General features: G+C 58.1%; 2 protein-coding genes across 4 annotated transcripts; both read right to left on the bottom strand.

The window, feature by feature from the left end:
• Positions 1-17,347: 17,347 nt before the first annotated feature.
• Positions 17,348-42,782, bottom strand: MOB2 (MOB kinase activator 2). 3 transcript variants are annotated; one of them, XM_054725561.1, is made up of 5 exons: positions 42,702-42,782; positions 20,916-21,076; positions 20,147-20,240; positions 18,843-18,967; positions 17,348-18,330 (listed from the first exon to the last, which is right to left on the bottom strand). In XM_054725561.1, the coding sequence occupies exons 1-5, from the start codon at positions 42,716-42,718 to the stop codon at positions 18,020-18,022; spliced, it is 708 nt and encodes a 235-aa protein (XP_054581536.1). In that variant the 5' UTR covers positions 42,719-42,782; the 3' UTR covers positions 17,348-18,019. The 3 variants fall into 3 exon arrangements, with proteins under 3 accessions (XP_054581536.1, XP_054581535.1, XP_008158485.1); XM_054725560.1 differs by lacking the exon at positions 42,702-42,782 and adding an exon at positions 36,603-36,721; XM_008160263.3 differs by lacking the exon at positions 42,702-42,782 and adding an exon at positions 25,947-26,078.
• Positions 42,783-58,439: 15,657 nt separating this feature from the next.
• On the bottom strand, positions 58,440-67,535 carry DUSP8 (dual specificity phosphatase 8). Its single transcript, XM_054725259.1, has 6 exons — positions 67,202-67,535; positions 65,443-65,581; positions 60,759-60,925; positions 60,124-60,283; positions 59,831-59,954; positions 58,440-59,562 (listed from the first exon to the last, which is right to left on the bottom strand). The coding sequence occupies exons 1-6, from the start codon at positions 67,430-67,432 to the stop codon at positions 58,518-58,520; spliced, it is 1,866 nt and encodes a 621-aa protein (XP_054581234.1). The 5' UTR covers positions 67,433-67,535; the 3' UTR covers positions 58,440-58,517.
• Between the last annotated feature and the right edge of the window lie 1,834 nt (positions 67,536-69,369).

The raw sequence follows: 69,369 nt of genomic DNA, 5'->3' as shown, positions 1-69,369 counted from the left end.
CACAAGGAAAACTCACATACAAATGAATGCCAAAGACAATCCTATGTAATAAAAGTCTAATATGCAAATTGTCCCCTCGACTGGGAGTTCGACCAGGAGTTTGACCAGGGGGCGGGGCCCCTGGCAGCAGGCGGCTGGGGAAGGGAGGCACCCCGGCTGGCAGCCAGCAGCCACTCCAGACTGTGCAGCACAAAAGACCCGACCCATGCACTGGGCCTCAGTGAGGTAAGATTAGGAACAGAGGACGTTGGAGAATGGGGAGCCAGGGTCTTAGGTTGTGGAGGTGAAATGGGTGATATTTAGAAAAAGTGCAGCATATGTGTCATGTTAATTTTCGTTAGGTAATCTCAAAAAATTTAGGATGGAGAAAAGGGGTAATAGATGAGTATCAAGAAACTCCTGGTAGCCCTGACCAGTTTGGCTCAGTGGATACAGCATCCGCCTACGGACTGAAGGGTCCCAGGTTCGATTCCAGTCAGGGGCATGTGCCTTGGTTGTGGGCAGATCCCCAGTGGGGGTGTGCAGGAGGCAGCTGATCGATGTTTCTCTCTCATCGATGTTTCTAGCTCTCTATCCCTCTCCCTTCCTCTCTGCAGGAAATCAATAAAATATATTTTAAAAAAGAAACTCCTGGTAGCCTGTGGTTGAGCATTGACCCATGAACCAGGAAGTCATGTTTGATTCCCAGTCAGGGCACATGCCCAGGTGTGACCTCCATCCCCAGTGGGGGGTGTGCAAGAGGCAGCCAATCAATGATTCTCTCTCATCATTAATATTTCTATCTCTCTCTCCCTCTCCCTTCATATCTGAAATCAATAAACATATATTTAAAAATAATAAAGGAAACTTCTGAAAAAGCAAATGAATGAATAAAAGCTGCCCTGACAAGATAGAAAAATGTATTGTGTTACAAAGCTACAGTACTTTAAAAATTTGGGTAATGTCCTGTGAATAAAAAAGTTAATGGGACAGAATACAAAGTCTAGTCACAGACTAAATTACATATGGAAGTTTGGTATAATAAAAATATCTCCTTAGACCAGTGGAAAATGCTGTTGGGACAACTGAATGGGAAAAAATATTGAAACAAAATCAACTCATTTCACTCAGAACTAGCATAAAAAACTGAAAGCGATCTAAAACATAAGGATACAAAGAGATCAAAAATGAAAGAATGGAAAAAGATATGTTAAGCAAACATAAACCAATTAAAAATTCTGTAACATACGAGACTTGAAGGCATAAAGCATGACTATAAATAAACAAGAGCACTTCAGATCAATAACTTCATTTTACCAGGAAGATCCACATTCACAAGCACCTCATCACATGAAATCAAAGTACACAGAACAGAGCTACAAGGGAAACTAGACAAGTTTATTACCATGATAAATTTATAATCATAACACATCTAACACAGCTCCCTCACTCAGAGACAGAGCACACCTCTTTCAGAACCAATAGCCCCCCACAAAGATGTAAGAAACTTCAACTACCTGAGCAGCAAACTGTACCCAACCTTTCCTGCTGAAAGGCACAAAGGTGTTATTCCCATGTTACACACAAGGTGGCAGCAGAAGAGCACACTTCAATTATAGTTTATGTGACCATGTGGAACTATGAAGCAAGTTTCAACAAACTTCAAAGAATTGAAATTATATACAGTATGTTTCTTGTTGTCATTGCAGTTAATCTAGAAATCAGGAACAGAAGGCACCTAGAAACTCCTAATACTTAAAAGTTATGAAATACAACTTCTAAATAACCCCAAAATACATCACAATTCAAGTTAGAAAATAATTTGAACTGAATGATGATAGTACATACCAAAACTTACGATGAAAAAAATGTGCACTCATATGTATAAAAGCTGAAAATTTACATGTTTTGCATCCGTATCAGGAACCTAGCCTGTCAGGTGTAGCTCAGTGGTTGAGCATTGACCTGTGAACCAGGAGGTCACGGTTTGATTCCAGGACACATGCCCAGGTCGTGGGCTTTATCCCCAGTCGGGGGAATGCAGGAGGCAGTGGATCATGATGATCTCTCATCATTGATATTTCTATCTCTCTCTACCTTCCTTTCTGAAATATATATATATGAACCTAAAACAGTAAAATAAATCGAGAGAAAACAGAACAAAGGAAATGTGTGTGTGTATAGATGTCTGAAGGGGGATATACTTAAAACTATAGCAGTTTTTTTGTTGCTCTTGGGGTAAAATTTTGAATTATTTTTATTTTTTTCTGCATTATTTAAGTAAACTGCTACAAACAAAGGCATTTTCATTTTAGGAAAAATGTTCTAAAGGAAAACATGGGATAATCTATAATAATAAAAGTGTAATATGCAAATCAACCAGACAACTGAACAGCATAACAACCCTCCAGATGACCTTCCAGATGACCACACTATGACATGCACTGGCACCAGGCCAGCCAAGGCGGGTGTGATGCAATTGGTCAGGGGGCCCCTTCATCACCCCACAATCACCCTGCAGAGGGAGGCCCAGGCCACCTCGATGGGGTGATCGATTGGGGGGGGGGGGGGCGGGGGTGCTCCATGATTGATTGCCCCAAAGAGCAAGGCCCAGGCCAACAGCCGACGGGGGGATTGATGGGAAGTGGGTGGAGGTGGGGCTCCATGATCGCCCCACAGAGGGAGGCCCAGGCCAGCCAAGCCATCGCACCTCACACCTGTCACCCACAGAGGCAACTGGTGGCAGGGGAGGGGGGTCAGCACCACACAGATGGCAAGCAGTGGCAGTGGTGGCGGTGGGACCAGCTGCCAGCAGTAGGGGGGGAGGGAAAGCTATGATAGGCCCTGATCACTGGCCAGGCCTAGGGACCCTACCTGAGGGGTCCCAGATTGCAAGAGGGTGCAGGCCGGGCTGGGGGATACCCCCTCCCCACACACCCCCCCACATGCCCCCCCCCCATACATGAATTTCATGCACTGGGCCTCTAGTTTATAAATAACAAGCTAGATTGTTGTGGTGACAACAGTCTCCTTTGCTCACCAAGCTTGGTCTCTTAGTCTAAAGAGAATAGAAGCTCTTTCTAATTGTTTAGCCCAAAGTGGCTCCTTTCATAATCAGCACCTCTTCATGTGCAATCCCAGCGGTTCTGAGAGAGGGGACTCCTAAGCTTTGGGTCCCTGGAATTCACCTGAGCCTGGTTCTAACATTTACAAGTGATGTTCTTTTCAACACAGAACAGACCTCTCGGAGTCTTCATTCTGTAAATTGTAAAATTCACACACACACCCTTTTTTTTGTTAATCCTCACCCAAGAATATTTTCTCTATTGATCTTTTAGAGAGAGTAGGAGGGAGGGAGGGGGAAAGAGAGAGAAACATCCATGTGAGAGAGACACATCGATTGGTTGCCTCCTGTACTCACCATGGATCAAACCTGCAACCCAAACACATGCCCTTGACTAGGAATCAAACCCAGGACCCTTCATGATGCGGGCCAATGCTCTGACCACTGACCTACAACAGCCAGGCCGAATCCCCGTTTTATAGCTTTAACATTCGTTGCTGACAGACCGAGCCTCGGCGCCTGGGCTCTGCCTCCGGAGAGACTGCAGGATGGGACAGCGCAGCTCAGTGGACTGACAGGGAGGCGGCGCTCCAGCTGGTGTTCAGCCGCAGGACTTGCCCGTGAAAAGTGGTCCCACAGGAAAGGCTCACTGATGTCCACCCGCCTCTCAAGTCAGGAAAAATCCTGCTGGTGGTCTTTTATCTGCGACCCACTGTTTGTCCCGTGTCCCAAAACCAGTTATTTTACGAGGCATGTTGACACAACTGATCTAAGGAGACATCTATCTTACACAATTTATTGATGGTTTGCGGTTATTTACTAACACTTCTCTACTGTTCCGTTAATTTAAATACTAATGAATGCAAGAAGCAATGAGGTAATATTTGGAATACAAAGGTTTTGGGAAACGGTGAAGCAGGGTGATATTTAGGAAAAGGCAGCACACTGGGCAGGTTATGTTTGTAAGAACACCCAAACCCATGGGACACGTGCGGGTGGGGTGGCCAGCAGGCTCCTGTTTGCACCTTAAGGTCTTAAGCTGAGGCCTTTACGCTAACGTTCCCTCCTGAAAACCAGGTATCGCCATGGAAACCTCTTAGGAAGAAATGGGGGAAAACTATAGGTTCTTTCTAAACTTAACTACCAGTTTAACATCAACATGCACAGTGCACAGCTGTGTCCTCTTTAGTCCCACCTTTGGACGGTAAATAAAAGCTTCACATCCAGAAGCTAAATCAGTAGTCTTTTCGAACTTCCAAGCTTAAACTATCTACGTATTTCCCCTTTAATCTTCACTGATTTTACAGGATGAGGAGGAGATAGAGAGGCCGCGGACACGCCAGACCTGGGATCAAAGCCACTACAGGACCAACTGAGTCACGGGTCCATGTTGTTGCGGCTGAAACACATCTTCATTCCTCAGAGAACGTCCATTACAGCTGCGGGCAGTGACACACAAGAGGGCTCCGCACAGAAGCCACAGGAGAGCCTGGGGGGCTGTGGCTCCTGACAAATAAGTCCCAGCGACAACGGGGAGCTGCCCGGAGCAGCCTCACCTGGGGGCCCAGCCAAGGCGCCACCTCACGCCTCACACCGGAGGCCTCTCCTCACGTCCTCTGCCCCCTCACCTCACGCCTCACACCCTCTGCCCCCTCACCTCACGCCTCACACCGGAGGCCTCTCTTCACGTCCTCTGCACCCTCACCTCACGCCTCACACCCCTCTGCCCCCTCACCTCACGCCTCACACCCCTCTGCCCCCTCACCTCACGCCTCACACCCCTCTGCCCCCTCACCTCGTGCCTCACACCGGAGGCCTCTCCTCACGGCCTCTGAGCGCCTTGCCTCAGCCTCAGCCTCAGCCTCGTGCCCGGCCGGCCTCTCCTTGAGCCGCTGGCCTCACACCTCAGGACCCGGCCACGCTGCTCCCAGGCCACCACTCGCCTCAGGCCCGCCAGCGCCTGCCTCGTCCCTGAACCCCGTGTGGCTCCACTTGGGCCACCTCCTCTCCTCAGGTCCAACCTTCGCTCCCTCAGGCTCAACGCCTCTCGCCTCAGTTCCGCTCTGCCCGCACATCATGGCGGGTCCTTTGGTTTAGGACGCACAGCGAGGCCCCGCCCCTAAGTCCCAGACCAGCTCCAGCCTCAAGTCCAATTCCAACCTGGCCCCGCCCCTCCAGAAAAAAAAAAAATCTGTGGCTTAGGCTTTTTTTTAGTTGTTAATCCTCACAGGAGGCTATTTACATTGAATTTTTAAAAAATATATTTTATTGATTTTTCACAGAGAGGAAGAGAGAGGGATAGAGAGTTAGAAACATCTATGATAGAGAAACATCGATCAGCTGCCTCTTGCACAACCCCTACTGGGGATGTGCCCGCAACCAAGGTACATGGCCTTGACCTTTCAGTCCGAAGGCCGAAGCTCTATCCACTGAGCCAAACTGGTTTTGGCTATTTACATTGATTTTTTAAGAGTGAGTGGAAGGGAGCCCTGGCCGGTTTGGCTCAGTGGATAGAGCAGCGCCCTGTGGACTGAAGGGTCTGAGGTTCGATTCCAGCCAACGGCACATGCCCAGGTTATGGCTCGATTCCCAGTGAGGGGTGTGCAGGAGGCAGCCAATCCATGATTCTCTCTCATTATTGATGTTTCTATCTCTTTCTCCCTCTTCCTTCCTCTCTGAAATCAATAAAAATATATTTTAAAAAGAGAGAGAGAAAGAAAGTGGAAGGGAGAGGGAGACACAGAGAGAAACACATCCATTGGTTGCCTCCCATATGCAGCCCCCATGCCAGGAATGGTGCCCTTGACACAGGGCCAATGCTCTAACCACTGAGCAAACATGCTAGGGCTGCAGCTAGACTTTTATCTGTGACCTGCTGCTGGCCTCATGGCCCAATTCCGTTTATTATTTAACGCACATTTTCCTAATGACCTAAGGAGACATGTTTATCATATAAAATTTATCTTTGGATTTGGGTCTCTTACTACACCTTCTAGTCTGTTCCATTAATTTATCTATTTGGCCCAGCTGGTATGGTTCAGTGGTTGAGTGTCAACCTATGAACCAGGAGGTCACAGTTCAATTCCTGGTCAGGGAACATGCCTGGGTTGCAGGCTCGATCCCCAGTAGGGGTTGTGCAGGAGGCAGCTGATGGATGACTCTCTCTCATTGATGCTTCTGTCTCTCTATCCCTCTCCCTTCCTCTCTCCCTAAAAATCAATAAATCATATCTACTTTTAAATGTGTCTGTTGGGAATCAGTGCACTCCTGAGTCCTGTCCAGAGGAGGTGATCATGAAAAGGGGTCCAACTGGAACCAGGAGGACGCCCCCCAGGAAACTGGTCCTGAGGAAGCGCTGACTTGGAAACAGCGGGAGAAAGTGCTCACAGATTCCAGCTGGCTGTAGGGCACCCCACCCCAGGCATCCCCTCTGGTTCTCAAACACTCACTGGACTCAACCCTTATCTCAGGCACCCTCTCTACCCCCCACACTGCCTGCATCAGGATGGAGACATCGCATCCAGGTCTCTCCTCGCCCGTTTCCGCTGGCGCCAGTAACCCATTAGAGCTGGGCTAGAGTTGAGACACACAACTCATCTCAAGGTCTCCACTGGCCCTCATGTCCCCTGGCCCCTTTCCTCGTGTCCTCTTTCCCATCACATCCTGGTGAAAGCAGGGATGGAAATTCAGCTCCAGGTCTTTCTCCTTTTGCCAGGCAACCGCTGTAACCACACAGGCTGGCTAGAACCATGACACAGAATTCTGCTCAAAGTCTTTCCTGGCCACGTACCCAACAACCACTGTGCTCTTCACAGTGGGTGAAGCAGGGAGGGAGAATGTGCCTGCAGGTCTCTCCTTGCCCATTGACTCATGACCCCCTCAAAAGGTGTGTGGAAAGGGGATAAGTAATTTCTCTCCAGTTCTCTCCTCACCCCTTAGCCAAACACCCGCTCTGCCCCTCACATACTGATCTCAAGGCAGAATGGAAATGTTGCCCCAGGTCTACTGCATTCTTCCCCAGACACCCCTCATCTCCTTCACAGCTGGTTCAAGCCAGGATAGAAAATCTGCCTCCAGCTCTCTCCTTGTCCCTTACCCCAGAACTCCCCATGCAACTCACAGATATCTATAATAAAAGCATAATATGCTAATTAGATCGCACGTCGCAAGACTAAGCCAGGGCTGTGAGGGAAGCCCAGGTCCCAGGTGCCTGCCAGTGGCGGGAGGGAAGCCTGGGTCCCGGGTACCAGAGGGAAGCCGGTGCCGGCAGCCAGGGAAAGGAAGGCCTACTCTTGCACAAATTTCATGCATCGGGCCTCTAGTTGAATAATAAGAATAAAGATCCCTACTATAAAGGGCTCCTGATGAATAACAGCTCAAATTTAGCAAAAAAACACACAAACAACAAAAACAGAGCCTCATGTTCAGACCTACACGGAGCTTCTCATACAAACTCAATGCAGAGAGTGACTGTAAATGTCCTACCACATTAAACTCACAAACAAAGTCGTCTGGACTGAGCAAAGAGGAGATGCCAGGGCCAGACCAGAACACAGACTGGAGCGGAGCGGAGCTGAACTGTGTCGCCTGAAAGGGAAGTCACTGAGGGCAGCCTGACCCCAGGGCTCCTCAAGCGCTGACAAAGACTCCAGTTGGCGCTGAGCTCAAGACAAGGACCATCAGTTAACAGACACCAGACAGCACAGCCAGGCTTGGGGCCCCAGAAACAGTCCCCGGTCTCCACAGCTGACCATGAACCAAAAGCTAAACCTCAGACATAAAGCCAGACCTTGGGCCATGAATGCCAGACACCAGGAGCCAGAGAATGGCATAGGACACCTTCCATCAGGCCCTGATGTCATAGCTGCACGTGGACCCCACACAGGAACGCAGGAAACCAGCCACACCCAAACAGAACCCAGACAAAGTGCTAAACACAATTCACCCCGAGACCACAGACACTGCAGTCGGAACTCAGATCTGTGTTTAGGAACCCAGGCCCCTAAGCAGGCACTGGACACCAGACACCAGTTACCAGATGCCAGACACAGGAGCTGAACCACAGGCCCCAGGCCTCACACTGTCTGCAGGGCTCCAGAGCAGGGGCCCAAGAGTTAGGAAATAATTAGAACTGAATGATAATAAAAATACTACATTATAAGACTTACAGAAAAATGTACAGTCTTAAGTGCACATATTAGGGAAAGAGACAAGGTATTTATGAGTTTTACACCCTTCTTGGAACCTAGAATAGTAAATTAAATCCACAGAAAGTAGAAGGAAGGAACTGTGCATGTAGAGTTGACTGGAAAGGCATGCACTTAAAACGAAAGCAGTTTTTAGCTCTTGTGGTAGGATTTTGAATTAACTGTATTATTCTGAATAGTTTAAGCTGCAACAAACAGATCCATTTTCATTTTAGAAAAAAAAAGGACTAGAGGGAAACATGGGATAGTTAAAAAGTATAAGAACATGGATTGCTGTGGAGAGAACACCAGAGGCCTTTTCTTTGGGCACCCAGTTCGGTCTCTTGACAGTCAGAGGGGGAAATTATTCCAAACGTTTTAGAACAAATTCGCTCCTTTTCTCATTTGCACTTCGTGTGTAACTGCAGCAGTTCTGATAGAGGAAATTCTCCAAAATTGATCTGAGCCTGGGTCTGCATTTACAAGCAATGCTCTTTTGGACACAAAACAAACCTCTTAGAGGTTTTTTTATTATTACTAATAAACTTACCATTTTTCTACTTACCACATTCATTGTTGAAAGATCTAAGCTCCTGAGAGCCAGTGAGGTTGGCCCTCGCAGCACTCACGTAAACTGGGACCAGAACTGCACACTCCTAAGTCCCGTGTCCAATCTAGGTGATGTGTTCACAGAAAGGTGGTCCCACAGGAATTCCTCACCTAAATTGGCACCTGAGACTTGTACCCCTGAAACAGTCCAGGCACACACTTCTGGTCCTCACAGGCTGGCTGTGCCTGTTCCACAACCACCACCACCACAAACCACCACCACCACCACCACCACCACCACCACCCCACCCCCCACCCCCATCCCCACCCCAGCTCACCTCGTGTTTGGTCTTACAACCAGGCCCCACTGCTTGCATGGATACACTTCACCTTATTCCACCTCATTGCTCTCCTGATGTGCGGACTGAGGACTGTGCGTCCTAGCCCAGCTTCTCATCTCAGGTCGAGGTTGCTGTTGTTGACAATTGGCAGGAAGTAGAATGCCAATGCATAAATGGAGAATTTTTACCAAGTTCTATAAATTATCAACAAAGGAGTAGATATAAGTGGGTTACTTGAAATCCATTGGTGATAGATTAGGGAGGTGGGAGAAAGCAAAGAGGGGAAACCTCTGGGATTGGGTAAGAGTAAAATGATAGACACACGTTCTTTTACTTAGGTGGTGCAGGAGAGTTAACAGTCAACAATTAACATGACAGCAATAACAATGAGGGAAATTGTGGTCTCCGCCCTGACGAATTGGTTGTGCCCTGAGGAGTCTGGAAAAGGGGAAGTTACAAGTTACCCTGACAGCCAAAGCTATGTTATCAGATGCAAAAAAGACAATAGGCTCATTTAAGACCAAAGTTTATCTTTGTCAGGGAAGATACTGGCCTAGGACAAGACTACCCACCATAGACTGCTTTTTAATATAAAAAGTTTAATTTCAGCCCTAACCGGTTTGGCTCAGTGGATAGAGCGTCGGCCTGTGGACTGAAGGGTCCCAGGTTCGATTCCGGTCAAGGGCATGTACCTTGGTTGCGGGCACATCCCCAGTAGGGGGTGTGCAGGAGGCAGCTGATTGATGTTTCTCTCTCATAGATGTTTCTGACTCTCTATCCATCTCTCTTCCTCTCTGTAAAAAATCAATAAAATATATTAATAAAAATAAGTTTAATTTCAAACCATCCTTGTGGTTACTTTAGGTCTCTTGAGTTTGCAAGGCTGCCATGCAGACCTTCCCTCAGTCAGTCAGGTTAGCATGTGGCCCCTTTTCATTACAACTCAAATGTGTCATGTGATGACAAGTCGTTTGGCCCAAAGGGAATAGCCCGGAGAAGCCCAACTAGTTCTCACGTCAGCACCGTGTAGTCCAGTGTGAACTGTCTGTGGTTGATGTTGGTTTGGGTGGCTTCCAGGGGAAGTGCGAGTGGCTCTGGCTCAAGAAATGCCCTCAGGCCTCTGTGCGTGTGTGGGCGTGTGCACCTGTGCATGTGTGATGTGAACATGTGTGTGCGCTGCTGTTTGAGGCTCAGAATGAAGGACAGGTTCTGATTCCACCGCCCTCACCAACATGGGCCTGACAGTTCCCATTAGTGTAGCAGCGCCTTCCCGTCTGCACATTGATGCCCTCATCTGCATGTTAACGAAAAAAAACCATTGAAACCTGTAAAGAATTTCAGTGAGTTTATTTGAGCCAAACTGTCGACATATGCCGGGAAGCAGAACCTCAATGAATTGAGATAATGCTCCAAAGAATGGCAGGTTACATCTGTATTTATACATTGCCATCAAAGGAGGGACATAGGTGGGTTACATGAAATTCATTGGTGACGGATTAAGGAGGTGGGATAAAGTCAAACGGTGGGAAACCCCTGGGATTGGATAGAAAGTAAAATGATGGACACATACTTAGGTGGGTACAGGAACAATTAACATGATAATGAAGGAATTTGAGGCATCTGTCCTGGGGCCCACCACATTTGGTTGTGCCCCAGGGGCTCCAGCAAAAGAGGAAGTTACAAGTTACCCAGACATCTCACAAATATGTTCTCTTAGAGGCAAAAAAAGGCAAATGGGCTCAGGAAAGATCTAAGTTGATCTTTGTCAGGGAAAATATCAGCCTAGGAATGACTGCCCACTATAACCTGTTAGTAGTTAAATATTTAATTTTCAGACCTTATTTTGTGGTTATTTTAGGTCTCTGAGGTTTCAAGACTGCCACGCAGGCCTCCCCTGAGCTTCTCAGGTTAGCATGTGGCTCCTTTTGTCCACAGAGGAGAGGATAAAGCAGAAGTGATACCTGAAGAAATCATGGCTGAGAATTTCCAAAATACATCAAGCCATAGACTCAAGGAGCTCTAAGAACCCCTGAGCGCTCACTGCCAAACTGGTGAACAATGAAATTAAAGATAAAATGTTAACAGTGGCCAGAAGAAAAGGCACAATTGTGTTAAATGGAGGAAGAAGCACAAGGCTAGAAGACCCTTCAGAGGGAACAGGAAATAAAGATGTTTTTGGATCACTAAGAGGATCAGGGTTTCTCACCAGCTCACCCACACTCAAAATACACATCAAAAGTTCATCAGGCAGAGGGAAAACTATCCAGATGAAGGGAGTCAATAAAGGCAGAATAGAGATGTGAACGGAAGGAGCCACATGCTAACCTGACAAGCTCAGGGGAGGCCTGTGTGACAGTCTTGCAAACTCAGAGACCTGAAATAACCACAAAGGATGGTTTGAAAATTAAATATTTAACTACAAACAGGTTATAGTGGGCAGTCATGTCCTAGGCCGATATCTTCCCTGACAAAGGTCAACTTAGATCTTCTTTACTGAGCCCATTTGCCTTTTTGCCTCTAAGATAACATATCTGTGAGATGTCTGTGAGATGTCTGGGTAACTTGTAACTTCCTTCTTTTGCTGGAGCCCCTGGGGCACAACCAAATGTGGTGGGCGCCAGGACAGATACTTCAAATTCCTTCATTATCATGTTAATTGTTCCTGTACCCACCTAAGTATGTGTCCATCATTTTACTTTTTATCCAATCCAGGGGTTTCCCACCGTTTGACTTTATCCCACCTCCTTAATCCGTCACCAATGAATTTCATGTAGCTCACCTATGTCCCTCCTCTGATGGCAATGTATAAATACAGATGGAACCCACCATTTCTTCGGAGCATTATCTCAATTCATTGAGGTTCTGCTTCCCGGCATATGTCGACATTTTGGCTCAAATAAACTCACTAAAATTCTTTACAGGTTTCAGTGGTTTTTTCGTTAACAGAGACAAACTAAAAGGTAGATAAAAATAAATAAACATTGACTGTGTTAAATAATATCTTGTGGGATTTAAAACATATATGCAATAGACATGATTTTAAAAAAGAGTTATCAATGAGAACTTACAAATCTAGAATAGATGGTGGCGGGCGGGGGGGGGGCGGGGGGGGGGGGAGCACCTCCCAAATCCTGCTGTGCCTACTGCCACCTAGTGGCAGGATAACCTAGGAGAAAAGATTTACAAGGTGTAGTAACCAATATCAGTAAGCATGGCAACCGGGCACCAAGTTGTTCAATCAATATTTATTGAATGAATAGGTCATTGCTTTGTTTTCTTCCTGTGTTTCTTTTTAAGAAAAGAAATCACACTAAGATAAAAACTGGCATCTGTTCATTATAAAGAATTCAGTCAAACATGCTGAAGTCCCAAAGATGGAAGTAGAAACACAATCCAAACCCCACCAGCCAGAATAACCAATCACATTAGGTGAGAATCTTTTGGACAATTTAATATGCAAATACAAAAACAGATGCCTGGGTAATGAACATATGTGTAGAGAGACTTTTATAAAACCATAACAATCATATTTTGGATACAATTTTAAATTTAATTTTACTTGAATTTCACAAAAGAAAAAGAAAGAAGTTGATGGAATTGCTGAATTCATAGAAATATTTCCTCTATACAGGAGATACTTCCCCTAAACTATCTCTTCATGATAAGAAGAAGAAGAAGAAGAAGAAGAAGAAGAAGAAGAAGAAAGAAGCTGTGAGAACATTAAAGGTTAGAGTCATTATGATTTTCTCCAAGGACATATTTTCATTTTTGGGGTATAGACTGACTTCTGGCTGTGAAAGATGAGTTCGTTGGCCCAGCCACACTGTCATGAACACGCAGTTCTGAGACTACTGAAGCCCTTCTGTACCAGTTAGTAAATGTCAGCCCTGGACTCTCCCCAGGGCTCCCCCTCCCTCCTGGCTGCCCCCTCCCACTGCCAGGACCAACCCCAGCCCCCATCTTCCCAGGACACAGAGCTACAGGGGAAAGGGGACTCTGGTCCCATCTCCCAAGCACCTTCAACACCCACCCCTTCACCCAAGCAGCTTGTTTTCCATCTGTTTTATATATTGGCTTCAGGTAAGGCTTGGTTTGCAGAAAGTATTCAGTGTGAAGTTTGAAAAATCCCCGCTCAAGGTCAGCCCTCAGGCCTTGCAGGTTTGCACAGTCCGGGATTTCAGGATTCTGGGAAGGGAGGCCTTTCTCCCTAACACACCAGCTCCTTATGAAGTCAAGCGCCCGTCTGCCTCCTGGTGTCATTACCTCGCATCTTCATGGGCAGCAGACACAGGCCTGCGGGTGTGGAGACGGCCCCTAAGCCGGCTCCAAATCGGATGAGGCAGCAGGTGCTGGAGCCCAGGCTCAGGGGGAGGCAGCAGGAAGGGAGTGGACTTGGCTCTGTGCCCAGCCCTGTGCCAGGTGCTCACGGTCCAGATCCTCTCCGATCCTGAGAGGTGTTCCCTTGCTCCCTTCCCTCCCTCCCTTCTCCTCCTTCGGGATTTACTGAGCACCTGTCTGTGCCAGGGGTGGGGCAAAAAGGCAAAGCTAGCATCCGGAAAACCTCACCGCCCCGTGAGAACATCATCCAGAAAACCACTGTGACTGGGGTGGGTGCAGGATGCAGGGGGAGCCCCAAGGGACTCAGGGGAGGTTCTCCAGTAAAGTTACAGCCATGCTGGGATTAGAAGGATGAGGAAGGACATTCCAGGTAGAGGAACTGCATGTGCGAAGGCAGGGAGGCAGGAACTGTGGGAGGATGGCTCCCGCCTGGTCTGGGAACTGTGGGAGGATGATGGAGCCCAGGTCCAGGAAATCTGCTGGGTGAGGTGGGGGTCCCAGAACCCAATACCTGGACCCACTGCCTCCTTTGCTTTTGGCTGCCTGGCCAGGAAGAGGCCCCGCCTACCTGTACCAAAGGAGGCTTTGAAGCTGAAGAGTGAGTGAGGAAGGAGGGCCAGCTGGTGTGTATTTTTGGATTGCTTCTCAGAAATCTCCCCCTCCTCTTCTTCCTCTTCCTCCCTCTCCTCCTCCTCCTTCTCCAATACCATGGCAATCAGGGCAACTGGGGGAGCGCCTGTGAGCTGGGCTAAGTTGAGGGGGAGGTGAGCTGGGGTGGGGACCTCTGCTCCCCTCTCTGAGCCTCAGTTTTGGCATCTAGAATATGGGCACACAACCCAGCTGTCAGCTCCTGTCAACCCTGGTGCTCCAGGAAGCAGAGGCCCAGGCTGGACGCATGATGGGGAAGGTAAGGGCGGGGCTGGGGAGGACTCTGCATCATCCTGCAGCTGGGAGCTCAGCCAGGTGGCGAGGAGTCCCTGAGCCACGTGGCCTGCACTTCCCACCAAGCAGCCTGCCTGGTGTGCCCACTGCGCTGTCACTGCCAAGGAGCCCAGGGCAGCGGGAGACAGGGCCAAGGCACAGACACAGGGATGGGTCTCCCCGGGAGCCCTGCAGTGAGAGGTCTAAGGTGTCTCCCCTGCTGGGGCACAGGGCTCAGCTGTTCCCAGAGCCCGGTCAAAGCCCCTAAAGGAGGGTCCATGTTCTGGGGCTGTTGCTCCGATGACGAAGACTGACCTAAACCCACAGGAACACGTGCTCTCCCCGTTCTGGGGCCAGAATCTGAAATCAGGGTGTCAGGGCTGTGCTCCCTCAGAGGCTCCGGGGAGGGTCCTTCCTGCCTCTTCAGGTTATGGGGGCTCCTGGCGGCATCCCTTCAGTCTTCACGTGGTCCCGCCCCTTGTTCACATATCCACTTCCTCTCTATCATGTGGCCCCGCCCCCTTGTTCCTGTGCCCATTCTCAAGTGATTACATGGCCCCTCCCCTTGTTCACGAGCCTACACTGACGTGTTCACTTGGTACCACCTCCTTGAGGCCTCGGATATGTTTCCTGGGTGCCACCTCCCTGGCTGGCTGGCTGCCCTGCTCTCACACCTGTCAACAGTCCCTTTGCCAAAGTCCTTCCAGAAAATTGTTTGCGCGTGCCCTCTCTTTCCTGCTGGGACTGTGACAGCTGGGATTGAAAAGGAGACAGGGGAGGTATCCTGTCCAGAGTCCATGCCAGAGGTCCAGAGGGGCCTGTGCAGTCCCTGGAGGGCTGGGGGAGGGAAGGGTGGTGAGGCCAGGGTGCTGACTAGGGAGTGGATTGCCCTCAGGGCACGTGGGGTGCACACACAATCACCCCACACTCCCATGAGGAGCAGCCGTGGCCCATTAGAGGCCACTGCAGCACAGAGAGGGTGAGAGACTTCTTCAAGGGCACACAGCAGTGAAAAGGCAGAGCAAAAAAGGGAACCATGGGCTGCCCAGAGTCTGTGTCTCCTTTACCTGCGACCTCTGGGTAAGCGGCCCCTCGCTGTGGCCATTTGCTCTGATGGGCTTCACCCTTTCTCCCCACCCCCCTCCTCCACCCTCAGCGGACGGGGGGCCTGTCACTGCACCAGTGCCTCTGGGTGGCTGCTCTGGGTCCCACGGTCCCTCCCAGCTGCTAACCAGGAGGAGTCCAGCTGCCTTTGGGCGAGGGCCTTGTGTGGAGAACGCCCCGCCTCCCCTCACCTTCTGTGGCTTCGATGACAAAGTACCATTATTTTTCCTGGGTCTGGCTTCGGCCGCCCGCCTCCCTGGAAGATTTGGTTCAGGGTCTGCAAACCGCCTTCCTGCATTCGCTCTGTGAGACGTGGCTCTGCCCTGGGCCTCCTGGTCCACATTCTGATGCCACCCCACCTCCTTGGCAGCATCTCTCATCCCCTGGAGCCTCCATTCAGCTCACAGCATCCTCAGTGCTCCCCTGCAGCTCCAGGGAGACGCTGAGTCATTAGTCCCTCAGGTCCTGCCTGCAGCCCCAGGGTCCTCAAACCAGCCTGGGAGGGGCCAGTGGGTTGATCCCTTTGACAGAGGGGTGCAGACACCAGGTGGGCACTCCGCCCCAACCCCAAACGCCATGAGCACCGAGTCTGTGCTGCCAACCAGCTCCTGGATGGCTCAGCCTGCGCAGTGCGCCCACCAGAGACCCATCTGCAGAGTGGCAAGTGGAACAGGCTTCCCAGGGCATCTGGGTGACCACTGGCCCCAAAGCCATCCTTCAGCCTCCCACTCACCCCTGCTGAAGGGGAACCAGGTGTGGTTTCTGCCCAGCCCAGCTGCCTGCCTGGGCTCTCTTGGGAGTTGGCAGAGGCTGTCGCCCTCTGCTGGCCTGTTCCTGTTACTGCAGATGGTAAAGTTGTCCCTGCCGCCCAGTCAGAAAACCCTGATGGACAGTCGTAGAGGGCACCTTGCATAGGCGATGCAATGGTGGCCCCTTGTGGATATTCTGAGAACAGCACCCTAGCAATGAATTGTGAGCCTGAAAAGAATGCCCTTGACTGGAATCGAACCCGGAACTCTTTAGTCCAAGGGCCGATGCTCTATCCACTGAGCCACACCGGCTAGTAATGAATTCCAGGAGTCTGAAAATGAAAACACAAATGACAATCTTAGACAGGAAAGTAGAGCAAGGCCCAGCAAGCCGCAGGTGCCTTTTGTGGCTGAGCTTCAGAGCTGGGGCCCATCCGGAGGGCAGGAACCCCATCGAGCTGGGAGACAGACACCAGGGCCTGCTCCCCCCCCCCCCCATTTAAGGGGTGAATGGGGGTGAGCGTGACTAAATAAACCATCAGAGTAAGCTGTCCCAGCATCACCAGGTGTGATGTCAGACAAGTGGGGGGACCTGCCAGAGCCCCTCTTCTGCCCACACGGGGCCTGGACACAGCCCCTCTCCCATTTGTTCCTCATTCTCTGCCCCACTGTATGCATTCCCCACCCCGTCCCAACCCTCCCTGTGCCCACCCAGAGTGGCCCCTGCAGTGCAGCCACAGGGGTGAAACCCCACCATTTCTCACCCACACTCTAGAGTCCCTGCCACCTGATGGAGGCCCAGCACAGGGAGAGTGGGTCCGGCCTCTGGAGATGGGTGACACAGGTGTGCCCTCCCTCCAGGGGTCAGCGGGGGAGCCTGTGGCTGCCCTGGCAGAAAGGGCAGTGTCTGGCATTGGCCGCAGCCAGCATGAGTCCTGGACGCCAGTGAGAACTCTACACCCCAGGCCGCAGGGAAGAGGTGGCCCCAGGGGGTATGTGGGGACCTCCGGGAGGATGGGGTGGGATGGGGGACAAAGGGAGGGAAACAGTAGTGGCTGCAGGGCCAGGCCACCCTCAGCACAGGTCAGGGAGACGCTGAGGACACACAGGCGCTGACCTGAGAGAATTCTTTTTATTCGAGCAAACAGAGAGGAGCAGAGCGTGCAAGGCTCTGCCTTCTGCCCAAGCCGCTCCGCACAGGCCGCCGCCCCTGATGCCTCGGTCCCAAGGCCAGCTAGTCCCTCTTGGGCAGCGGGGGCAGGAGGAACAGGGACATGGGCTGGGGGGCCCGTACAGAGCATCACTGGCCTCCCCCCCCCCCCCATGCTGAGCTGCCAACAGCCCAGATCCAGTCGAGGGGAGAGAGGAGGAACCTAAGATAACCCACCCTGAAAAACACCAAGAGGACCCCGGGTCTGCAGCCCAAGGCCTGGAGGAGCCCCGTCTCTCTGGCGACTTCTCAGAGCGGCAGAGCCGGGAGGTGGGGCCGGGCGCAGAGCAGACAATGACAGGAAGCCCGGAGGAAGCAGAGTGCCCTCGGCGTGCTGAGCGGAGGAGGGAGTCCCAGGTGCTTCTCAAAAAGCGGCCTTTGTCCATCCAACAGGAAAACGGCGCGGGAAGCAGGCAGACACCGCTCCGGGGTCCACACTCTGCGTGGCCTGGCCTGGGCAGTGTCACCTCTCCAACTTCCTGCCAAGCGTGCCCAGCACATGTGTGCACACAGGCGGGCACACGCAGGCACACGTGCCACCGTCTCTGCACACGTGCACGCCTGTCTGGCCATGCGGCTCACCTCTCCTTCACATGGTTCTGTGCCCCCGCACCCCCACCGCTGGCCCCGTCCGTGCTGCCCCCACCGTGGCCCCCGCCACTGCACAGCACCTCCGTGAGGTCGTCCATGACGGCGGTCTCTTTGGGATCCAGCAGGTTGAACTCCCTGGCGAAGAGGATGAAGTGGATGTAGAGGGTGTTCAAGTGTCCGTGCAGCTCGAGCGCCAGGGTCTCCTTGAAGTGGGACGAGTAGATGTGGGCCAGCACGTGGAACAGGTACCTGCAGATCTTCTTCACCAGGGACTCGAAGGAGCTGGGGAACTCTCGGCCTGCGGACAGGGCCGTGTCACCCTGGCCCTGCTCCCCACAGTGCCCCTCCTGCCCCCTGGAGCCCTCACCAGGCAGGCAGGACCACCCCCAGCAGCCCTCACTGAGCAGCCACCAGCACACACTCGAGTGACTTGTCCCCGGGGCCCAGCCCCCGAGAGCTGGACCTCCCGGGCCACCTCTGCGACCAGAGGTCAGAGACCCGCCACATGCCGCCCAACCTGAACTGGGCCCTGGGGTCCTGCATGCTTCCCTCTACGTGGCCTGGACCCAGGGGAGGCCCTGGGGATGTCCTGCCAGCCAGGTTGAGGCCCTGGAAGCTCAGGATTGCCCAGAGCCCGCCAAGCCCTGTCCGGCTGGACACACCCACGCTGCTGCTAGAGGCCCACAGGTCCCAGAGCCTGGGGTGGAGGGCATCTTGACCCAGGGTGGCAGACGCCAGGTCAGGCAGCTGCCTGCTCCTCATTTGCGGCCACGCCCACCCGACTCCGAGGGGCACTGCTGAGAGACCTACCATACTTTGTGGGGAACACGTCCTCGTCCGTCACCAGCTTCTGCACCGAGCTCATGACAAAGTCGACGTACTGGGGGGCAGTGCACTTGACCTTCTTCCCTCGCTCGTCATACCAGTAGTACTGTCTGTGGGGACAGAGGCTGGTCACGGGCCACCCCAGCCACAAAGCCGCCCTGGTCCAGGGGTGAGGGGCCTGCTGCAGTCCGGAGGTGGCACCAGGTGGGTGGCCACCATTGGTGGAGGTGTGGCAGGCACCCAGGCTTCTCCTCCGAGCCCCTGAGGACACACCTGTGGGACCGGCAGCGGTGTCTGAGAAGGGGCTGACTGTACCGGTCTGACAGAGTCCAGGAAGGAGGACCCCGTCCTCGCACACCTCCCGCCGCACTTGCTGCAGAGCCACTTCGGTCCCACTCTGTGGCCTCCTGCCAGCTCACCCCACCCTGCCCGGCCCCACCCCCCCTTGGGCTGTGCCTCACAGTGGCTAGCTGGGGACTGAGGACACCTCAGCCACCCTCATGCTCTTCCCCAAAAACAAGGAAGAGAGAGCCGGTGCCATGTGACCTTGTTCCCACGTGATCTGGCCCTGAGCCGGGACACAGTGGGACCAGGAGAGCAGGACTCAGGGGCTGAGAGCCAGCTTAGCCAGCACAGTCGATATGCAGCGTGATGCAGGGCGGTGTGCTCGGGGCCGCAGAGAGGAGCTCCTGGCCTCCTCCTTGGCCACCAGCCTCTTGTCGCACGAGTCCGCATCCCTCACTCCTGCTCTGGAGGCTGGGGGCAAGCCCGGGCCACATGGTGGCTCTCCTTCCCACCCTGCACTGAGCTAAGGCAGTGCTGCCAGGGGCTGCTTGCTGAGGACACACAGGACACGAGCTCCCGGGGAGAGCGACTAGCACAGGCCTGTCAGGGCCTCCCTCCCTGTGCAGTGCAGGAGCCCAAGGAGGGGCCTCTACTTGAGGACAGCCAGCGGGAGAAGGAGTGCCTGCAGCTTCTCAGGGCTTGCTGTCTTAGGAACTCCATCGGGCGTGTCCTGTCCCTAGGAATTGGGCCTGTTAGCCTCAGGCCAGCTCCTGGCACCCACGCCCCAGCACGGTCCACATGGTCATGTCCCTGCCCTGGCCGGGCTCTCTTCCCGTTTCCCTGCCAGGCCCTGGGCCCCGTGAGAACAGGAGAGCAGTGCTGAGGAAGGCCCCGTGCCACCGGGAGACCTCACAGGGACCGTGGGAGGGTCTGAGAGGTAGGAGTGCAGCCGCAGGGTCATGGCCCCACAGCCCACCGAGTTTCCAGGGCCAGGCGGCACTCACGTATTGCACACGGCCATGGTCTGGCACGCCTCCCCCGTGCAGAACTCCGAGATAGTGCTGTACTGCAGGTTGACGTGGTGGAAGAACGTGGTGGCTGCAGGAGGAGAGAAGAGCAGGCGTGAGCTCTGCCAGCTCGCACGAGGCCACTGCCCAGTGTAGTGCTCTGTGCTTGGAGCTGGGACGGCCAGCACTTCTCACAGACCAGAGACAAACGCCCCGTGTGGAGCACCAGCCTTGGGGGCAGCCACCAGCCACCGCCAGACAGGCAGCAAATACCAGGCAGGGCGGAGGCTGGTGGCCATCGGGCCTGAGCCCCCCCACAATGGTGGGCAAACTTCCCACCTCATTGCGGGCCACAACCCCTGCTTTTACACACCACAGCTGGAATGGGGCACCGCCTGGGCACTGATTAAACAGAAGCCCACTCCACCCACCACGCTTCAAAGGAGAGCCAGTCCGCTGCAGAATCCTACCATGTGTGCAGGGCGCCCTCGTGTGGCATTCTATGAGCCTGAGCCCCAGGCCTGCTCAGGGCCCACACCGAGGCCCCTCAGTGCACTGCAGGGCTGGCCACCCCATGCCTCAGCGTCCAGTCCTCCTTTTTGGTGAGTGACAGCCAGGCCACTGGCTACATGGGCAGCACACCCTCTGCAGACAGAGCTCTGGGGATCCCCAAGGACCCGGAGGGTGGCCACCTGCACTGCCTCCCTGCCAGCTGCAGCCACTGTGGCTCCCAGCCCAGCAGCCCCCGCCCGCCGTCCCTACGCACTGTTGCTGGCCAGCCACTCGTTGAGGTCGATCTCTCGGGGCAGCACCACCAGCTCCCTGAACTCGCAGTCGGTGATCCTGGACTTGGCGTACTCCGGCTCCAGGTACACCTTCTTCTCCTCGGCCGCAGGCTTCTTCCCGTTGGGCTTTGCCTTGGACTTCCTGCCGAGAAAAGGAGCAAAAGGAGCACCGTCACCGCCCGGCAAGTGCCGGCATGGACTCCAGAACCCCAGGAGACAGCCCGTGGGGCACCAAAGAGGCTTCCTAGAGATGCCGTGGGGTTTCTGCTCCCACTGGCACCACGTGCCGTCCCCAGCCATCGTCTGGCCAGCAGAGCCGTCTGGCCACTGCAGGGGAGAGGGGGACACAGACACACAAGCCGGCAGCCTGGCATCAAGGGCTGAACCTGGAACTCTAGGCTCTCCCCCACATGGGACGCCACAGCCCGCAGCCAGCCTGGCCCACGCCAAGGGCCTGGCGCCCAAGGCGGGACCGACAAGCAGGACACAGGGTCGGGCATCACTCACCCTGACCCATGAACAGTCCCACAGGCAGGTGGGTGGTGGGCAGGCGTCCTGCACATCTGACCCGACGGCCCCCTCCTGAGCACTGTTGTTGCCGACACCCCAGCCCCATCCTCACGGGCTGCAGGCTCACCCGCATGACCCCTGTCCCACTTGCCGCTGCTCCCTCGAGGGCAGGGAAAGGTTTCCAGGGAGAGGAAGGTATCAGCCAAAAGCTACAGAAATCTGCAGAAATGGCCATTTCTCACTAAAGTTTCTTCTTATTTAGGAAAACAGTTCTTTCCACAAAAATGTGCAATCATTTAACACAGAACAGGCGTGTGTGGCTATTTTTACATGAATAAATCCATATTTCTAACATGTCTTGTTTCCATCTGAATAGTGAACATCAGCGGCTAAACACCACGCACCAACGCTCGCTGTGCTGAGGGGCTGCATCCCCTCCTCGGTGGAGGCCGTGGCCCAGAACCAGCCTCCTGCCCCTGCCCCAGGCCAGAGCCGGCCACGGTCCCTGCAGCTGAGGCGGCCAACGAGGTGGCGTGTCCCCAAGAAGGAAAACTGCCCCAGGAGCGCTGGAGCCGCAGCTGGAGACGCCGCCCAGGCTGGGTTAGACCCAGGTCGCTGAGTCTGTCACACACTGGAGCCCATGGGCAGGACGTTGGGAGGGTCCCCCTGCGCACAGGACCCCCTCCTCGGCCCTGCCTCCTGCAATCCAGGAGGGCCGTGTGGTCGGGTGCTGGCCCAGCCCCAGCAGCCCACTCTCTCGGGTCCTCAGACCTGCAGGAGAAGCCAACTGCTCTCTCCTGGCCCCTGTCGCTGTCCCCATAGCTCGGCCCTGGGGCCTCGGCGGCCCTCCCCTACGCCCCAGGCAAGGCCCACATGGGGGGGGGAGGGGAGCAGCTGGCTGTGGGGTCAGCTCCCTGACCTTACCCTTTTTTTGTTCTGTTTTGAAAAGTTGCTGGTGGTTTATTTGAGAAACAGGAAGAAAAAATGCTCCGTGAACGCCAGGGAAATGTTTTCCCTCCGGCTTCTCACAGGAGATCTTCGCCTTAAAAGGCGACGTGTGCTGGCCTCTGGGGCAGGGCCTGAGTGGCCAGTGCCAGGGGGCCACCGGGTTCTGGGGACAACGGGACAGACCCAGACCTGGGGCCCTGACCCTGCCTGGGTGGGCCAGCTGGAGTGCAAGCACGGATGCCACACACTCTCAGGGGGCACTCAGGGGTCCCCGTGGGGGCGAACTGTTCACTGCGGACACATGTGCACAGAACTTCTCAGCGCCCCACAGCCTCGGCACAGGCAGGGAGGCTCCGTCTCCTCCAGGTCAGAGCCACAGAGAGAGACCAGGCCCCAGGAAGGGCTGAGAGCACCGGGGGCTCTGCTGATGCCTGGAGACACTCACTGGGAGTGGGTGGGTAGGGGGCCATGCCACTCCTTGCCTGCAGCCCTTCTCCTGACCCTGGGCCCTGCTCCCAAGTGATGCCCCACTGTCAGAAAGCCAAAACTGACCAGGAAGGTCCCGGTGCCTTCAGCCCCAGCAGGTGGGACATGCCTGCAGGACACACCTTGCACCAGCGCCAGCCTCCGCACCGGCTGTGCACCATGTCCAGCGCCTGGACCAGGCTGCTCTGCCCTCCCCCACACTCACGCACACTGGCCTACGGCCACCGCAGGGCTGGTGCACACAGCCTGGGCCTCCGAGTCTGGTGACCACGGTGTGGGGACGGGGAGAGGTGGGGGCCCAGGCCGTGGAGCTGGCTGCTTGACCTACTTCCACGCTTTGCTACTTAGGAGCCGTGTCACCTAGTGATTCACGAACATGCCTGAGCACTAGCCTGGAGTGGCCGTTACAGGAGCGGCCACAACCAGCCACTGCCACCATCATGGGCATCACACAGGCCTGCACGCTTCCTGTCCACGAGACCCATCCAATGTCACAGCCCCCAGGCCATCTGTGCTGAGCTAAAAACCATGTCCCTGCTGGACCCACTGGAGGTGGCGTGGGGCTGCTCCCCATTGGCTAAGAAAGGAGTCTGGCTCTAGGAACATGGCCACACGCAGGAGATGCCCCACCTACCCGCACAGAGCACTGGTGGGATGGCACCAGCTGAAGGGACACACCGAGTGCCAAGCGCCAGCCCTGCCCCACAGCCCAGGGGACGCGGCCCTAGGCACCTGGCTGCCATGGTCCCACCCTCTGAGGAGCATCAAGTAAGTTCCAGGTTTTGAAAATGGGATGAATCTTCAAGGCATCAGTCAGGTGGCGAGGGCTGGTAGTCCCCAGGTACAGGGAGAATGCACTCCCCTCTTTTTCTAGGGCCCCCCTCAGCCTGCTGTGCATGCATTGTCGCTCCCTCGCGGGTGCTGGGATAGCTCAGGCCATCGCTAGGAGAGGGATGCAGGCAGGTCTGGAAGGGGCGCCCGTGGGAAGTCAGAGAAGGGTAGAGATCTTGAGAGCAGGAAAGACCAGAGGGGGCTGTGTCTGGAGACAGAGGGACGTGGGAACTGGAAGGTCTGGGGTAGGGAGCAGGGTTACAGGAACCTAGGGTACGTGAGCAGTGGGCCCAGTGCTCAGGTGCTGGGAGGCCCCACAGAAACTGCTCCATGGACAGGGGTGCTGTTGGTAGTCTGAGAAGGGGAGCCACTGAGAGGGTGGCCAGCAGGACCCCACCCTGAGCCTCAGCCAACACTCCTCACTCCAGGCTACCTCAGGGCAGGGGTGCAGACATGAGAAAGAGCTGTCTGGGGGGCAGTGTGCAGGCGGGGGCAGGGGCAGCTATGTCCCTGGCGGAGACACAGGCATGCTCCTGCCAAGCTCCTCCCTAGGGCACTGCGGGAAGCAGGGACTCAGCCCCCACCCTGGCCAGAGCTGTGGGGTTACCCTGTCACCCCTGACAACCAGGCACAGACATGCAGGGGGCGCTGGCACCGGGGCTATCCACCTTCCAGGGACACCTCACCCCCAAGTTTTTGATACAGGGCCCTGGGGTGGGGCCTGAACTGTCCTGAACCTTGGAGCTTCCCAGCCTGACTGTTCCCTCAGGTCCCAACTAGCCTGGCGCCACTGCACCCCTTCGGGCACAGAGCCTGGGAGACGCCACGGGACCCCTGTCCGGTCCCGCCAGACCTCCACAGTCAGACCTCCACAAGCTGAGGCGGCCGGACTGTTTCTCCTGGTTCGCGGTCAGCACCCCAAACAAAGGGGACTTTCATAAGCTAATGCCCTACCAGGAGGGAGACTGCCCGCAGGCAGCCAGCGGAAGGTAGGGCAGGAGCTGCGCACACTGCTGGCCCCAAATTGCCGCAACCGTGTGGCCACTGTGCTGTGGCCACGGGTTCCGCTCTGACTCTCTGCCTGTGAAATAAGCGTCTCTCCCTTCAACACCGAGCCCAGGTGTCACCTTCGCCTGGAGTCTTCCCAGGCCCCAGCGAGCACGAACTCGGCCCCAGCCCCGCGAGAGCTCACCGGGACCTCTGGGGTCCCACGCGCAGCTCAGACCATGGGTCTGCCCTGTCTACCGTGGCCAGCCCTTTTCCATCGTGCACACCGGTGTGCACACAACCACAGTGCACACAGGCGTGCACACACGTGGTCGCCTACGCTGTCCGAGACAGTCACTTTCCCGATGGGAACCAACGACCTGGAGAGTGCCGCCAACTTGCTCACGTTTCCAAATCCCCTGGGGAGCTGACCTGCTGCAGCAGGGGGAGGTGGACACCAGAGGTGCCCAGAGACGCCGGAGGCACGGACCTCACAGGTTCTAGAACTCGCGGTCACTCCACCAAGACCACCCATCAGACCTGTCCCACACCCAGACCCCCACCACAGCCTGCTACTCACTCAGTTACAGACAGAACTGGGAAAGCGAGACACTTCCACTTGACAGAGGACCCAACTACCATCACCTGAAGGAAAGCAGGCTTGAGCTCAAATGTGACACATCCCAAGGGACGGTTGCTCCTGACCCCGGGGCCCTCCAGCACCGTCCCTGACACCCAAGGGCCTCTCTGCTCCTAGCGGGGGCTAAGCCGTGGCCCTCGGGCCCCCCATGCACACGCACACGCACACTCACACTGGGCCAGGAAAGGTGCTACCCATGTGGGGGCACTGGAGGCCCTGCTGTAGAAGAGGTGCAAATGATCGTGGCCAGCCGGCCACAGCCCAGGTCAGTTCTCCAGATACGGCTCCTCATGGACAGGCTCCAATCACCTGCCTGGAGACAACAGGCCACACACGCCCGTGGCGAAGCCTGTCCCGCGGGCTCGGAGGGGACGAGGCAGGACCGCTGTGGCCAGAAAGACTCACCAGCAGGCCCTTCTCACCTCCCAAATGCAGGCGCCCCTTCCTTGCTGGGGCAAACTCCCGCCCTCGAGCAGCAGGAGGCAGACATTTAGGGGAACCCACTGCAAACCAAGTTCCTGACCAAGTCCTAGGGGCAACAGACAACTGCCGCCTGACCCAGGGCGGGGACCAGGGGTCGTCTGACCAGCACCCCGTGCCCAGTGTTCACCTGAGCACTCTGCCGACGGCCTGAAGCACCATTTTGCAGCTGAGTCCAGTCTTGGGGGGCTGGCTGAGCAGAGCCCGGTCTGCGGGGAGGCTGCTGTGGTCCCCCAGCATGCTGGGGCAGCGCGGAGGTGCAGAGGGAAGTGGGAGCCCCGGCACCAACGTCGCTCCCTCCCTGGGCAGTCTGCCTGGGAGCAGGCGACACCAGCCAATGAGGACGCACAGGGGAAAGGAGGGCTCTGGCCTGGCAGACACACAGCTGCTCCTTTCACAGGCCAGGCCAGCCCGCCTGGTTAGATGAGGGCGTGTCTCAGTCGACTTTTCAAAGTGGCGCCTTGCGGGCGGTGCTGTATGGGGAGGGCAGAGCCCCAGGGAAGAACACGTCAGCCAGGCCCTGGCACCTCGAGGCCCTTCTGACACAGCTGGGAGAGCTCTTCTGAGAGCAGGCGGCAGCTCTGCCCTGACCTCCTGGGCTGACAGCACCCCTCGCCTGAGCCCAGCCTCTGCGGCTGCAGACACACCTGACACCCGCAGAGTGGCGCAGCCAGAGGCAGGAGGAAGACAAGGCTGGCAGGCTTTGGGGCATCCAGACCAGGCGTGAGCTGCCCAGGGCCTTCCAGTGGGGGGAGAGGCCGTGCGGCCACGCCTTCCTGACAGCTGCCTGCAGGTGGGAGAGCAGGAAGCACCGAAACCCCGAATGGCTGACCACAGGGGCAGAGACAGCTCGTAGTCCACAAAGATCACTGAGAGGCCCCACCTAGCAAGGAGCCCCATGCTCACATCCCCACCCACCTCAGCCCTGCCCTCCACCCACCTCTCCCTCCCCAAGGCCGCCGCATCCCAAAAAGGGCCCCTCCCATCTTCTCACCTGTCCAGGTTCAACCCACCTCGGCACTGTGGCAACTCCAAAGCCACAGTGAGGACAGAACAACAGGCAGTGCAGAAAGGCTGCCTCTGCCCTGGGGACACCACGGGGACTAGGGCAAAAGGCCCCTCTGCCCCTACAGCCACCCAGATTGCCCGGGGACAGACATCAACGGGCCAGCCACAGCACCAGGCAGCTGGGGTAACAGCACTGAGGGGTGCTTCTAGGCTCACCGTGTCCCATCCCTGCCCTGTCCTAGAGCCAGCTACCTCCGCCTGGTTTCTTCCCTGGAGAAAACAGCCCGAGACTGCGCGGTGCCCACGCCGCTGCGGGCCTCTCCACTGCCAGCACAGAGCCGTGTGCACGCCTGTCCACTTTAGTCCCAATGACACGGCGTCTGCGTGCAGATCACGCTGCACAGGAGTCCCTTCCGACGACCCTACTCTGGCCCCTCACCCATGGGTCACTGCGACCTCCCCCGGGCTCGTCTGTAACCAGCCGGACATCAGAAAGCGCAGAAATACAGTGACATGCAGAGAGAGGTGAACAGAGGCACAGAGCTCTGAGAATCGGGAGCGAGAGCTCCTGAACAACGGGGGAGCTACCAGAAACTCAAAGGGACACACGGGGGACCTGAGGCTGAGAGGGACTCTCATCCCCACTTGTGCGATGATGGAGCAACAGACACAGGCCCAGACCGCTGCCGCCTCCAACTGCAAATGGTGAAATAGACAAAGCAACTGCAGACGCTGGCCAGCATGCTGGTGCACAGGAGGCTGGTGAGGAGCAAGCACACAGCTGGGCTGCGGACAGGATGGAGCTGCCCCAATAAGGGACTCTGCCCCTGTGGACAGAGCCACCCAACCCTCGGGCCAACCACGTGGCTGAGGGTGTACAGAGCCTCGCAAACAACAGCTCCAAGGAGCCGGGCGCTCAAGCAGCCTTCCAGAGGTCGTGAGGGCAGGAAGACAGCACGCTCCCACCCAGAGCCCCACTGCAGGCTCCGTGGGGGAGCAGACCTGCAGCAGCCCCAGAGGAAAGGTATCTCTAGACCAGCCCTCAGAAAGCTTTTGCTGAACCAACAGCAAATGAACAGCCTGCTGGAACCACGATCACGCTCCTCATCGGAGAACCTTCAACAGCACAGCCACCCCACAGCTAACACAAGAAATGTGCATATCAGGTGAGGAAACAGAAAAATGCAACATAACCAGGAAAACAGAAACAGACCCAGACATGACAAAGATGCTAAAGGTAAAAACGACCTTAAAATAACAAAAATTAATATATTCAACGATTCAAGGACTTAAAGGATGAATACAATGACTGAAAAGATTAGAGTTCTCAAAAAGATATAGAAATTACAAAAATACAAGCAGAAAGTTTTAGAACTGAAGATTACAATACCTGGAATGTAATTTTCTGGGATAGACCTAACAGCAGATTAAACAATGCAAAGAAAAGATTACAACAAAAATGTAACATAAATTTGTACAAGCCCTGGACAGGTGGCTCAGTTGGCTTGAGTGTCGACCCATACACCAAAAGGTTTTGGGTTCGATCCTCAGTCAGGGCACATGCAGGAGGCAACTGATCATGTTTCTCTCTCACATTGATTTTTTTTTCTCTCTCTCTCCCTTTTCCTCTAAAATCAATGAAATTAAAAAAAATATATACTTGGGTGAGGATTTTATTTTATTTTTTTATTTTTTTTTAATATATTTTATTGATTTTTTACAGAGAGGAAGAGAGAGGGATAGAGAGTTAGAAACATCGATGAGAGAGAAACATCGATCAGCTGCCTCTTGCACACCCCCTACTGGGGATGTGCCCGCAACCAAGGTACATGCCCTTGACCGGAATCGAACCCGGGACCCCTGAGTCCGCAGGCCGACGCTCTATCCACTGAGCCAAACCGGTTTCGGCTTGGGTGAGGATTTTAAAAAAATTTGTAGAATGCAGCTAAAGTTGGACTTGGGAACATTTATAACCATTAATGATTATGTTAAAAGAGAAGGCTTAAAATCAATAATATATACAACCACCTTAAGAAACTGGAAAAACGAAGTACATATTAAACCCAAAGAAAGTAGAGGAAATAAAGATGATAAAAATCTATGTCACAGGAAATGGACAAATGAAGAATTAAATTAAACACAGTTACCTTTGAAAAGTTTAAGAAAATTGATAAATTATCCAACTAGACTGATAGAAAAGGGGGAGATGCAACCAGTATTAGAAATGAAAGACATCATTACAGACCCCACAGGCACTGAGAGGGTAACAAGGACTATAGTGAACAGCTTTATGCCAACAGAAAATGTAGATGAAACAGACAACTTGTTGCACAAACACAAGTTACCAAAACCGATACAAGAAGAAATTAAAAACTTGACTTCATATAATTAAAACCCTTTCTACAAGGAAATGTTAGGTGTAGGTGGCTTTAAGGGTGAATTCTACCAGGTCCATAAAGAACAAATAATACAGCCCTAGCCGGTTTGGTTCAGTACATAGAGCATCAGCCTGAGAACTGAAAGGTTCCAGATTCAATTCCAGTCAAGGCACATGACTAGGTTGCAGTCTCGGTCCCCAGTGTGGGGCGTGTAGGAGGCAGCCAATCAATGATTCTCTCCCATCATTGATGCTTCTATCTCTCTCTCCCTCTCCCTTCCTCTCTGAAATTAATAAAAATGTATTTTTTTAAATGAAGAAGAAATAATACCATTCTTACACATGCTCTTTCAGAGAACAGAGGGGGAAACAATATCCAACTAATCCAATTAGACAAAAATCAGGCAAGAACACACAAGACAAGTTACAGAGCAACATCTTCCAGGAACACAGATGTAAAACTGAGAGTATTAGTATAACTGAATCCAGCCTATGCATATACGTGTGTGAGTGCGTGTACATGTAGGTGTGTGTGTAACTGCTGGGCAGAGGTGCTCCTTTATTCCTAAGCCCTCCTCCCTCAACTCCCCAGCTCCTGACCACCGCACTGGGCTCAGCCCCCACCCGCCATGCCCACCTGCTCCTCCTCCAGACTGTCTTGTTCTATTCTCTCAGGTTCTGCTCATGGTCAGCATTGGCTGCTGTGCTCACTCCACTTCTGGCATACACACAGCCTGGCACATGCCTTACCATCACCATGCCAGGGAGTCATGTCCGGAATGTCGCCCAGTGTGCTGACAGCTGCATCCCAGCACCCACAACCATCCCGGGAATGTGTGGGACCCCCGTGCCATCTGATTCATGACTCTGTTGAACACGGTCGGCTTCCCGGAGCTCCTTGCTAGACCATCAGACAAGGCCTGGTGGCTCGCCCTTTACCTGCACAACTGCCTGCTTGGCAGCCCTCCGCTCATGCTGCGCTAGCTTCATCCTACGGTTTGTCTGACCTGCCACACAAATAAGAGGAAGCGCTCGCGGGGTGTGTGTCCAAGGAGACAGACGGGGCAGGGGTGGTCTGGGCCGTGGGGACGCTGACTGGAATCACTGGCAGAGGGACTGAAACAGCCTCCTGAGGCCAGAGGTCCCACCTCACATGGTCCAGTGGGACAGAGAAGGAGCGACCCCGGCCATCTCGGCACCACCCCTGCAGGTCAGCCACCAGGGTGACCATGAAACAAGGCTCAGTGTGGGTCTGGCCACGAGACCCAAACCTGGTGTGTCCCAAGCTGGGTAGAAAGGGTTACCTGCTCCCCTGAGACCTCACTGGGCTGGGAGCCCTGTGAGTGTGAGGAGGCAGGACAGAAAGGACTGGCCACCTGGAATCCCCAGCTCCTGGGCCTCATCACCCCACCCATTCCCCTTCGCCTCTGCTGCCCAGGGTGACACCACGGGCGGGTGTGACACCTTGTCTGGATCAGTGTACAGAACTGCTCCCCCCGCACACTCCGACTACTCTCCAGGTGTTTGCACCCTTGAACCTCAACTTCCAAAGGCCAGCATGCGCTGCCTCCCTCCCAACCCAACAGCAGAGGAGGGATCAGGAAAGGCAAAGGCCCCCAGCGCACCTGCCCCCACAGCCGACAGTGCCTCACACCAGAGACGCCCATGCACTGCTCGCCCCGAGGAACAGAGGAGCGGTGACAGCCCTGCCTGTCCAAGACACGCCTTGGCACCGGTGTGGGCAGGGCCAGGTCTGCCGGGTGAGGCAGAGACACAGACATAGGGTGGGGCTCATCCTGTTCATCTCACACACTCACCTGACAGCTCTGTACAACCAGGCCCCGAAGGTGAGGGAAGACCCTCTGGGTGGCAGGCCAAGGGGTAAAGCTGAAGGCCAAGTGCCCACTGAAGCCCAGCTATGGAAACGCCGGGACACTGGAGCCCGTGGAAACGGAAGGAGGGCGGCCACAAACCCCGGGGCCAGGGTGTTAGGTCACAGAAGGCAGAGAAACACCCATGTACCCCATATACCACCTAAACCGTCTGTTTCAAGTTCAAGTCAAGGCACAATTCAAGCGATTACAGTGCCTGTTGGAGCTGCTGGGTCATCCCACCTGACCCCCAGCTACCGCTGGCCGAGGGGCAGGGTACCTAGGCCATGGGGCAGCCACCTCTGGCAAGTATCCTCTCTGACCCTGCACTGCATCTGCCGAACAAGGGCCCACCAGCCTTGGGCACTGACAAGGTGGCTGAGACCCCTGAGTAAACAGCACCCTGTTTAATGCACCAGAGCCCCGTGCTGGAGAGGCAGAGCCCTCTGCCCGCCCAGGGCACAGGCCTGGACAGAGGCTGGTGCTCACTGCTCTGTGGTGAGGTCACCTGGGCTCAGAAAAGCCAGTGGACTCATGGCAGGGGACAGGTGACACTGTGTCTCTTCCCTCCCCTGGCTGTCACCAGCCAAGCAGGCACCGAGCCCAGGCAGCCAGGTCCAGGCTGCCTACGAAAGGGCAACGTGGGTCCTGCCAAGTCACTCCGCCCTCCCTGTGGTATAAAAGCCTCGGCTGCAGGATTTAGCCCAGGCTCAGTGCACAGGAAGGCGGCTCAGCCACAGGGAGGGAGCAGTGACTGGAGCAGCCACTGGCAGACCCAGGGGAGCCTGGGAGAGGCAGGAGACCATGGCCTCCAGCACCCAGAGCTGTCCCTCACTCCTATGGACCTGGCAACCTGCTGGTCCTCCAGAAACACTGGGAATATTTTTTCCAAAAAAACACACACACTGAAATCTAAGAAAAAAACAGCCTAGCCTGGGAAAATGCCAGGGAGAGATGGCAGTGCCCTCACTGTGGAAGGGCAGTGGAAATGTTCCCAGAGAGGGAGGGAATCCTGAGTGGCACAGGCTGAGGGCCCAACGGGCGGAGAAAGACTTCCCACCCCTGGTCACCCTGCAGACCCACAGGGAGGGGCCGTTCCTTCCCTGAGCCCAGGGCCCCAGGCTATCCCCTCACAGCAGATCCACCCCAGGAAGGCCACCATCCCGGGGACAACGCAGGGAAGTGCAGACTGGAGGTGCCCCATGCCTGTGAGCACACACGGGCCCATGGAACCTGGTCTGCCTGGGCTGCAGCTCAGCGAGGGCGAGGGTCAAAACCCACCATGGGGCTCTGTCCCCGAGAGCCCGAGAGCTTTGCTGTAGCCACCCTGCCAGCCGGGCCTCATCTACTTCCCTTCCTGCGGTACCACGGGCTGGGCAGGGTGTGTCCCTGGTTTTTTATGGAGGAATGACACCCAGCAGGTCACAGGCAGAGAGATGGGGGTGGCCGTGCTGGGAGAAGGACCCTGGTCCTCCTCCTGGATGCCCTGGCAGCCAAGGTGAAAGGGCACATTCCCCTCTAATTGGAAACGCGTTTTCTCTTTGGAATGAGAGGGGAGGCATAAGATGTGGGTGTGCCCGAAAGGGAGAGGAATGCCGATGCCACGGTCCATACTTCAGATTCCCTACTTCAGATTCCCGAGGGGAGACCCAGAGAAGCACGGGGAGGAGACGCTCAGCACGGAGCAGGGGCCAGGGACAGAGGGCTGGGCAGGAGCCAGGACCGGCCCTGGTGTCTTCCCAGGGACCAGAAGGCAGGCCGCAGCCTTGTTTCTTCATGACGGGGTGTTCAGCACTGGCAGGGCGACCAGCAGGGGGACTCCCCCGCACCACAGTCCCCTCCCTCTCCCTGCAGCACTGGTCCCCTCAAATGTTTCCCGAAAGAGGTTCCTAGGAAGGGGTTTCCAGGAGGAAAGGGGTCATGGGAAGAATGGGGTTCCCAGGAAGACGGGGTCACAGGAAGTGCTCTCTCCCGGACTGCACTGAGGAGGGTTCCCCCACAGCATCCTGAGGACCGTGTCTACCTGGTGTCTGAAACGTCACAGCTGTGACCCCAGGCCCTTCACATGGGAGCCTGTTCCACCTGAACTCGCTGCCTGCGGATTCGGAAAACTGCAGAGTTCCTTTAACTCGTCCCTCTGCTTCCGGCTCCTGCTGGCCCCACGTGGCCGCAACTCCGCACGGACACATGGATGCTCTGCACCTCCCCTGCTCGCCAGGTGCCCACGCCAGGCTGATCGACTTGCTGAGAAGTGCACCCATTTCCCTCGTCCTTTAGTCAGGATTTCGGTTTGCTGTGGCCTCTCATTGCCTTGCGTTCTCATTCGTTCTCTGGCTGCTCTTCTTGTGGGGGCTGCGCAGTCCTGGCGTCTCTGAGGAGAGTGACCACAGCGGTTTCTGTTGTTCAGCCTGCGCCCTTTTCTGCTGGCCTTGTCTTATGCAGGTTTTCCTCAAAACACCCGGGGAGCCCGCCACCCACTCCTGTTTCACAGTGGGCACTAAGAGCACCCTGGCAGCTCCAGGGCAGGGGGGCTCTCGGGGGCGTCACTGGGCGCCATCTGGCTCGCTGGCAGCACACGGAGGACGACCCCTCCACTCTCAGTTCTGGGGGCCCTTCTCTTGGGTTGGTCAGACTCCCATTCTTCTGCCTGGAGAGAAGACCTCAACGCTGGGGTCTGGGACCAGAGTGGCTGTGGGACATCAACATGCTGGCTGTGGGACGTCCTTGATGCTTGAAGGTGGCCCCTCGGGGCAGACAGCAGGGGTGGGGGTGACCACTGCTGCTTCTCCAGCTCACCCCTTCGCGGCTCCTGGGTCCTACCATGTGGAGCTGGTGGAGGCCTCTCAGCGGCCCCTGCTGGCCTGGGCTCACCTTTCCCAAATCCACAGTCCATCAGCTTCCCAACATCCAAACCTGTTTGTGCTGTCCCCCATCCTGTGCTTCTGTGGGTTCTACCTCCCAGAATTCCCTTTGCTCTCATTTCAGTGGGGTTGGGAGGGAGCAAGTCCAATTACAAGGCCAGTCCACTCGGTTCCGGCAGCAGGTCCATGTGCGATACAGGATGTGGGCAGACAGCCCAGCTCCCTTCCCGGCAGCACCGGCATCTCCAGCACACAACGGGGCCACTGGCATCAACAGGAGCTCTGCTCACTGAGGGCAGGGCCTCCCACCCGGCTCAGGACCGCTCACTGAGGAGGGTCCAGCCCTGCCTGGACGTCACTGCGCTGGATGGCAGGGCTGGACGGTACCCTGACAGCCTCTCCCGAAAGGCTCAGCCCCACCCACTTCCTGCCAGTATCACAGGATGACCCTCCATGTAGGTCCTAGCCCCACGCCACCACCCAGTCAGAAAGCCATGGCCTTGACCCAACCCTGAGGGTCAGTGTCCAAGGCCATGACTGTACCCAGGTCCCAGCCCAAGGCTTCCGAACAAACACCACTGTCTCCCTGGGGGTGCTGAGAGGCCAAGAACAAGCACAAATCTGTCCTCCACTGGACCCTCAACACATTGCTAACTGATCCTCATCGCTGCCCAGAAGGGGGTCTCTGACCTGCCAGGATGCACGCAACACCTCGTGTTGGGGGTCCCCACCATCGCTACCCATGCCCACCCCCACGTGAGACTCCAACACCACTCAGAGGTTTGTGTGGCTCAGGAAGGTCCCGATCTGCTGGAGTCACAGGCATGTCCCTGATCCTGAGGGACACTGGCCCCAAGGTGTGGTGGGGGGGGAGGGCATTCACGTTGGTGGAATGTATCACACGTTTTGGCCTGGGCAGCGGGGGTGCGCCCCTGAGGTTTCACTTTGCAGTTACACGTGCACAGGTGCCTGAGGTGGGCCTGGCCAGTCCAGCCCTCAGCAGGCCTCGGTCTGTCCCTGTGAAGCCAATCTTGCTACTCTCACCCTGCCCTGACCCCTCACCCCTCCGGCTCCCAGCAGCCCACGGTGGCATTTGTGGATGACATGGTACCTGTTCCACACTCATGTGGTCTGGTACAGACCTGCTGCTCCCCACCACTGTGGTCACCTGCCCCAGAACCTCAGCCTTCCTGCGTGGTCGACAGCGCCCCCTGGTGGACTGTCTATCTACTTGCACTGCCAGGGACCTGTCTTCCCTGGTAACAGGACAGGGGAATCAAGGTGACTCTTTAAGTCCTGGAGTCTGGACAGCTACCGGCTCCTGCAGAGAGCCCTCGAAAGTTCCCCCATGGCCAGCCTGGTCTGAACACCCTTAGCCTCTGGGAACCATGTCTGGAGGTCCTAAAGGCAGCAGTGAGATGGGGGCATTCGGACACACCCCAGAGGCGAGTGGGATAGTGGACTTGAAGCAGAGAGCAGCTCACCGATACAGCCTCAGGCCCCTGGCCAGCTACCGGCCTCTTGGCCTCAATTTCCTGCCTACAAATGGGACGCTGACCTCCAGTTCAGTGTCCTAAGTGAGCAGAGGAACCCATCACCAGCTCCCGGATGCCCTGGGCACTCAAGGTCTGCTGCCCAAGAGCAGGGCGCCTGGGCCGCCAGGAGCAGCCCCTCGGGAAAGCCGAATCTCCTGCTGTGCAGTGACAAGGCCAGTGCACACAGACAGCACCAAGCACTGCTGTTTCCAGGGCCCCATGACATCGGACTACGCCACCCTGTCTCCCTAGCGCCTCTGCACGGCGAGTGGAGCTGAGGAGCGAGGAAGAAAAGTCCTTTCTCAGCTGTGACCAGGTGACTCTAAACAGCATCTGGAGAATGCCAGGAGCAGCCTGAAGAGGAAAACTCACAGAAAGTAATAGAGATCACAAACAGGCTCACCCCACGAACAGCGAAACACTGGTGACAGACAGCAGAGCCCTTGAAAACTGGCAGCCCCGCCAAAGCAGGCCCTTGGCCACCCAGCAGGCACAAGCTAACAGAAAGTATGTGACAAAATGTATCAACGAGGGGAGGGCCACCTGACTCCCCTGGTAAAAAAACAAGCAACAGACACATGCCCATGGCCCCTGCTACACTGTTTCCAGCCACCACACATGGAAACAACCTAAGTCCGCCAGGTTACAGTCCCACTGGCTGGCTCCCAACCACCAGCTGGGAAGAGGCCACAGCAGGTCTCAGCAAGACCCAGAACAGGGAACAAAGACACAAACACCGGAGAGAACTCTCTTCTTGTCCAGGTCTAGGGGGTGGAGAAGGAGACGGGACACTGGCATCTCACCTTCCAACAGTAGAAGGTGACACGGGTATCACTTTACCTTGCGTCTCTTTACACAGTGAAGAAAGGCATGCCGTCCAACAAGGCCCGGACCCCAGTGTTGGGACCACCTCGCAGAGCACAGCGTGCTCCCCTGCCTCTGGTGGCTTATTCTCAGTGTGGTCCCCGAGTCCAATGAGAAAATGCAAACAACACCAGGGGAAGAGCAGGGTGCCCAGGAGCCCTGAGGGGCGCTGACCCAACAAGCCACAGGCTTCTGCCCTTCAGAGAGAACCCTCAGGAAAGCTCGAGGTCCTCTCAGGCCGGTCTACATCCCACACGGCAGCGTTATTACCTTTCAGCTAAAACTCTTCTCATTTCCTCACGAGCCCTTCTTTGTCCCACTGGTACTCAGCAGTGTGTCTCCTAGCTCCTAAATACAGATGGTCTCTGTGGCTGAGCTCTGGTTGGTTCACTCTGGCCAAGAACATGCTCCGGAGGGTTTCCGTTGGCTGAAATCGGCAGAGGTTCTGGTCAGTAGATGTTCCGAGTGCTTAGAGGGTGTGCAGTCTGCCGTTGGTGGGCACTCTATTCTCTGCATTAGGTCAAATATGTGCCCCGTGGTTTTCGAGTCTCTGCTGCTGGCACATGTGGTCAGGGGACCGCTACACTGAGCCTCTGTGATGTGCCCCTCCCGCCACTGCAAGAGTGCAGGGCAGGTGGGTGGGTTCAGTCCCAACACCTTTCTGGGCCCCAGGCCAGTTCCACATCCTCCCAAGGGCTGTTTTTTTCAGGCTGAATAACTTCCATTGTGTATACAGACCACGTTTTCTTTATCACCGTCCACAGACACTTAGACTGTGTCCCTGTCTGGGCTGTTGAAAATAATGCTGGAATGAACATGGGAGTGCAGATAGCTCTTCAAGATAATGATTTTGTTTGGATAGAGATCCAGTAGTGAGACTGCGGGATCATAAGGGAGTACTTTCCTGAATTTTTTTGAGGACTCTCCACACCGTTCTCTACAGTGGCTGCACCAAATGTACATCTCCACCAACAGTGTGTGGGGCTCCTGTTCTCCACGGCCTCACCAGCACTTGCCTCCCGCCTTCCCAATGAGGCCTCCTAACTGGAGCCTGCGGGGCTGTGCTCTCTGCAGCTGCTCCCAGCTTTGTGTTTAGCCTGGCGGTGCAGGTGTGGGGTGAGGACTCGGCCACGACACGTCCCCAGTCGCCTGTTGGTGCTCTCTGCAGCATGGGGGAGGCGGCAGTGCCCCTAACAGAACCATCTCAGGAGAGAGCAGACACTGCTGCCTTCCTGGGGACAGTTCAGACCTCAGGGACCAGTAAACCACCAGTGCTCCTCCCTCCCTAAAACATGAGTCCAATGAGAAGGAGGCAGTAAAGGAGGAGAAACTAGCACAAAGCACCCAGAGGAAGCAGAGCTCCCCCATGGCCACTGCCCGCTCCTCAGTCCTGTGCAGAAAGTCGGCATGCAGCACGGGGGGCCGACAGCTGCCAGTCAGCCTGGAGGAGGCCGTGAAGACAACTAGGGTACCTCAAGACGAGACACTTATTTTTACATGAATTATAAGTGCCAGGAACTCACAGCAGAATTCAGGGAGTCCAGCATTTCTTCAGCCAAAAAGGTAGGAGGCCATCCCAGTAGGAACACAGCTTTAATGACAAAACGTTTCTGAGCCCCGCAGAGACATCCCAGAGGACGGCCTCTCTGCTCTGACTGAAAACGTAGGAGCCAATGTCAGCACAGCCCCATGCCCACGGCACCACCAGCCCAAGCCCCAGCCAGCAGCAGCCCTGTGCACGCAGCCACCTGCTTCTCGAAGTCCAGGCAGGGTGGCAGCAGGGACAGCCTGCATGGTGACAACTTGACCACAGGACACACGCCCCGTGTCCTCGGTGCCTCCTCGCTCTGGGGCTTCAGCACATCAGTGTCCCTGACACTAGCAAACCTGACTGCAACGACGACGCTACCATGACCAGGGCCTCCGAGAAGCCACGTCAGCCCCCCGCCCCACTGCACGCAGGGCTGGGAGTCCTCCCCAGAGCTGGGTGACAAGACTCAAGGAACTGTGACTCCCAGGACGGCCTGACACATAGGGCATACCAGTTGGGCACCCCTGCCTCCTGTCAGTGCCCCTCCCAGGACGAGGGCCTGCAGGGCAGACGCCCACTGCCGGCATTCGTGTGGTGGCTGCCACAGGCAGGCTCAGGGTGCAGCGTGCACTCCTGTCCCCCGCCACAGATGAGCCTCACAACGTCGCACTAAGTGACCCAGCCACAGAAGACCACAGGTGTGGTTCACCTACACATAATGGCCAGAACAGACACATCCACAGACAGAGAGAAAACGAGTGGTTTCAGGGACGGGGCGGGGGTAGGGGTGGAGTGGGGAGGGACTGCTGACGGACATCGGATTTCTTCTGGGGTGAAGGCAACGTTCTCAAATTAAACTGTGGTGATGGTTACCCAACTCTGTAATTTCACTAAAAATTACTTAATTGTATGCTGGAAACAAGTACACTTTATGGTATGTAAATTATACCTCAATGAGGTTGTTACAAAAATAGCCTAGAGACTGGGGCAAGCTCAGTCGATCCCCTCATAATCAGGCTCAGTGGCCAGCTACTAGCAACACCTGCCCAGGAGGCAACGTGCGACAGCCACTCAGTCCCTGAGATACAGGCAGGCAGGCTCCACCCAGGACAGGACTCCTGCAGGCAGAGCCACAGGCCAGAACGCCTTGCGGCTCGGCTCAGCAAAGACGGTCAACTGGCCGAGAGCTCCCAGGGCCATGCACTCAGCACTGCATCTCCTTGTGGTAGGTTTATCTCCTTGGCCAGAGCCAGGAAGCTCTGACTGACACCTCACCCCACCACACCTCAACTGCTGCTTGGAGGAGCAGGGCGTGGCTGTGTCAAGGTGTCCGCAGCCCCAGGAAGGGGGAAGAGGGCTCCTGGGGTGTGCTTGCTACCCCTAGCTTTGGGTCTCAGCCGGAGGGTGGGTTGTCCCTGCAAACAACACCCTGTGGGCCCCACCCAGGACCAGGGGTAAGGCGCCCAGGTTTGCCCCCCCCCCCCTTCAGAAAAGAGAGGAAGTACATTTCCTCTTCTGTATGTCCAGAACTTGGAAGCTTCTGCATTGTGCTTTCTGTTGGTAAAATTTACACTGCACTTTTCTCGTCCGCTCATGCCCACGGCTGCCAGTTAAGGATAAGACACAAGTTTTCCCCAGACGCTGCCGCAGACCTCGTTGAATCTGACATGGCTCCCACAGCCGCTCCTGGGGCTGCTTCCTTCCCAGGGGCCAGGCTGCCACCTTGCCATCAGCTTCCCAGGGTGGAGACAGCCAGGGACTGAAGAGGCAGACCACACAAGAGCGGTGACCCTTTGCAAGTTAGAAAAAGAAAGTGCTACACCTACTGCAACAGCCAGCTCAAGGCCAAGAACAGGAAACGCACAGTGACACAGATGCACGCAAGCCACACACCAAGAAGCTCCTCTCTGAGTCAGGACGGCAGATTCCAGAGGCAAGCTGCAACGTGCGGCGTGGTTTCTGGCTTCCGAGCAGGTTTCCTGAGGGACCTCCCTTCCCTCAGACGCAGCCGGGAGAGCTGAAGATAAGGCCGCCCCATTACTCAGCACAGGCTTTCCAGTGACAAAAGCCACACTGGTATGACAGTGGTCACAGCCGGAGGGATCATTAGCGCTACATTAGTGGAGTCCATACTTTGTCACCTGAGATGAACTGATGCAAAGAAACTCTTTCTTAGAAAAACAGAATAAACAGCATTTAAAACACAAAGAGAAAACTATATTGCAAACTACATGGCTGACACTGAATGGTGTGAATTAATAAAAATAGCAAGGAAGTATAAAAAAACACATTTCCTGACATCTCCCAGGCTGAAACCCAGTTGAAGAATTGATGGCCAGCTCAAGCCCCAGTGCTGAGCGCACAAAAGGCGTGCAACGGGTGCAAGCGCCACTGGCTGGCTGTCCTCGCTGGAGTGGAGGGACCGGGTAAGTGAGAAGTGGACCCCAGTGGGAGACATCTTCAGGGCTCTGCTACTCACCCACTCTGTGGCTTAGTCTAGGCCTCGCATCGTCCTATTTTCCAGGAGCTGCTCAATAAACATATTGGAGGGAAAGAGGGGCACCGGGGCCTGCGGCTCCAGCATCCTTGGACACCACATTGAAAACAAGCTCTCGAGGAAGATCAGTACTTGACAAATGAGGTTATACCCCTTTTTAAAATAGTGGGAGGGAGTCCTAGTTAAGGATTATGGAAGAATTCGTGGTTTATAATGTCCAATAAGCAACCCACTGAATTTAAGAACACATGCACAAAGATAACAAACCACCAATGCCCTCTCCCCACATCTCAGTGTCCTTCTGGAACTGCCTATTGCACAGCCAGGCAGAGCGGACGCTCCTTCCCTTCCCAGGGGCCCATGGAAGCAGCAGCTCCAAGCCTCGTCCCTTTCAGATCTGTCTTCCTCTAGTCCAGCACCTGGACCAGCCACCCCAGAAGGGGGCCCAGGAGATGGGTGCTCCGAGGGCCTTACACAGATGACTGCCTGGGTGCCAAAGGTCTTGGCAAGGACCTCAAGAACCAGTCCCTTCTAAGCCTAACTGTGGTTAGTTTCTGGATAGTCACAGCGGTGACAGCGGAGTCCACAAAGCACAGGCGTCTGTCCAGTTAAATGACTGTCTGCTGGTCAGTTTCCAGGCCCTGGAGTACCTGCTTCCTATGAACACAAGCACGCCATCTTCACAGAGAAGGGGCAAAATACCAAAATGCCAGCAGCTGCTTCCTCAGCAACTCAGCCGATCAGGCTGGTCCTTCCCACACAGGCTGTGAGTGTACTCGGCTGAAACAGGCTTACTTGGAGGCCAGGTTGCCCCCAATACAGTCCCTCCCAAAAAATGCAGAAAGCGAGTGTGTGCAATTCAAAACAAGGCAAACACAGCCGTTAGCCTTCAAAGGCCTCCTACAAAACACCTCTGGTAGGAATGGCCAGCGCACAGCAATGCCAAACACTGTGTCAGTGCTCTTCTCTAGCTCCACGGCTCACCCTCCCCCAAAGCCATCCGGCAAGCACTACAACTTCTATTTCACAGGAGGAGGTCAGGAGAGGTATGTGACCACCTAAAGTCACACAGCTAGCAGCAGCAGGGCCGAGTAGCAGTGCTGCCTCCCCAAGAAGCCAAGTGAGCCGGCCACACCAAGGCTGGTCCCCCAGCATCACCCACACGCTGCCCTGACCCCTGCACTCTGGCTCCCCACCTACCCCCACCACACTTGGCACTTCTCTCTGGCCTCTCAATTCATCCCTCAAGTTGCTTGTCCCCTCCCCCCCCCCCCAACCGGGATACCCCTTTCCTAGACTACACACAACCTGCAGGCAAAGGTGGATGAATCTAACCCATCGCCTTGGTTATCCAACAGCACCCTCCACTCTGCCCTATACCCGGCAAGGGGAAACAAAGACCTTTCCCCTCCTTTCCCGGACTTCAGTGTCCAGACAAGCCTTTCCATGAGCCGGAGGCCAACAGCAACAGCTCCCCCACCTCCAGCCCCAGCCCCAGCCCCAGCCCCAGCCCCTGAGTAAGGAACCTGCCTCCGGAGAAGTGCTAGTAAAATCAGAGCTAAAGACAGATGGAGCAGTGCCTCCCCTTCTTGGTCCTCAAAAAGTAAACGGTTAGAACAATCACTTTAGCCATTGAACTTTTTGGAGACGGTGTGACATTTTACCTCGTTTCTCTCATTTCCAGCTAAACACAAAAGCAAACTGGAGGGGAAGCCCAGCCCGCTGCTCCCAGCCCCACGCTTCCTTCCTACTCCACCCGTGGCCCGTATCCGCCGATCGCAGCGCGGCGTGCGCCTCGCCCACCGCACCCTCTCCACCCCCCCAGCCTCGCCCGGCTCGCCCTCCTCCCGAGTCCGGCTGACGGGTCAAGTTGGGCTGCTTTGCTTCGTTTTCCTCGATTTTAAGGAGCTGCTCTCTGTCGGTGCTGAAGTGATTTCTTCCAAAAGCAAGTTCCCCTCAGCGACCGGCGAGAGCAGCACCCGGTCCGACCTCCCCGGGCGCCCGACACCCAGCGGCGAGGTGTGGCCGGCCTGCCCTGGGCCGGCTCGCGGGGCGAGGCGGGCAGCGCGGGCTCCGGTCCTGCTCATGCCGAGCCAGCTCCGCTCCCGGTCCCGATCCCCCGCGTCCGGCCCCGCCGCAGCGGCTCCCAGGCTCGCGCCCCGCCACGCGCCCCGGCCGGTCACTGGCCCGGCGCCCCGGTCCCCAGTCCAGTACCCACGGAGCCGCCCCTGCCGGCCCAGCCCGCTCCACCCGCACCGGATGCCCTTGACCGGCGATGCCCGCGGCGCGCCCCGAGTTCCCTCCCGCGGGCCCGGCCCTCCCGCCCGGCCGCCCCACTCACCCCATGAGCCAGTCCATGGCTGCGCGGGACCCGCCGCGCCCGCCGCCCGACACGCTCGGCCCTCAGCCCGCGGCGGCCGGAAGTAAACACTCGCTAGTACACTCCCACACGCGTACTGCGGCGCCGCAGGAAGTGACGCTAGCGCGCCGCCTGCTGGGAAATGTAGTCCCGGCGGTCCTAATCCCTTGTATCTCCCCGCCCGCGCCGCCCGTAGCGTGCACCCTGCTGTCCGCCCCTGTCTTGGGACTGACCTCAGAGCCTAGGCTGTCCTTCGCTCCTCGGATTGTCTCCCTGCAGCTCGGACACCCCGGAATGTGTCTTGGAGCCCTGGCTGTCCATTCACACCCTGGACTGTCCACCGCTCTCCGGACTCCCTCTCCCCCCCCCCCCACTCCCCCGCAACGCCCCGCCGGCTCCTCGCACCAGAAGGAAGCAGTACCGCACCCCGACTCTCAGAGGGGCCCCTCCAGCCCTGCCCTCGCCTCCAGATCCCCTCCTGTCGCCTCGCTTTCTCTCCAGGCTCAGAAAGTCTCAGGTATCATCAGGCAGGGCTCTCAGTTGCCAACAGCAGAAAGGTCTCAGGTGAAAGGAATTTATGGACGGATATAGGTGCACGCACCATTGGCAGGAGAGGTGGAGAGATGGAGAACTGAGCCCACGCGCCGGTCACAGTGGCCTCTTCTGTGATTCTGAGCCCCTGCATCCTGCAATCCCCCAAGGTGGAGACCAGCAAGTAAAACCTGTCAATCCTAGCCTCCCTCGCAGCCGCGGGAGGCCAGGGACGTGGTATGGCCAATGAGGTGAACCAGAGTGATCAGAAGAGGCTGGGGCTTCTGCTGCTTGGGCATGATGCCTGGAGGCACAGAGCCATCTTGGGACCATGACAGTGGAAGCCACTGGGAACAAAAGACAGAGCTTGGAACATGGGTGCCTTCAAACAGCTGCTTTCCTCCAGGTCCTAGACATTTAAGAAATGTAGGCCCTTCTGCCAGTCACAGCCGAGCCCTTCCTACCGACATGTGAGCCACAGAACTGGGATGTTGAAGGCGGTCACTGTTGCCACTGGTGGTGCCAGAACCAATGTTCTTGGATGCAACCGTGTGACACTGCACTGGGGTGGACGCTGGGCAGCAGGCTGACTGGGGAAAATTAGGTCCGTTGCCTGCGCCCGGCTGCACCAGAGGTGGGCAGCCTCTAAAGTGAGAGTCAGCAGGCGAGGATTCCTAGGAAGGAAGTTAGTCCACCCAAGTTTGCTGCTTTGCCACTGTTCCCTCACCTATAGGTCCAAAGAGAGAGAGAAAAAAACGTGCTGCCCACCATAGTGTAACTGCCCTTTATACACTTGAAACTGCTCACCCCTCTCTAAGGGCCCAGCCTGAGTGTCGCCAGCGACCGCCAGGATGCAGAGACATCCCTTCTCCCTTCATTCCTTGGTGACTGTGAAACTCCTGGCGGAAACTGCAGCGGTCTCCACCAACAGCCACTGAGACAGAGCAGTGAGGAGACAAAGGAGAGAGGTTCCCTCCACGTGTGATGTCTCAGAAAGGAAAAGCATGCAGATACTGCTGGGGTCTCGCGCTACCACTGGGCTTCCTTCTCCCCAGTCCACATTCACTCTGCCTCTAGCCAGCCCTGCGGCAGGTTACGTCTTCTCCTGGTGCAGGGACCCAAACCACCCTTCCTGAGGAATAGGGGCTTGGTGACCCCGCCAGCCTGTGGCGCTGCTCTTCCATTAGCTGTGACAATAGAATGCGGTCCTAAGAATGCTTCAGGCAACCCCCAGGGCCCATCCATCTTCCTTCCTGTCCCCATTGTGCACCAGCAATCCTATGTCCCCTCCATAGTCTGGGGTTCAGATCTCAGCTCTTTCACTTAATGGCTGGTGGCTTGGACAACTTGTTTAACACCCTGTGACTCAGTTTCCTTATTAGTATAATGAGAATAATGTTGCCAGATGTGTCATAAGGAACTTCATGAGGTCACAGTGTAGGTCGGGGGTGGGGAAGTGGGAGGTATGACTGGGAGTATCGGGAGTGTGACCCACCTGTTCAGGCAGCTTACCTGTGCTCAAGGCAAATCCTCATCCCCTTGATGAGGGTGCTGCTGGGCACACCCCACTTTATGGCATCACGTCACCCAGTCTGCAATGGGCAATTCAGATCACATGGGCACGTGGTATCCCATAGTGTGTGTGCTGTCTGAGGTGGAGCCCAGTGGCAAGTCAAAACTTGCATCTCAAAGAATCATGGGTCATTGGCTTTGCTCCAAAAGCCCAGGGCCCGCCTGCCTCACTCTTCTGTTGGCACTTGCCACGATCTCCACGCACCTGGGAGTCGTGAGTGCCAAGCGATAGAACTGCCTGGTCTGCAGCCTTGGTTACAGCTTCTCAGTGAGGGCTCGTTCTTCAAGTCCACTCGGAGGGCCCTTGCTAATTGGGTTAGAGCAGCAAGGCCAGGGAGCACTGGCCAGACTGTCAGTTCCCTGCCCTCCATCCACATCCATTTCCTCCTCCCCCTGCTCCCCTCTTTCCTCGAGGGAACAGTCACCCCAGTGGTAGGGACAAAGAAGTCTGGGTGTCAAGGGCCGAATTGTGCCCTTCCCCCAACAAAAAGACATATTGAAGTCCTAACCCCTAGTGCCTCAGAATGTGACCTTATCTGAAAATAGGGCCATTGCAGGTTAAATCCGTTACAATGAGTTCATACTGGGGAAGGGCGGGCCCCTAACCCAATATGACTGACTGGCGTCCTTAGGACCAGGGGAACTTGGGGCCCAGAGAGTGGTGAGCACAGTGGGTGGAGGGTGTGAAGAACCACAGGGAGGGGACGTGCCTACAGCAAAGGGGAGGAGGCCTGGGCTAGCTTCTCTCCAGGTCAGAGGCCACCAGCCTGCTGACACCACACCCTGGGGGTTCTGACCTCCAGAGCTGAGACAAGGCATCTCTACTGTTTGAAGCCACTCATTTGTGGGACTTTGTTACCACAGAGCTAGGAAGCTAATCCAGGCTGCAGCCTTCAGCCTTGCCTTTTCCTGTTGGTACCTGCCTCTGCCCAGGTTCCCAGGGGCACCTGGAGCTGCCGAGCCAGGGAGGTGGGGGGCTTGGTTTTCCCAATGATGCTTTGTTTTGGACTGGGGGCTCTGTGAAGGCAGGACCTGTAGGAATCTCCCCAAGGAAGCTGTCCTCCATTGTGGGGTGGACCATGAGGCTTGCAGGAAGAGGGTGGCCACATGGCTGAGACTTAAGGGCCAAAGCTGACTCTGATCAGCTACCCAGGATGCAAGCTGAGCCCTGCTGGGTCCTCCCTTCTCTTTCCTGGCCTCTGGCCTGATCCTGTCTGTCCCACAGCCCCACTGACTGCACCCCCACCCCCGCAAGGCTCCCGATCATTGTATGGGGCAGAGGGCCCTCCTCTCGCTGCCTTCCCTTCCTCCCACAGCCAATGGGGGCATGGCCAGAGGGTCAGTGCAGAGCATCCCCTCCCTGTGCAGCTGCCCCACCAAGAGGCCTTGGCACGGGGCAGGCCTCGTGACACATTCTCCTACACTCCGGAGGCAGAGGTAATGGTTCCCTCTCCTCCTGAGCTGGTTCCTGTGCCTGGGATGGTCCCAAGTGAGGTGCAGGATGAGCGACAGCAGTGCCCGCAGCACAGAGGGCCAGCCCAGTAAAGGCCTGGGTCTGCTCTGGGAAAGGCCCTGCCAAAAGCCAGTCTCCCGTGGGGAACCACACGTGCCCCTGCCTTCCCCCTCCCAGGGCATCTGCCCTTGGGAGCCTTCAGCTCCTGCAGCCACACTGTGCCAACGCCCTGGGAAGGCTCCTAACACAACATCACCTGCTCACTTTTGGGGACAGTGATACTCAGGCAGGAGACCCAAGCTCCCACCGTGCGGGGACTTGTCCCAGGTCCCTCAGCCATCAGGTAGGGAGCTGGGACTCCACAGCCATCTGCTCCCAAGCCTGTCACCTTCCCACCTGCCCTGCCTCCCAGAGGGGCTGGCCTCCTGGGTCTGGAGGATAGTGGAAGCGGTCACCCTAGGAACAGCCTGAGGAGCGGCCGCCTGTCCCGCCGCGGCAGAGGGGCTGAGCTGCTGGAGATGGAGCGGTGGAAGCCTTCAGGCCCTGCCCCGTGGAGAGCAGGAAGGCCCCTTCTGTGGGCATTTGGCTTAGGCTCTGCGGAGGAAAGGGGACTGGTGCCGTGGGCTAACATTTCAATAGGGACACTAATCATATCACCTGGCATCACTGCTGGGACACTAACCTTCCATGCCCATGCACCCTTCAGTGGGGGCCTCAGCGTCCCTGTCTCCAGATGTGGCTGAGCCACCTGGCCCAGGCTGTACGTGGGGGCAGTTTCAATCGGGACTTCTGCTTCTGAGTTCATCACCACCACACACAGCCACCCTGCCTTTGCCCTGGCATCCAGGTCTTCCTCCTCCTTCTCCTCAAGCCCCCTCCCTGGGACCTGCAGGTGACTGAAAGCTTTGGCCAGGCAAGGTGTCCTGAGAACCAGTGACACAGGTGCCTCTGCTCCCAGGAACCCGCCATGTTTATTTAGCTGAGGGCTGCTGGGACCTTCGAGGCTAACGATGCCTGTGTTTTCTTCCCTGTCTGAGGCTCATTCTTCTGCTCAAGGCCCGAGGCTGAGCCAGCACCCCTGCCCCCAGCTGTCAGTTCGGACTTACTAGTATGTATGTAGAGATTTAACTTTTAGAAAAACTGAATTGAGGTGCTGGTGGGAGATGATCTCCATCTCCTAGGGGTGCTATAGAAACTGGCCACAAATGGGGTGGCCTACCTCAACTGGAACGTATTCTCCCGCAGCTCCTGGGGGAGGACCCTGCCATGTCTTTCCAGCTTCTGCTGGCCGGCCTGGGCGTGTAGTGGCATCACTCCAATCTCTGCCTCCTTTCCCGTGATGGCCCCCTGTGGGAGTTCAATTTCTATTCAAACTTCCCACTTTTTCTAGCGACGCCAGTCCGTGGGTCCAGGCTCACCCCACGACCTCATCCTAATGACCCCTGCAGAGACCCATTTCCAGAAAAGGTCACAATCACAGGGGGTTAGGACTTCAAAGATTTTGGGGGCCACACAGTTCAACCCATCACAGAGGTGGTGCTTCAGTCACGTGACCCCAAGCACAGCTGCAGTGCTTCACCTGAGACTTGGAGGGGGCTCTGTAAATCCCCAAGGACTCGCAGTTAGAATTTGCTGTGTCACGACCTAAGTGTGACTCATTCCCGAGGTGACAATCCAAGCTTCCTGTTTAGGAATTAATCCTAAGGTCTAACTTGATCCTTTCCCCACCAGTTACCAGATTTCGGTCTTCTATTCACTGGAACCTCATGGGGGACTTTCCAGAGCATCACTCACCTGGGTCCTTTCTGGCATTGACTGTGGGAGCCAGACTCCCTCTTCCCGGACCCTCCTGCCTCCAAGGAAGAGAAGGAAACCACCTCCATCTGTATGGGCCTATGTACACAGGTAGGTTTCTCCCCCCGCCAGCAGGAGGTCATTTCCATTTTGTGCCTGGTTCTGCCCTCCAACCCAGAACAGCAAGAAATGACTTCGGGAAGGAGGTTTCTCCTGGCCCACTGGCCCCGCAGCACAGGGCAGCCAAGGAAAAGATGACCTCCCTCGGCCTGAGACCGCAGGCCCAACCTTGCCAGGCCTTCCATTTTCAAAAGAAGACATGCAAGTGTTCAGGCAACATTCCCAAGGACCCCTCTGGGCCCAGCACAGGGCTGAGTGAGTGGAGCTGAAGGCGAGTCTCAGGCAGGACAGAGAGTGCCAGGAGGCGCGGAGGCGCTGGCTCTCAGGGTGGTGGCCTCATCCTAGTCTACCTTGTCCCCGCTCCCCCCCCCCCCCCCCCCCCACTCCAGAAAGAGAAAGCCCGGGAGGGCGGCATGGCGCTGGCCTGCAGAAGGCACCAGAGTGCAGCCTGCACATGCCTCTAGGCACTAGGAGCTCACTCCTGGCCCTGCCTTCCAAGGGTCCTGTGCCCCTACCCCCTCCCATTGTTTTAAGTGTAGAGAACTCCTGCTCATCCCTCAAAGGCCTCTCTCAAATGTCCCTCCCTTGGGACAGTCTTTCTGCTGCCCTCTTCCTCTGAATAGTGGCATCTCTTGCCACTGATGGCACTATGGTGGTGTGGCGCATGCCCCCTGCCACTCACCTCCACATACTGGGGCCCCAGGGTGTGAGGGGTGAGGGGTCTGTCTTATGCAGGTCCCCAGCACCGAGGGCTTCCAATACATGATAAGTGAAATAGTTCACAATGGTGAGAGCAGGAAGGTTAGTCAGTGATATTCTCTCCTTGGTCCCCATTCCCATTTTACAGGTGAGAAACTGAGGCCCTGCGAGGGTGGCACTTGCCCAAGGTGCAGTGAGGAGCTGGTGGAGCTGGGCTGGACTCCTGGTCAGGAGGAGGCCACTGGGTCTGCTCCTGCTCCTTTCCCAGGTGGTGGACTCACAGGCTAGCTCTGCTCCCTGGAGGCCTGGGGGGACTGAAGCAGATTCCCCAGGGGCCAGCAGGAGCCGGATCAGAGTGGGGGGTGTAGGAGAGGCTATCCTGGTGAAAGTCTTGTGCCCTGGGAGGGGCACAGGGTGGTCTGGGGGTATTGGTGGTTTGGGAGGTTAGAGCAGCAGGGCCCGGGCTTCGCACCCCCAATTTTGGCTGCAGCCTGGTGGTTGCTGGGATGGCTGGGCCTTTTGTTCAGAGACCTCAGAGACCTCAGCAGGATGTTACAGGGCCACCATCAGCCCTTCTCCAGTGGGTGGGGTGGGGTAACCAGAAACTTCTGAGGGGGAGGGAAAGGGTGAGCAAGGCAAGAGGGACTGCAGAGGCCTCCCTCCCTCCCACCCACCCCTTCCAGGGCTTTCACAGGTCTCCCAGCTCTCCTATGCTGGGTCGCCTGCCAGTGGAATGTCATGACTGAGGTTCAACAGAGTGGAGGTGCCTCAGGTCAGAGGTCAGGGGCCACTGCATTCCCAGGGCTCCTCTCCCCAACCCTGTTCCATGCAGGCTGGCTGGGGCAGGGCAGGCTGAGAGTCCCTAGGCCATGGCCCCTGGCAGGTGGCAGTGGACGAAGCGGGCCTGGGAGGAGCCAGGAGATTCAGCTCTCCTTCCGGCCCCGAGGCCAGCTCAGCTCCCTCTCACCCCCTCTGTCCAGTGGGCAGGGTCACTAGAGCCCCCCACCAATAGGTGCAGCCAACTCCAACTCCCTGGAACTTTGGAAATGCAGATTCCTGAGCTCTGTTCCTCCTTAGTGTCTGACTCTAGGTCTGCTCTCGGGGGATCCTGACGGGCAGCCAGGTGAGAGCCCTGGACTAGATGAGCCCTATTGGCATTTTCTAATCCACCTGGTGCAAAGACCCAGCCCATGGCCGGCTCTGCAGACCTGCGCAGGGAGCCTGTTCCCAGGGCAGGCTGCTGAGCACGTCTGAGGGGCTTCCCATGGTCCTGGGGAGAGTGTGTGCCTCCCTCCACTGATACCTGGATGGGCAGGGAAGAGTTGGAGGTGTTGAGATGAGATACCAGCCAGACTGTAGGCAGCACTCAGCAGCTTGGCAGTTCCGGGTCCAAAGGTCAAGGATGAAATCTGGCTGGAGAGCAGCTGGGGCCGTTGACTGCATTTGAGGGTCCCGGAAGCCATGGGTGTGGCGGCTCAGAGCAGGTGGAGGTTGTGGGCAGTTGAGGCTGCAGACAGGCCAAGTGGGGGGCCTCGGGCTGGAGAGGGCAGAGGACCTGAAGCCCGGGCCGGGCGCGCTTCCTCCTAGCCTGCAGAGCCCCTGAAAGATGGGACGCGCAGAGCCTGGGAGGGGATGATCCTTGGCCCGCGACGGTCTGCTTTCCCCGAGCATGGGCAGCAGGTGGCGCTGCGGGGTTGCTCTCGGCCCTTGGGGCTCCGGGAGCGCGCGGTGGGGTGGCCCGCGAGCCGAGGTCAGAACTCGAGCCCCAAGAGGAGCGCAAACCACGGCCCAGGCCCGCAGGTCCACTCTGCGGGGGCGTTTGCCCAGCCCCCACCGGGCAGGTGTTTGCCCACCTGGGGCCACGACCGGGGGTGGTGGGGCGGGGCCGGGTGCGCTCGCGCTCAGGCGCCGGGCAGGTGCCGCTGCTCCCGCTCCCCGCTCCCCGCTCCCGGCGGGCCCAAGAGGGCGCGCGCAGGGGCGGGAGCCTGCGGGCAGCCGCGCGGCGCTTTGAGGAAGAAGGGAACCGCGCTCCGCCGGCGGCGGCGGAGGGGGCGCGGCTTTCTTGGCGTGAACTCACCCCGGCCGCTCGGCGCACCCACCGCGCCCAGCCTCGGGGCTCTAGCCCTTTGCACTCGCTTTTTTCTCGATTCCTTTATTCTAATGCTAACCGTGTCGAGTCACACTCGACATCCGAGTGCAAAAGGCTAGAAGCCTGCGGCTGGCCCCGCAGTGCGCGGCGGCTGGGCGGGTGCGGTCTCCCGGGAGCCGGCTCAGCGGGACCGGGGCTCTTCCCGGAGGACCCGCTACAGGTGCGGCGCTGTGGGCGCTCCGACGCCTGGACGACCTCCCCGCCCACGCGGGAGTACCCCCCCCCCCCACAACTTGACCGCGTCTACTCCCCCAGCTAGCGGAGCAGCCGCGCAGCCGCCGGCGGGGTCCTCGGCCTCGGGAAGGGGTGGGGCAGTCAGCCACCTGAGGAGAGAAGGTCAAGGCCCGAGGGCCCCCTCCCCCACCCCGCCCCACTGCCCCAAATCCTGCCCCTCCCGCAGTTTCCCGTTGGGGTGACTCGGGGAAGGGCCTTATCAGCGGCGCCGCGCCATCGCCTTGTTCTTTATCTTCCCCGAGGACTGCCGGCCCCCCTCCCCGGCTGCCACCGGCGGAAATGGGGAGCAGAGAGGGGCGGCGCCTGGGTGCGGGGACCTCCGAGAGGGTGAGGGGTGGGAACCTGGGCTGGAGTCACTGGGGAGGGAGGGGACTCAGGAAGGAGGCCCTGGGTTCTCTCCCTGACCAGCGGGCGGGCAGCTGTGGGAACCCCTGCCCCGCTGTGGGCTCAGGCCTGCAGGCCTGCAGTTGCCCAGTCTTGGCCTAGGGCCCCAACCCCAGGTGAGTGGGCAGGAGGAGAAAAGGGAGCTGAGTAGAAAGACCACGGGCGCCGGCAGCCAGGCTCCCGGTCCCCAGAGCCTCCCCCATCAGCGCAGCCTGCGTCCTTGGACAGGTCGGCCACGCCTCTGAGCCTCCTCCCAGTCAGGGAGGTTCCTACAGGATGGTGCAGGTCAAGGTGCAGAGAGAGTCTCCTTCCTGCCAGGCTGGGGTGGGCAGTACCCAGTGATCCCCGTCCCCGTGGGTCTCCAGCACCAGGGGCTGGACCGGGTGGCGCGAGGAAGGGGCAGCGGGGATCTCCAGCCGGCTCCTCCTGGAGGCAGAGGAGCAGGGGCCACACTGCACACAGGCCACCTGGGACGAGAGGGGGGCTGTTGTGGGCACAGGTGACCCTGCCCCTCACACCCCCTCCACTCCCCTGGGCTGGCAGAGTTCTCGACTTCATCCCGCTTCCCCGATGTTTCCTACGGACACTCCACCGGCCAGGGGCGGGGTGATCGACCAACGGCTTTGTCTCCTCCTAGGTGACAGGCGCTCCTCCACACTGGGCTCCAGGACCAGCCTCCCTCCCTTCCCCCACTTCTAGTTCAAGTTCTTGGCTATTTATAGCGACATCGGCCAATGGCATCAGGCCCAGTCTGGCTTCTGCTGGCCCCCACACCAATGGTGCCACCTTCCCTTGGTCCCCCCATCACCTGCCGTGTGTGTGTGTGTGTGTGTGTGTGTGTGTGTGTGTGTGTTCGCGTGTGTGAGCTCGCTGGCTGGAGTACCCCGCAGCTGGGGCTGGGGTACCAGGGAGGAACCGAAGGAACGCAGGTGCTGGGGGTGGGATGGGAGACCCAGCACCCCGCCTAGTTCATGGCCAGGAAGAGTAACGGCAGCTTTTTCTTCTGTTCCCTGAAACCCCTGCTGGGCCCCCGAGGAAAGGCCTCCCTGCCTTAGTCTCCAGTTGGGATCTGAGTTCCCCAGGAGAAGACCTTTGAAGGGAGCTGGCCAGGCACCTGCCTGGTGTTGGCCAGGCCTGCGGGGGAGCAGCGGGGAGCACCCTGTTCTTCCCCCAGCCCAACCAGGGCTCACTCTGGGCTCTGGGAACTGGCCCCATCGCTCAGCCTCATTTTCTCCTGCCTGCCCAGCCTAGCTATGGCCCCCTTCTCTCTGACCCCTTTTCCCTGCATAAAGCCACCACCAGGTCCTCATGGCCACGCCTTCCTAAAGGACCCTTTGTCTGGGAGCAGGCCCAGGGACTGCCCACCAATCTAGACCTCCGCCCCACCCTCTGCCCAAACGGGTGAGATTCCTCTGGGGGTGGGTGCCAGGAGTCTGGTCAGCTGGGAGGGAGACTGCACTTCCCAGGTGCTCTGCCAGCTGCAGGAGGCCCTTGGAGCAGCCCTGCCAAGAATCGGCCCACTCATATGCCTGTCTGTCCAGCACCTGGCCCTTTGCACCCCTTTTTGGGAGAATGGGACACCAGCTGCCCGGTTCTGGTTCTGTTCTCCAACTCCTCAGAGGCTCCTGGCTCCTCCTGGATGAAGAGGCTTCGCCCTGCTCAGGAAGGACCATGTTTCTGCAGAGCACATGAAACTTGCCCCCTGCCCCCCACCTGCTATCAGAACCATGCAGAGCTGCGCCCATTTCCCATCTAACCTCATCTGGGGCAGAGGCGGTCAGTATGGCCCCAGTGTTGTGCAACCCCACCTCTGCCCTTTTGCCCTCAAGGGCCCTGGCGGCAATGCCCCAGTCTCTCCAAATACAACCTGGCCTTCCAGGCCTGCCCCGCCTTCCTGAGACCTGGCCCTCTTCTCTCTCCCCCACAGAGTCCCTCAGGTCTGAGCCTCAGAAGACCTTGACAGATCCATCCACAGGAGCACGGTCTGAGTTGGAAGGGGGCTGAGTGGCCACTGAGGCTGGCCCCTTCCAGGGACTGCTCAGCCAGGCAGAGCGGAGCCTGCAGATCAGGAAACAGAGGCCACCCCCACCTCGGCCCAACTTGAGGGATGTTGAAGTCAGGTCCCCTCCTTGGGCCTTGGAGAGGGTTGACCTGGGTTTCTGGGATGGTGTCCAACTCTGAGACCGATGGTTTTTGGTTTATTCACTAAGTATTCATTGGGCGCCTCCTATCGGCAAGGACCAGTGGCTTTCTCTGGTCCATTGGGAGCGTGCAGGTAAGCACACAGCTTTAATATAAGGAGACTAGCAGAGTGATAAACGTTACTACTCATCTACCTTCTCTCCCTCCCTGCCTTTCTCCCATTCACCAGCCCCCCCATCATATCCTACCCACCTTGCTCCCCACCCATCCACCTAGCAACTACCTAACCTGCCACCCACCTACCCACCCTACAACCCACCCACCCTACTATCCACCCCACCACCCATCCATCCACCTACCCACCTTACCTCCTACCCATCAATCCACCTCCTATCCATGAACTTACCCATTTCCTATGTAACCATCCACCTACTAACCCATCATCCATCCATCCATCCATCCATCCATCCATCATCTATCCACCTAACCACCCATCTATACATTCAGCTACCTACCCACCTCATCCATCAATCTGCTCACCCACTCATTTATATACCCCCATTCACCCATCCACTCCTTAATCAGCCACCCTCACACCCACCCATTCACCCATCCATTAGTCGTAAGTGTCTGACACTGGCTTTGCTGATTGTAAGGTAAGCACCTGAACTGCAGCTTTTGGTGGCTGAGGCATCTGTCTCAAAGGCATGGATCACCCATAAACACATTGTCCGCTACATCAGCCACCCCATCCCTGAACTTCCTCAAAACCCTAGGCACCCACCCTGGCCCCAACAAAGGCAGAGCCCCGTCCATCTGCCCCTACACCTCGCCGCGTGGCCTTGGGCATGAGGCAGACCCTCCAGGAGCTGACTAATACACCCCGTGTTTTCAGACCTCCCTGATGGTTGGTGCTGAGATGTGTCTTGCGATCATAGTAAGAACACAGGGCTGGGTCGACCACAGCCCTGGCTCTGGTCTGGGAAATGTCAGTCAGGGGAGCTCAGGTGAGTGACCCAGGCATCCTAACCAATGGAATAGCATCACCATGGACAGGCCAAGACCCACACAACACCACCCCATACCCACCCTCTACCCACCACCCAGAACCCTCAAGTGCCTACAGTTCTTGGCCCAGAGTTGGGTAGACACAGAGACAGATACAGGGGTCCCCAGCGTTTAGGAGACCTGCTGTCCCTCTGGGACAGTGTGGGGGCCGGAGCGGTTGCAGGCCAGACCACAGGGTTCAAGTCTTGCCTCACTACCTGCTTGGTTCAGTCCTGGCCCACTTGGTCAGTGATCCCCACCCCCATTCAGTCTTTCACTACCTCAGGGTCCGAGGCCATCTGCACCCCACGGGTCAACCTCCCCCCAGCCACAGGGGCTCAGGAGCATGAGAGGTGGGGGAGCACCTCACGCTGCTTGTGACAACAGCCGCTTTTTCCAGTCCTCCTTTTATTGACTCCAAGGGGCTGCCAGAGTTATAAATAGATGTTCTTTAGCTAAAAATAGCCTTGCTGGAGCGCCAGCCCATGATTCTAGCTTTCGGCCTCTTTCAGAACTCTCAAGGGTGCAGGATTCAAGGACCCCAGCTCCTCCCACAGCCCCCACCCGTGTATGTGGACACGCCCACCCATGCACTCACATGCACACACAGCCACACAGGTCTGGCCGGTGTCACTGGTGTGGGCTACCTCCCTGCTTGCAAAGCAGGAAGGGTCCTGGCAGAAGAGAAGCGCCCCGAACCTCCAAGGTCAGGCCCCTGTGGGTCTCGTACGGTACTTGCCACAGGACCGTGGGGTCGAGGGCACAGGCCTGTTTGGAGCCGCCTAGGAAATGCCCAGCGAGGTGCCTGGCACACAGTGGGTGTCCAGCAGCAGGGCTGTGCTATGGTAACCACCAGGCAAACTGGGGAGGGACCCAGGGCAGCCTGTCTGAAGCCTACCCTGTGAGTCCCATAGGATCGCACACACCACACAGCCTGCAGCCTCTGCTGCCTGGCGACTGCGACAGGGGAGGGAGGTCCGAGGGTGGGCGGGGGTGGCCTCCAGGGAACGGAATCCAGTGGGGGCCCAAGGGTGGTGGTGACACCAGAGGCCCTTGCACCAAATTACAACAAATTATTTCCATGATATTTAAAAAGCAAAGCTGGCTGCAGACACTCTACGTAGCTGGACCCCATTTCTGATGAAAAGGAAGAGCCATCGTAGGTATGTGCACACGTGGGCCCACACGGGACCCCAGGTGACTCCTGGGGAGAGGAATGGGGGCAGTGGAAGGGCAGAGCTGAGTTTTCATTCACTTGGTTCTAAGTTACCCAAGTCCTCACTAGCTGGTAACAGGAAGGGTTCCACACCGGACCTCCTCAGTGATGCCCTCCCCCCAACCCCCACCTGCCCTGCCCTCTGCCCTCCGGGTTTGGGGCAGTCCAGCTTTCCAGGCCCAACATCCTGACCTCCTGGCCTCAGAGGGGCCTCCAGGACCCCTCCTCGCCCTCCCACCCTGAAGAAAGAGGCAGCAGACGCGTGGAGAAAACATCCATCTCAGGATTTATTACAACACAATTTTCCCAAATACAAAAGAAGGGGGCAGGAGGGGAGCAGAACGTGTGGCCGCGCTGGGGGAGGGTTCCGGGCAGCCCAGTCCAGAGAGACTGGAGCCGTGCAGTGCGGGGAACCTGCCACCTCTCCTCCGCTGGACTTTCCAGCAAATAATAGGAGGGGGCCGATCCATTCTGGGGCCACCCCAAGACCAGGGCACGGAGGTGGGGGGCGGGCAGGAGGGTAGAGAGCTGAAGGGGACTTGGAGAGGACTGAGGCCCACCCCTCCCGGCCTGGGTCAGGGGGTGGAAATGACCAGGGAGGGGCCCCCAGCACACAAAGGGGACCTTCTGGTTGCAGCTGCTCCTTTTGGGGTGACCAGTGCCTCAACAGCAAGAGGACCCCCGCCCGCCCCCCGTGAGAACTGCCTCCAGAGTGCTGGGCCACGAGTGGCCCGGACCACTGTCTCCTGGACAGCACTCCACCTAGTGTCACCTCAGAATCCCAACACAACAGACAAACAGGAGGCAATTTACATAATCAATAATAATAATAATTAACCAATATTAATAAATACTTAAACCTCTAATCCATAGATTGCAAATACAACAATGATAGCTTATTTCTTGGGGGACGGGGTGGGGACAGAGAGCAGGAACAGGACGTCTGCTTGCTTAGAGGAGGCATGACAGGGACACGGGGCTGTGGGTCCAAAGAAGAACAAAGAGAAACAGCCAGAGGGGCAGCTGGGGGTGGGACTCAGTCCTGCCGGGGCCACCCCTCCTGCCAGCTTCCCTACGGGGCCAGCTCCACATCCTGGACCCTAGGACTTCTGAGGTCGGGGACATCTACTCTAAAAACCTTGGGTCCCAATAACCCCAGTGGGTATGGGGCCAGGTGGCTGGGCCTTTTCTCCTGCCCTCACTCCCAGGCCAGCCCAGCTGGGCCCAAAGCCGCCTGGGTGGGGCCCGGCACGCCACCTGGAAGATACGGGAGGCTTCGGAGGGGAGAGCTCTCCAGGAAAGGGGTGTGCAGGGGGTTTCTCTCCTCTGAGGCCCCTGTGAGGGCCGGGTAGACTTGGGAGACAAATCCTGCATCGCCGAAGGCCCCCCACTCTGCAAGCATGGGGCTGGACGTGCTCCCTCGGCAAGGTGGCCACTCCTTGCAACCCCTCACCTGCAGTGCACCTGACTTCCAAGTCTGGCCTGGGGCGGGCTGGTGGGGGGAGAGCCCAGAATAAGACCCTAAACCCATCTGCCCTCTGACCAGTGCAGCCGCATGGCAGGCCGGCGAGCTCAGCTCCTCTCGCCAGACACCCCAGAGGGCGCTCCGGGACACTCTCAGAGCAGAGGAGAGGGAGGCAACCTCTGAATAGCCTTGCTGAGCCCCTGAAAGTGGGCCTGGCTCAGGCGGCGTGGGGGGCACTCCACCTCCATCCCTGCTCCGGGACCCCTGCCTCTGACACTCAAGAGCCCCCTTCACCAATCCTACCCTGTTCTACACCCCAGCCCCCGCCTTGGCAGGCCCAGTGCTGGTCAGCACCTGCCAGGCACAGGCCTGGGGGAACGGGTGGTGGAGGTGCCCTCACTGGCACCAACACACAGAGCCTGGACCTGGCAGAGGGTGGCAGGGACTCCTGGACCATAGCTCCTGTGGCTTTGGTGCACAGCCCGAGAAAGGAGGGGGATGCGGAGAGGGGTGGGCGGGAGGGCAGGCGGGAGTTTCTGCGGCTCAGTTTGTGGCAAGGTTTTTTTTTTTCCTTTTTTCCCTTTTTTCTTAAGTAAAAAGTGCACGAAAGCTCGGCAGCCTCTTTGCAATGGTCAGCAGTGTTTCCTCAGGGTGGGGCTGGCGGGGAGGGGACCCCGGGCCTGGCACCCAGCTTGCGACTGAAGGGTGGCCTCCTATTGCTTAGAAACGTGTCTCCGTTTAAATACCAGACTAAAAATAGGGCTTGGAGGACCACCCTCACTGTTGCCAAGTCATTGCCAGAACGAACAGCTTCAATAAATAAAAAATCGAAATATTTACTTCTCGATAAAAATCGCAGTAAAACCATTTACCTTTCTTTGCATTATATATAATATATATTTATAGTGGGCCCGGCTGCTGGCGGCCCAGCCGAGGGCAGCGCAGGGCTCAGGGGCACCGGGTCCCCACGGAGGGGCCGATGCTGGCCACCGTCAGGACACCTCGATGACCTCCACGCTGCCGGAGAAGCTGGCCTGCTTGCCCAGGGCGGCCAGCTCCTCACTGCGGGCGCGCCCCTCCACCATGCCCTCCTCGAACTCCATCTGGCAGCTTCGACGCTTAAATTGCGTCTCTGGTGCTGGCTCCTCGGGCCAGCTGGTCCGCGCGTCCCGGGACTCGGCCCTCGCCGCCTCCCGCCGTCGCAAATCACCACCGCCTGTGCCCTGTGGGCCAGCCAGGCCGAGGGGCGAAAGCTGTACCCCCTGTGCACCCTCAGGGCTGAAGCACCAGAGCCCGTCTGGCGACGGCGTGCCTGGCGAGTCCAGGGGCGGTGCCCAGCCCCCAGGGCTGGCCGGCTGGCCTGGGCCAGGCAGCCCGGGCGCCGACAGGGCCGAGAGGCCATGCCGTGGAGTCTGCCGGGCAGTGTCCCCAAAATTCAGGCCGAGGCCATGTGCGGGGGAGCGGGCAGGGGAGCCCCCTGGAGGTCGGAGCCGCCGGCGGGGCCGCGGGCGCAACTCAGTTGCTGCATCTGGGCTGTCGGGGCTGGGCGAGGGCAGACCTAGTACCCCGGATGGGCTGTCCAGCTTGCAGAGCTTGGGGGCCTCGCCAGGGTCAGGGGCCCCGGGGCCATCCGGTCGCTGGCTGGGGGTGTAGGCCGACTTGATGTCGAGCGAGAAGGAGCGCTTGAGGCGGCTGGTGTCCTGGAGGCGGTCGGAGGAGAGGTGCAGGCCGTGCAGACCCTGCTGCAGCACGCTGGTAGCGGGGGCTGCAGCAGGCGAGGGGGGCTCCCTGCCTGTGCCCCGCTTGCCCTCCCTGGCCGAGCTGGCTGCTGCACTCCCTGTGGCAGCACTCTCTGAGGTAGGTGGTGGCAGTGGCGGCAAGGGGGCTGCAGGGCCTGGGAGGTGCTCGGGCATCCCCGGGAGGGGTGCCCCATCGCCTTGCAGGGCAGCCAGCAGCTTCAGGCTCCGCTCATACTCCAGCAGCTGGCCCAGGAAGTTGAAGTTGGGCGAAATGGATGGGCGCCGGTCCTTCACAAACCTGGGGCAAGAAATGGATGGGCGCCGGTCCTTCACAAACCTGGATGGCCACGGACAGGCTGTGCGCCCACCTCTCCCCGGCCCCAACTGCCCATCCTGGGCACACAGCCGCTGCCAGACCCACACGTGCTGGGGCTGACTCAGGCCTCCCTCCCCGCTTTCCCTCCACAGCCAGCTGGCCCTGAACCCTGGGCCACTCCGATGCTAATGGGTGGAGAGGGGAGAGGAGGGGGCAGGCAGTCTCCAGTCACAGAGGGAAGCCTGGTTACCTGTAGGCGTCGTCTGAGGACATGCCCATGGTCTTCATGATGTAAGCGATGGCGATGGTGGCAGAGCGGGAGATGCCAGCGAGACAGTGGACGATGACTTGGCAGCTGGACAGCTTGGCTTTATCTGGGGGGCGGGGGATGGGGACCAGGTGAGCGCAGGAGTGGCCAGTCCTTCCCTCCCCCAGGTAAGGAAACTGCGCCCTCCCTGCTGCTAATAATAGCAGCCACCTCTCCGGGAGCAGCACCTCCTCCCGCCCACCAGCCCCAGGAGTGGGCGCAGGCGCCTCCCTCACCGATGAACTCGATGGACTTGTCCAGCCAGGGCAGCAGCTTTTCACAGTAGTTGTCGTTGATGGGGATGCGCATGAAGCGGCTCTCGCAGATGAAGTCCGGCTTGGGGCAGGAGTTGCTGGCATTGAGGACATAGCTTATTCCGTTTTGGGTCATCAGATCCTGGAGGGACAGGGGGGGGCAGGTTGGAAGGGGGCGCAGCTGGCGGGACCAGGGGCACCCCATCCCAGAGCCTCAGAAGTCGCCGCGGGGCTGGGCCCTGAAGCCCCGCCCATTTCCACCCGGGAGCCCCCAGCCTCTGCCAGCCCCGCCCACAGCCTGCCTGGCTCCCAGGAATTTTAGGGCAGCCTGGGCGGTGGCTTTACCCTCTTCCCTCGTCACCATTTTTAAAACACGGGATTCTTTCAGCGCTGGCCAGGGGCCCAGTGACATCAGCGGTTCGGCATGTGGGCTCTGCCGCTGAGGGGGCAGGGCACTACTTCCTCGCCCTGCCCTGCAGGGCCCTTCCCCCAGCCCGGCTCTAGTAATGCTGCTACCCCTTGGGTCCTCCAGTAACCCCAACCCGTGCTCATCCATCCCCCATGGGCCCTCAGCTCCCTTCCTCCCCGGCGCCTTCCCCCGTGGCCTGTGCACACACCTTGTTCAGGACATCCTTCTGAGAGCCCAGGTAGAGGTGAGGCAGGATGCGGGTCAGGCCCACACTGGGCACAGGCAGGCAGGGCTGGGAGAGGCTCACAGGCAGCAGGGCAGCAGGCTTGCCCTCACAGAGGCCGGGGAAGCAGGAGGAGAAGGTGGCAAAGCCCCCTGCAGGAGGAGCGAGGAGACAGTCAGGCAGGCTGCTGGCTGGGGCAGGAGAGAGCCCAGGGCACTGATGCCACTGTGTCCCAGCCACACCCACCCTGGCCCCACAGCCGACCCTCTGGCTTGAGCCCTGGTCTCAGCGCTGGGTGCTGGAGGCCATCTCCCCACTCCCACGCTGCAGCTTGAGCTCGTGCTGTGCACCTACAGCCCCTGACTAGCGCGCCCACATTCCTCTGCGTGCTAGTCAGGGGCTAGCCCCACTGGGGACGCCACTGTGATGCCCGTAAAACGTGGGGTCGAGGTGGCGGTCAGCACAGCACGCGAGGGCCCAGGCAGGGGCAGGCTCCCAGGCCGTGGGTGTGGATCACACAGCTCCTCCATACCTGTGGCCGGGCCAGACTGGGCCTTCCACCTCTCCCCCTGGGCTGATGCAATACCTCCCTGCCTCCATCTGGCTGGGAGCCCCAGGCCAGGCTTGGGTGCCAGGACCAGGAGGCAAGAGCTTCTGAGGGGCCCTCCCCTCCTCCTGGGCATGACATCACCCACTGGAATTGGCACAGCCCGCAGGGGCATCTGCGCTCCAGTTGTGGCTTCATTCCACCAGCAAAGACCAAGGAGCTGGGCACCCTGGGGACTGGGAGCACGCAGGGTAGGCAGCGGGCACACAGACTCCATGTGGCTGGCACGTGCACTGCCACAGTCCTGCACAGCACATCTGAGTCCTGGGCCAAGGGTCAGAGGAGGGAGCCCACCACTGGCCAGAATGACCTGGTGGGGTTCTTCCCTGGGGTACCCCTGACCCAGTGCGTGACCATGGCAGAGCTGTTCCTCGTCCTACGCACCACACGGCCAGGTAGGGAGGCTCACAGAAAATGACGGCAACGACACACTGAGAATGGACTCGCTCATACCAGCCTGGCTGGGTGCCCAGTGGCCACCAGCTCTTGTAGAATGAGGAGGGCCTGCCAGGTGGCATCCTGGGGCAGACCGCACTTCTGGGGACACAAGCCCCATGGCACCTGCCCTGCTCCCCGCCCAGCAGGCTGCTATTTCTGGTCTCAGTGGACCAGTCCATCCAATGAGACAATGGGGCCGAGGCCTACCCTCTCCAGCTGGAGGAGGCAGCAGAGTGAGGTGTGGTCTCCTGCCCTGGTCTGCGGAAGATCTGGCTGATCCCAAGGACAGAGACACCTGGGGGCCTCAGCCTTCACCCCGGCCCAGCTCAGAGTTGTCTCTGCAATCCCCAACCAGAGTGCCCCTGTGACCTCAATGAAGGGGCATGACTTTGGGAGGCATGGGGGACCTCCAGGCTAGGAAGTGGAGGTGCCAGCCTTGGAGTTCCCAGGTTCCCAGGAGAGGAGGCCAAGCTGGGTCCTGGGGGTCGGCTCCTGCTCATCACCCAGAGCCAGGGGACCCCTGGTCCAAGCCGGGGGCGGGGGGGTGGGGGGAGGGTCCACCAGAGCATCCTCCCCCAAGGAAAGTTTGTACGGTGCACAGCCTGCCAGTCTTTGCTGCAATTCCTCAGGTACAGCCCCCACGACCCACCTGGCTAGAGCCAACTGGCTTGGGGTGTCCCCTATGAACCCCCTAGATGCCAGGTCAGGGACGCCCAGGCTCTGGGGAGTGAAGCAGTGGAGGCTAACCCGGACCCTCGGCAGGTCCCCGCACTCCCAGACTTGGGAAGGCGCCCCTACCTACCCCCTTGGCAGCCACTTCCTGCAGGAGGAACTCCTCCTTCCCAGCCAACCCTGCTCCCTCAGCTCGGCAGGCCGGCAGGCCAGGCCGGAGGGGCTGCGGCTGGTCTTGACCTCACAATGCAATCCTGGACTCGCACAAACGCACGCCGGGACGCTGCCCCACCCGCTGCCTCTGCCGCGCGCGCTCCAGCCCCCAGGCCGCCCCCAACTGCCCTCCCGGGTCCAGGGGCGCCATGCGAGGGGCCAGCCGCGGGGGCGCACCCGTCGGGCGGTGGCACCCCCAGCCCCAAGCCAGGGTGTCGCACACCATCATTCAGTGACAGGACATGTGTCTGCTTCTTCAGCACACCTGCCCTGAGCAGCAGCCACGAGAGGCACCGGCGGGGTGGTCGGTGGGTGCCAGGCTGTGGCATCGGGCACTAGGTGCACTGGGGCCCAGGTGGCAGAGGGGTAGTGGACTAGGATGGCATCCCGGTCAGGGCTGGTGCCCTCCAGGACCTGTGCCCAGAGGCAGCACAGACTTTCACCACAGCCTGCAAGGGAGGCTGTGGGCAGTCCGCTGGCTGCTTTCGCCAGGCTGCTCAGGTAGACTTCTCAGAGGAGGTGCCAGGTGAGCCCATCGTGTGGCTTAGCATGGTGCCCAGGCATGAGTGCTGCTCTCTGCTCATGTGTCTGTTGCGGGCCCAGTGCCCTGCACAGCTGGGTCTCCATGCAGCAGGTCTGCAGCTGTGCATGGCTCTGGGAGGCTGGTGGCCAGCATCAGCCTGGTGTGTGTCCCACCTCCAGTGTCCCCAGCTCATCGCGGTGGGATGTGGGGTTTGTGTCTGTGTGGAACCAGAAGCCACAGAAAAGCAGACACTCTGACGGCACCACTGCCAGTTCCGTGTGGGGGCTGAGTGGGTGGGGATTGGAGGGGAGAGAGGTCAGAGGTCTGGGCTTTGTGCAGGTGTCCTGGGCAGCCGGGAATCCTCCCAGGGCCCAGCCAGGACCTGGCAGTGTGTGCATATGCACCTAGCACGAGTGGGAAGAGGGACCCGAGCTGCTTCGGGGACATGGGGAGGTGGCCAGAGCCTCTCGTGGTTTGTCTCCCGCCAGGGGGCTGGGACCCTCACCCCACACTGAGCTAGGATGCACCAGGAGGGCTCCCCGGGACCTGGCTGTGCCCCCTGGCCCTCTCTTCCCGCTCTCGCTGCCCCACCCTGCAAGGGTAGCGTATTTGCCCCATTTCTCTGAGAGCCGAGCCATGATTTCTCAGAGGGTCAAGAAATCATGACCCTCGTGGTATAAGGAGGGCTCATAGGGACCCCAAGTCAGGACCCACACATGGGGACAGCCTCCTGGCCTTGCCCACAGCTCCCACCTGGAGGCAAGCAGGCCCTTGAGCAGTGAGAATAGGAAGGACAGGCTGAGGGGGCAAGAGGGGAACCCAGCACAGGGGTAGGTTGGCAGAGGCCAGAACTGGCAGACTGACCCCTGGGCCAGGGATGAAGGTCGCTGAGGAGCGCGGGGAAGAGGACAGCATCGCTGGAGGGAGCCCTCCGCCCGTCCCCCTCCCCCCCCACCTCCACCACCACTGGGAGGTTGTCGTTGTCGTGAGCGGGAGAGGGTCGTGGGGTTAGGCGCACTGGGGTGCGAGAATCGGCTGCTCCCACCCCCTGTCTCCCACCCCCACCCCACTGGGCTGTGAGGTTGGGGGGTGGGGTGGGGGAGGGAGCCTGGCCCTTTAAGCAGCAGCGGCCTGGCCCAGCACCCACGGCCACTCCTGCGCGTTGCTGCGGAATGCGGGCTGGGGATGCCACCGCCCGACGGGTGCGCCCCCGCGCCTGGCCCCGCGCATGGCGCCCCTGGACCCTGTCTGGAGATCCAGGCGGGAGCAGCCCCGGCGCGAAGGGTGGGTGGGGACCCTACCGGGAGGGCAGTGGGGGGCGGCCTGGGGGCTGGAGCGCGTGCAGCAGAGGCGGCGGGTGGGGCGGCGTCCCGGCGTGCGTTTGTGCGAGTCCAGGATTGCATTGTGAGGGCAAGACCAGCCGCCCAGCCGCCTCCCACTCCACCTGCCTCCATAGCCCCTGGCACACACATGGCAGGGGCAGGAGCACCCAAAAAAGCCTGGTCCTGGGCAAGGAAGGTGCACATTCCTGGGACAGGCCAGCTCCATCCATCCCAGGGTCTCGGGAGGTGGATTCTACAGAGGTGCCTCAGGAGGAAGGAGCCAGCAGAACCACTGTGTGTGTGTGTGTGTGTGTGTGTGTGTGTAGGGGGCTTTCCAGCCTCCAGACTGGCCTGGCTACTCTGGGAAACAGGAAACCCATGGGGACCTCTGAGGACCACCAGGCAGAGGGCATGCTCCAGGGGCTGTTGCCAGGCATCCTGTGCTGCACTAGAGCCTCAAGGGCCCTCTCAATGGGGGACCAGTTCTGCTCAGACTGGGTTTCTAGAGGCTGAGGCCTATGACCCCTCCTTGGGATAGTTGCTGGGGGGTAGGGGGACTGCCAGCCGAGCCACCCACATCTTTGCCTAGATATCTCCCCCACTCCCACCACAAAAGGTATTTGGGGGTTTCCTTCTGTCCACCTCTTCACCTGCTAGTGGAGGGGGCCCCAAAGTGTGGGGACCCAGGGGAAGGGACGGTGGGGCCCCAAGAACTACAGAACCACTGCCCCAGGCAACACTGATCTCTGGGCTTAGAGAAGAATAGGGGTGGATCCATCTGGAACCCCGACTCCTGGATGCCCCTGCCCCCCCTCCCACCCCTCAGCCAAGCAGATAAGGGTGAGAGAGGCCAAGGGAGAGGTGTCCTGCATCCCTCCAGGCCTGGGAGCTCACCTGTGAGAATGGCCACACTGTCGAAGCAGCCGTCCAGCTTGCTGAGCAGGATGGAGAGGAAGCTGTCTGCAGCCAGCACGCTGGCATCCCGGGTGCTCTGGTCATAGACAACCACGTCCTGCGGCTCCTCGGCCTCTGCCTGAGGCCATGAGCAGAGGGCAGAGGTCAAGCACCAGCAGGAAGGGGCTCGGGTGATAGAAGGGAGGGTCTGCTGCCACCTTGCTGCCTTGAGGAAAGGGAGGCACCCGACCACCCCCCGTATACCTCAACAGGTGTAAACACCCGTGGCCACACAGGCAGGCCCTCAGAGCAGGCAGAGACGGGGACACTGGTCCCCATGCCGCCACGTACAAGAGTGAAGGGAACGAACACTATGGGTGTCCGCTGTGGGCCAGACCCACGCGGAAGAGACAACAGGAGGCTGTGGCAGGTCCCCAGCAGGCACACAAGCAGGGCTCACAGCAACAGGATGGCACAGCCAGGGACTGGGCTGGCCCCCACGTTGGCCAAGGTGAGGGGAACCACCCTCAGAGTCCCCGGGAGGCACATTTTGGGGATTTGAAGGCAGGGTACCTTTGGGTCTGGCTCTCCTCTCCCTGCATCCCCAGCCAGCTAAGGGGAGACAGGGCTGCACCAAAAGCCCCCAATTCCGGAGGCAGCAGCTGGAGGCTGGGCTCCACCTGCCCTCCTCCCCCTCCCAGTGCCCAGCCTGGGGCCAGATGTTCAACAGCTTTTGCTTAGAGAGAGGCTGATGCCCCCGCCACCCAAGCGCTCAGCCCTTAAGCCAGCAGAGCTGCCAACCCCAGCCCGATGATGTCACCGGCAGCCAATGGGGTTGCACTCTGGCAGGGAGTCCTCGCTGGGGGTGATTAATGACCGGATTCCCCTCATTGAGGCTGCAGGGAGTCCGTCTGGGTCAGCCCCTGGGGTGGGGGCTCTCACCTGGGTCCTCTCACAACCAGCTCTGCAAGGGACGGGGCCTGTGACTGAGAGCTCCCCACAGCTTCCAAGGCTGCTGGCATGTCACCCCACCCCCATGAGAAGTGCCTCTGTCTTCCCAGGCCATTGGCCCTGTTGTCTGTCCCTCCCCAGCTGGACTTGATGCTACTGGGAGCAGAGACAGGACTGTCCATTGCAGGTGACCCGACATTCTTGGGAGCCACAGAGAGAATTCTGGGTCACTCAGGACTTGAGAGGGGAAAGAACGGGGGCGGGGGGCGGGGGAGGGGGGCTGGGGACGAAGACTGCTCATTATAAGCCCCTTGGCCGCGCCCCATCCTCCTCTGAGTCCTCGCAGCCACCAAGTATGGACCTGACCCAGCTGCCATCCTGGTCCACTGCCCCTTGCCACCTGGGCCCCAGTGCCCGGTCACATCTCGCTCATCCACTCATACCCCTCTCTGGGCCCATGCTGGGCCCCTGGGACATGGCCTTGTCTGGTGTGTGTGAAAAGCTCCGTGCAGGGCTGAGTGAGGATCCAGACAGGGTGGGAAGGCTCTGGGAGGGTGGGCAGGGGCAATGGGGTCAGTGAGAGCCGCCCTGGGGATGAAGCTGCAGGAGCAGGGGAGCTGCCCACAGCAGCCCGGGAGTGGGTGGCTCTGAGCATTTTGACCCTGAGGAGCCCGATGTGGGTTCAAGGGCAGGGTGGGGGCGGCTGCCCCAGACATGCCCTGTGCACCGGGCTGAGGAGCTCAGCCTTGCACCTGGGGGTGACGGGAGCCGGTGGGGAGGCGGGCAGCGGGACTGGACGCGCTGGTACCTGGCTGCGCCCGGCGGGCTGGATGAGCTCCGCGATGGTCACCTTGCCCTGTTGCAGCCGCCGCTTCACCAGCTTGGAGCAGCAGATGTTGACGGAGCTGAGCACGTGCCAGCGGTTGTACTCCACGAAGGAGCGGCTGTCGATGACCAGGGGCCCTCCGGGCCCGCCCCGCAGCAGGCTGGCCAGCTTCCTAGCATCCATCACCTTCCTGGGGAGCCGATCCCCGGCCATGGCAGGCAGTGGGCAGTGGGGAGGGGGTGCCCCCTGAAGTGAGCAGGGGCTGCTCCGATGGCCCAGGTGTGGCCTAGGGTTCGGAGTGACTGGGCATGGTACCAGACCTGCAGGGAGAGGTGGCCAGTCAGCAGCAGCCTTGGAGGGGCCAGTATGTGACCCCAGCACCCAGGAGGCCGGAGCCTGCACCCATAGCCTTCCTCTGGGGAGGGAGGGGGGATCGGCATCCCTCTGCTAGCTCTGACAGTGCGGGGGACCCTGCTACATGGGTGGCACACCCCTGGGGTTTCTGTTACCGCCCCTCCCCTCTCTGGACCCCACAGCTTCCCAATCCCCAGGGCCCCTCGCTGCCAAGTCCCCTCCCCCCAGGCGGTACACCCTTCCTCTCTGATCTGAGTGACCCAATCGCTCCATAAGCTGATAATCTATACGGGGTGGGGGATGGGGTCAGAGCTGCCTCCGCAGGCTGCTGGACTCCTGGGGACTCCTCTGCTGCCACAACCTTTCCAGGTCTGCAGCCCAGGCCTAGAGCTCGCTGCACGCTCGCCACCCAGCGTCTGCAGCCAGTATCCTTCCCCGCAGGGCGTGTCTCACGCTCACAAAAAGGGGGTGGTGACAGCGGGTGCTCTAGCACAGTGGGGGTCTGGGAGCACCTTCTAAGGGCTGGTAGATCCCAGGATGGGGTGGGGTGGGGGCAACCCAAGGATAAAGGTCAACATGGGTGATGCATGTCTGGGATCCTCAGCATGTCTCAAAGACCTTGGGCTGAGGGGTGAACGGAGGGAGGAGGAGGTTAAGGAGACTGCAGAACTCCGGGGGGAAGCCCCCTCCTGGGGGCTCAGTGCCAAGTCTCTGCCATCCCACCCCACCTGCCAGGCCCTGCCTTTGCTTTAAGACGGGAAACTGAGGCTCAGGGAAGGGGTGGGACCAGCCCAAGGTCACACCAAGGAGACTGGACAGAACCCCAGGTCTCATTCCATCAATTCTTCCCTCCACCACATCTGATTCCTTCACGAGCAGTTTGGAAAGCTTCTAGTTCTAATCTGCACCTCTTCAAGGCTGAGACCGGCCACAGCCACCAGGCCTCCCACACCATCTCCTGCAGGCCCAGCAGAGCCTCCTGCCCTGGGACATGGAACCAAGAGCCCAGCTCAGAGGCCCAGGACCCTGAGAGGGACACAGTTGGGGGCGGGGGGCACTGTGGGCCAGGGGGTCCTGCACCTGGCACTTGCCTCCATGTCCTCATCAGGTGGGTGGGGCAGTCACCTCCCACCTAAAACTCCAAGAGCCAAATTGAACTCCAGCACAGGGAAGAGGGAGGGGCTGGGAGAGTGGAGGGCACTATATGCCCTCCGGTCTTTAACTGCCCCTCAAACCAGCAGGGTGTGAATCCAGGCTGGAGGAAGGCAGGGAGGGGGGTGAGGCAGAGACCAGAGAGGGGAGGGGCGATGCCTGCCGGGGCTGCAGGGGGGTGGGCAGCCCGGCCCTAGGCCCTACCTGGTCCCCCCCCCCCCCCCCCGCCCTGCCTCCCCAGGATCTGCCAGCGAGGCCCTATTAACCACTACAGTATTGTTATTTGCAGCCAAGGGGGACTCATTAGTCAGTTAGCACCTCCGTAGTCACCATGGCAACAGCAGAGGTGCCAGGCAACCGCTCCTCCTGCCTCAGCAGCCCCTGAGCAGGCTGGCTCTGTAGAGTGGCAGGTCCCCCTCCTCACTTGCTCCCCCTCCCTAGCCTTGCAGGTGCCCAGGACCTGGGGCCTGGGACCACCCCCAGCCAGGGCCCATGAGGCCCCTCCCCTCTCCACCCTGCATAGGCTCCGAATGGCCAAGGTCTGGCCTGAACCCCTCCTGAAGGAGACCCCTGGCACGGAGCTGGCCTCCTGGGAATGCATCCTCACCCACGGGCCTCCTTGGACCTACAGCTTACCTGTCCCT

This window comes from Eptesicus fuscus, chromosome 13 (assembly GCF_027574615.1).
Source record: "Eptesicus fuscus isolate TK198812 chromosome 13, DD_ASM_mEF_20220401, whole genome shotgun sequence".
Taxonomy (NCBI): Eukaryota; Metazoa; Chordata; class Mammalia; order Chiroptera; family Vespertilionidae; genus Eptesicus; species Eptesicus fuscus.
The sequence above is the reverse complement of the archived record's forward strand: the minus strand, read 5'-3'. Positions and strand labels throughout refer to the sequence as shown.

What these genes read in the sequence shown, in the direction of transcription:
- MOB2 (XM_008160263.3), bottom strand. Translation starts at nt 26,056, where the DNA reads ATGCTGGGGGACCACAGCAGCCTCCCCGCAGACCGGGCTCTGCTCAGC. An exon ending in GCCGTCGGCAGAGTGCTCAG is followed by an intron (nt 21,077 to 25,946) that starts GTGAACACTGGG and finishes TTTTCTCGGCAG; the next exon opens with GAAGTCCAAGGCAAAGCCCA. An exon ending in CGAGTGGCTGGCCAGCAACA is followed by an intron (nt 20,241 to 20,915) that starts GTGCGTAGGGAC and finishes CTCCTCCTGCAG; the next exon opens with CCACCACGTTCTTCCACCAC.
- DUSP8 (XM_054725259.1), bottom strand. Translation starts at nt 67,432, where the DNA reads ATGGCCGGGGATCGGCTCCCCAGGAAGGTGATGGATGCTAGGAAGCTG. An exon ending in CAGTGTGGCCATTCTCACAG is followed by an intron (nt 60,926 to 65,442) that starts GTGAGCTCCCAG and finishes CTCCTCCTGCAG; the next exon opens with GGGGCTTTGCCACCTTCTCC. An exon ending in CAAGTCCATCGAGTTCATCG is followed by an intron (nt 59,955 to 60,123) that starts GTGAGGGAGGCG and finishes CCCGCCCCCCAG; the next exon opens with ATAAAGCCAAGCTGTCCAGC.